Raw genomic sequence first — 72089 nt, forward strand, 5'->3', positions numbered from 1 at the left:
CCTGATTTTCAGTATCAGACAAAACTTCCTCATTTTTGATTTGATATTCCACACTAAGACGACATTTAAACCTGTAGAACTGAATTTCCAAAACGGGATTTTAATCATACATTGTCATCTTTGTATTTGATATAATTATCGGAAACCCTGGCCACAAACTGTAATGAAACTAAAATATTATCGGAAACCCTGGCCACAAACTGTAATGAAACTAAAATATTATCAGAAACCTAGGTCACAAACTGTAATGAAACTAAAATATTATCGGAAACCCTGGCCACAAACTGTAATGAAACTAAAATATTATCGGAAACCCTGGTCACAAACTGTAATAAAAACTAAAATATTATCGGAAACCCTGGCCACAAACTGTAATGAAACTAAAATATTATCGGAAACCCTGGCCACAAACTGTAATGAAACTAAAATATTATCGGAAACCCTTGCCACAAACTGTAATGAAACTAAAATATTATCGGAAACCCTGGTCGCAAACTGTAATGAAACTAAAATATTATCGGAAACCCTGGTCACAAACTGTAATGAAACTAAAATATTATCGGAAACCCTGGTCACAAACTGTAATGGAACTAAAATATTATCGGAAACCCTGGTCACAAACTGTAATGAAACTAAAATAATATCGGAAACCCTGGTCACAAACTGTAATGAAACTAAAATAATAATAAAGAACAATAGGACGTCACCAAACCAAATTCCCGTGACAGATATTGAGACAAGAGAATGGATGTCTAGGGATATCAATAAAGGACTAGATACAGACAGGGTTTCCTAGATACAGACAGGGTTTACTAGATACAGACAGGGTTTACTAGATACAGACAGGGTTTACTAGATACAGACAGGGTTTCCTGAGTACAGACACGGTTTTCTAGATAGACACAGCCTGGTTTCCTAGATAAAGACAAGGTTTTTTTATATACAGACTGGGTTTTATTAGATACAGACAGGGTTTCCTAGATACAGACAGGGTTTTCTAGATACAGACAGGGTTTACTAGATACAGACAGGGTTTCCTAGATACAGACAGGGTTTACTAGATACAGACAGGGTTTCCTAAATATAGACAGGGTTTTCTAGATAGACAGGGTTTACTAGATACAGACAGGGTTTCCTAGATACAGACAGGGTTTTCTAGATACAGACAGGGTTTACTAGATACAGACAGGGTTTCCTAAATATAGACAGGGTTTTCTAGATACTGACAGGGTTTCCTAAATATAGACAGGGGTTTATAGATACAGACAGGGTTTTCTAGATATAGACAGGGTTTTCTGGATACCGAGAGGGTTTCCTAGATACAGACAGGGTTCTTGATAAAGACAGGGTTTCCTAGATACAGACAGGGTTTCCTGGATAAAGATTATAACAGGAGCAAACCTGAGATTCTCAGGTTTCTGTGGGATATCATCGTTTTCAGATTGGTTTCGTTTTTGTGGAATATGAACTGTTTTATACTACAACTTTTATACAAAATTGCATATATATGAATTTTCGTATTAATTTTACACAGTTTCATATGTAACGTTCAACGCCTGAGATTCTCAGGATTCATCCTATACCCTCTTTCGTTTTTCCTTTACAGTCCCTTTAACAAGGGATGTATCATTTTGATAACTGTAAGCTCAAAGGAAAAATGGATTTTAATTTGAAAATTTTCGAAATTCATTATATTCCTTTATTCCACATTTAATCAATTAATTGCCCCCCCTGATTCTATTTCATAATTACAAAATATTTGGATCTATTATTTTTAAATTAGTTTTTTTAGCTTACAATTAATAAAACTTTTACAGCATCCCATTCTATTAAGAATGTAATATAAAAGTTTTCTTTCTTCAAGTCTTGGAAGAATGTAATTAAAAGTTGTGACATCTCGTTGCTTGGGGACTGTATAACCTGTAGATTAAATGGACTGTAAATGTAATTAAAAGTTGGGACATCTCGTTGCTTGGGGACTATATAACCTGTAGATTAAACGGACTGTAGATGTAATTAAAAGTTGAGACATCTCGTTGCTGGGGGACTATATAACCTGTAGATTAAATGTAGATTAAATGTAATTAAAAGTTGTGACATCTCGTTGCGTGGGGACTGTATAACCTGTAGATTAAATGGACTGTAAATGTAATTAAAAGTTGGGACATCTCGTTGCTTGGGGACTATATAACCTGTAGATTAAACGGACTGTAGATGTAATTAAAAGTTGAGACATCTCGTTGCTAGAGGACTGTATAGTGTATAACTTGTAGGTTAAAAGGACTGTAAATGTAACTAAAAGTTGGGACATCTCGTTGCTTGGGGACTATATAACTTGCAGATTAAAGGGACTATATATATAATTAAAAGTTGGGACATCTCGTTGCTAGGGGACTATATAACCTGTAGGTTAAATGGACTGTAGATGTAATTAAAATTTGGGACATCTCGTTGCTAGGGGACTATATAACCTGTAGATTAAAGGGACTGTAGATGTAATTAAAAGTTGGGACATCTCGTTGCTGGTGGACTGTATAACCTGTAGATTAAAGGGACTGTAGATGTGATTAAAAGGGACACTCATTTTAAATATTTGTTTTCCCGATTCACAACAGTACCCTTGAAATCTTTACCTGAGTAACAACGAGGGGGCAAACAACTTCCTTCTATCTTGAAAAAATGTTGATTCGGTGATCATGATGGACCAAACCTCTGTAGAGTAAAAAAGTAAATGTTAGTTCCACATTTATTGAAAATATATTTCGGTCTGGGTTGACCCTCGTCAGTTCTAACGATATAATAACCATCAAAATCGGTAAAAAAAAAATTTCAAATTTGTTAAAAATCACAAGAAAATAAAGAGAAAAAAAAGATTATTCAAAATAAAAATTTGGGCTGACAGAAGGGAAACGAACTCAGACTATAAGCTGGAAAAAAGATAATTTGCAAATATTCACTTTTAAAAAAATGTTTTAAGACAATTATTATTCCTTGAGATTGTTTCTGTCACAAAGGTTAACAAAATTGTTGTAAAGATTTATTAAAGAACTGCAATTAAAATTTTATTTTTTCCGACATAAAAGCACAGACAGCTCATTTAAAGGTTTCAAGGGAATCAGTCACTTATCTCTTAAAATGGAGCCTGAAGGGACGCTCAAATTTACGTTGACAATCTCTTTAAGGAACTGGGGATATACTGTAAGTATAGAGCGTACATGTATTCTGTACACTCTGTAGTTTATAGAACAGATGGTGCACACTGTACAGTGTACATATATCGTGTACACCCTGTAGTTTAAAAAATTAATGGTGTCCTGTACACCCTGTAGTTTAGGTGACTTGTGGTGTACTTTGCATATATCCTGTACACCCTGTAGTTTAGGGAACTGATGGTATACTGTACATATATTCTGTACATCATGTAGTTAAGGGAACTGATGGTATACTGTACATATATTCTGTACACCCTGTAGCTTAGGGAGCTGATGATATACTTACATATATTCTGTACACCCTGTAGTTTAGGGAACTGATGGTATACTGTACATATATTCGGTACACCCTGTAGTTTAGGGAGCTGATGGTGTGCTGAGTAAGATTAAACCTGGTGGATTCCTAATTGATAGTTCTACTGTGGACCCTGCACTTAGCAAGGAATTAGCGGCCAAAGCTAAAGGTATTCAGTTTATTAAAGGTATTTAGTTTATTTTAGGCATTTAGTTTACTAAAGGTATTTAGTTTATTAAAGATATCTAGTTTATTAAAGATATTTAGTTTATTAAAGGTATTTAGTTTATTAAAGATATTTAGTTTATTAAAGATATTTAGTTTATTAAAGGTATTTAGTTTATTTTAGGCATTTAGTTTACTAAAGGTATTTAGTTTATTAAAGGTATTTTGTTTATTAGAGGTATTTAGTTTAATAAAGGTATTTAGTTCATTAAAGGTATTCAGTTTATTAAAGGTATTTAGTTTATTTTAGGCATTTAGTTTACTAAAGGTATTTAGTTTATTAAAGATATCTAGTTTATTAAAGATATTTAGTTTATTAAAAGTATTTAGTTTATTAAAGGTATTCAGTTTATTAAAGGTATTTAGTTCATTAAAGATATTTAGTTTACTATAGGTATTTAGTTTACTAAAGGTATTTAGTTCATTAAAGATATTTAGTTTATTAAAGGTATTTAGTTTATTAAAGATATTTAGTCTATTAAAGATATTTAGTCTATTAAAGGTATTCAGTTTATTAAAGGTATTTAGTTTTTTAAAGGTATTTAGTTTATTAAAGATATTTAGTTTATTAAAGGTATTTAGTTTATTAAAGGTATTCAGTTTATTAAAGGTATTTAGTTTATTAAAGGTATTTAGTTCATTAAAGGTATTTAGTTTATTAAAGATATTTAGTTTACTAAAGGTATTTAGTTTATTAAAGGTATTTAGTTTATTAAAGGTATTTAGTTTACTAAAGGTATTTAGTTTATTAAAGGTATTTAGTTTATTAAAGGTATTTAGTTTATTAAAGGTATTTAGTTTATTAAAGGTATTCAGTTTATTAAATGTATTTAGTTTATTAAAGATATTTAGTTTACTATAGGTATTTAGTTTATTAAAGGTATTTTGTTTATTAAAGGTATTTTGTTTATTAGAGGTATTTAGTTTAATAAAGATATTTAGTTTATCAAAGGTATTTAGTTTAATAGAGGTATTAGTTTAATAAAGATATTTAGTTTAATAAAGATATTTAGTTTATTAAAGGTATTTAGATAGAAGACTTCTTTTTAAAAAAACATTTTTTTTGGAATGCAATTATTTTCATTGAATCCCACTAATCTTAAAACTTTTTCATCCAGGTCCATGTTAAAACCAGCTTTTTACAAAGGAATGTTATTTACTCTCGGTTAGAACCAATGGAAATCTAATTTTTTATACTTTATCTTTATTACTTTAAATTCAGAGATATGAATGTTGGATGTTAAAGGACTGGTTGGTAATAAACCACTAGGGGATGTTATAGGACTGGTTGGTAATAAACCACTAGGGGATGTTAAAGGACTGGTTGGTAATAAACCACTAGGGGATGTTATAGGACTGGTTGGTAATAAACCACTAGGGGATGTTATAGGACTGGTTGGTAATAAACCACTAGGGGATGTTATAGGACTGGTTGGTAATAAACCACTAGGGGATGTTATAGGACTGGTTGGTAATAAACCACTAGGGGATGTTATAGGACTGGTTGGTAATAAACCACTAGGGGATGTTATAGGACTGGTTGGTAATAAACCACTAGGGGATGTTATAGGACTGGTTGGTAATAAACCACTAGGGGATGTTATAGGACTGGTTGGTAATAAACCACTAGGGGATGTTATAGGACTGGTTGGTAATAAACCACTAGGGGATGTTATAGGACTGGTTGGTAATAAACCACTAGGGGATGTTATAGGACTGGTTGGTAATAAACCACTAGGGGATGTTATAGGACTGGTTGGTAATAAACCACTAGGGGATGTTATAGGACTGGTTGGTAATAAACCACTAGGGGATGTTATAGGACTGGTTGGTAATAAACCACTAGGGGATGTTATAGGACTGGTTGGTAATAAACCACTAGGGGATGTTATAGGACTGGTTGGTAATAAACCACTAGGGGATGTTATAGGACTGGTTGGTAATAAACCACTAGGGGATGTTATAGGACTGGTTGGTAATAAACCACTAGGGGATGTTATAGGACTGGTTGGTAATAAACCACTAGGGGATGTTATAGGACTGGTTGGTAATAAACCACTAGGGGATGTTATAGGACTGGTTGGTAATAAACCACTAGGGGATGTTATAGGACTGGTTGGTAATAAACCACTAGGGGATGTTATAGGACTGGTTGGTAATAAACCACTAGGGGATGTTATAGGACTGGTTGGTAATAAACCACTAGGGGATGTTATAGGACTGGTTGGTAATAAACCACTAGGGGATGTTATAGGACTGGTTGGTAATAAACCACTAGGGGATGTTATAGGACTGGTTGGTAATAAACCACTAGGGGATGTTATAGGACTGGTTGGTAATAANCTACAGGATATGGGAGCTAAGGTATAGATACTGAGGAGCAGTTTAATACTGCTCAACATATACTAAAGGATATGGGAGCTAAGGTATAGATACTAAGGAGCAGTTTAATACTGCTCAGCATATGCTACAGGATATGGGAGCTAAGGTATAGATACCTAGGAGCAGGTTAATACTGCTCAACATATGCTACAGGATATGGAAGCTAAGGTATAGATACTGAGGAGCAGTTTAATACTGCTCAACATATACTACAGGATATGGGAGTTAAGGTATAGATACTGAGGAGCAGTTTAATACTGCTCAACATATACTACAGGATATGGGAGCTAAGGTATAGATACTGAGGAGCAGTTTAATACTGCTCAATATATACTACAGGATATGGGAGCTAAGGTATAGATACTGAGGAGCAGTTTAATACTACTCAACATATACTACAAGATATGGGAGTTAAGGTATAGATACTGAGGAGCAGTTTAATACTGCTCAGCATATACTACAAGATATGGGAGCAAAGGTATAGATACTGAGGAGCAGTTTAATACTGCTCAACATATACTACAGGATATGGGAGCTAAGCTATAGATACTGAGGAGCAGTTTAACACTACTCAACACGTATAACAGGATATGGGAGCTAAATACAAATTATTTTTAAGTTTTTTTTTTCAAAAATACAGAAATACCAGGAAATCTCTTACTTTTAATGTTTACAATCAAAGTGTGCTTAACGGATTATGAGGATTTCAAAGCGTCTCTTTTATTGCATTATTATTTTTAAATTTTATTTTCAGATAACTCACTGTGGAGGGGTTGGTACAGGGGGAGCTGTAAAGATCTTATTTTCAGATAACTCACTGTGGAGGGGTTGGTACAGGGGGAGCTGTAAAGATCTTATTTTCAGATAACTCACTGTGGAGGGGTTGGTACAGGGGGAGCTGTAAAGATCTTATTTTCAGATAACTCACTGTGGAGGGGTTGGTACAGGGGGAGCTGTAAAGATCTTATTTTCAGATAACTCACTGTGGAGGGGTTGGTACAGGGGGAGCTGTAAAGATCTTATTTTCAGATAACTCACTGTGGAGGGGTTGGTACAGGGGGAGCTGTAAAGATCTTATTTTCAGATAACTCACTGTGGAGGGGTTGGTACAGGGGGAGCTGTAAAGATCTTATTTTCAGATAACTCACTGTGGAGGGGTTGGTACAGGGGGAGCTGTAAAGATCTTATTTTCAGATAACTCACTGTGGAGGGGTTGGTACAGGGGGAGCTGTAAAGATCTTATTTTCAGATAACTCACTGTGGAGGGGTTGGTACAGGGGGAGCTGTAAAGATCTTATTTTCAGATAACTCACTGTGGAGGGGTTGGTACAGGGGGAGCTGTAAAGATCTTATTTTCAGATAACTCACTGTGGAGGGGTTGGTACAGGGGGAGCTGTAAAGATCTTATTTTCAGATAACTCACTGTGGAGGGGTTGGTACAGGGGGAGCTGTAAAGATCTTATTTTCAGATAACTCACTGTGGAGGGGTTGGTACAGGGGGAGCTGTAAAGATCTTATTTTCAGATAACTCACTGTGGAGGGGTTGGTACAGGGGGAGCTGTAAAGATCTTATTTTCAGATAACTCACTGTGGAGGGGTTGGTACAGGGGGAGCTGTAAAGATCTTATTTTCAGATAACTCACTGTGGAGGGGTTGGTACAGGGGGAGCTGTAAAGATCTTATTTTCAGATAACTCACTGTGGAGGGGTTGGTACAGGGGGAGCTGTAAAGATCTTATTTTCAGATAACTCACTGTGGAGGGGTTGGTACAGGGGGAGCTGTAAAGATCTTATTTTCAGATAACTCACTGTGGAGGGGTTGGTACAGGGGGAGCTGTAAAGATCTTATTTTCAGATAACTCACTGTGGAGGGGTTGGTACAGGGGGAGCTGTAAAGATCTTATTTTCAGATAACTCACTGTGGAGGGGTTGGTACAGGGGGAGCTGTAAAGATCTTATTTTCAGATAACTCACTGTGGAGGGGTTGGTACAGGGGGAGCTGTAAAGATCTTANGTAATAATTTGTTAAAGGGACCCACCGCCAAATTAGGTAATAAGTTTTTAATGAACTACTGTCAAACTATTTTGATTTAATTTTTATTAAAGGGACCCACCGCCAGATTTGTTAGTTTTTAGTTATAGAGTGACAACTCAAGATTAGCTCAATACTTATTTAAAGGACCCACCGCCATCTATAAAGATCTTTGTTGATGTTTACAAAATATATTTCAAGCGACATGTTTGCTTCTCTTAATCTGTGTCATGGATACAATTTTGTTTACTATTTTTAATTACATAATTAGAATCGTTATTTTGAAATATTACAGTGAAAACATTATCAATTGCACTAAAAGTAGAAAACCTTTTTTCTACTGTAACCTCCCCTAAGCAAATTGTATAATTTCCCCATACAATTTTCTATAGATGAGTGATACAATACATTAAGTTAAGATAAATGTTTTAATGTTAAGTTAAGAACTTCATACATATATTAAAATAATAATGTAAAACAAAACAATGTATTTAATGTAAAACTGTATTTTATTTAGCTTTCTCTATTAACAATTGTATCTTTCATTTTAGTTACAGAAACTCTGGTTTTTATTTATAAGATTTTAGACTGAGTTTAATGAATTAAAATGGTCGTTGAACTACCTACACCCGGTTCAAATTCTGAATCACCGATTCAAATCATCATGAATCTTTAACTTTGAATCAATGATTTAGGCTTTGAAGCAGAGGAATAGGTTAATTCAGCGACTTCTCTCTAATTAATAATATTCCGTTCTAGGCCTGATAGAATTATACATAAATGCAAGCAAAACTTAAAGAAAACGAATTTAAATTTAAGATTTTAGGAAGTTGAGATTTCTAGGTCGCCATTAAAGGCTGCACCTTTTTGATAAATTCTGTACGGACAGTTAAAATATATCTTTAATACTATTTTCTTTGTTTCCTAATCAATAAAATAGGTCAGTTGTTATCCCGTAATCTAGGTCTTTTATATTCTATTCTGATGCGTCGAAACTTATTGCGTACATTGGAGAGCTGCCATGAGATCAAAAAGGAATTCTTTGAAAAGAAGCAATTTCTTTTTTCCATTTTCCTATTCCTTGCATTCTTTTTGTTGTATATTTTATTTAAAAGTAATTGAACCCCTATTTACCCCTGCTAAATATTCTAAATATTAGAAAGTAACAGGTTGGCTAGTCAACGGAAAGTTAGTCAACGAGAGAAAGCATTATATCTTCATATACCTGATATTTACGCGGCTCCCGGCTTAAATACAACAAATCTTGATAAAACAAGAAAGAAATCTGAGAAAGTCTGTGAAATTTGAGAGTTGGTTCTGCGGAATCATTGCACCAAGAGAATACTTAAGTAGAGAATTTAGAACAGTTCTAAGCATGCCACGAAGGAAGGAAGTTGAAAGTTTGGATTCTCTTTGTTTCAAGGTTTTTCCTTCCATCGTAGAGAATGTTTGTCTCCGGGTTGAAGATATAGTAGAGAAGGGTCGAGCTAGAGGATTGTTCCAACGGGATATTGATTATAAAATTCATCTTTTCATTGAGGAAATACAACAAGCTTTGTTCACCAACACACCGAGATGTTTTCACAACAATTTTGTCAGGAAAACTAGATTTTTTAAATCTTTTTTTTCTTTTGTTTGTCTATAGAGTGTTCCAAATCGAATTCATTGAGAACTTTATAATTTTTTTATGCTTAAATTTTCAACCATGGGATTTTCAAAATTTAGTAACTTTTGTTCGCTTTAAATTTACGGAGATTTTAAAAATCTTGCTACGTTATGACATCAGTTTAAGCTTAATAAGTTTTACTATCTTTATACTCTTTTTTAAAGCTGGTATTTTGAATTGACTTTTTGCCACAAACTCTGATTTTCTATTTTCAATATCTTTGCAACCCAATGACGTAGATCTTTAATATTTCAAAAAATGAATGCTATTAGATCAAATAATGTAAGTTTGAAATATCAAAGGTTTACATTATAAGAATGCAAAGATATAGGTTTTACAAAAGCTGAATTTGTGGCAAAGACTCAATTCCTTTGATGAGAATTAATGAATAATGATATACAACATTGGGTTGCGCGTTGCAAAACTATTGGGATTTAAAAATTCCATGTTTTTCGTGACCCCCTTCATTGAAAAAAACGTTGGGCTGTATTTTTTTTGGGGTTTGGGGTTCCAAGTTTGAATAATTAAAAAATATTTTGTGATGCTGAAAAATCTAGTTTTTAGTCAATTTTTGAAAGCGTTGTCAACATATCTTGAGAAACGAAGAATCCAATCAGCTCATCAGATCCATGACAAAGAAACATTAAACCATCTCACATTGTCTCAACGTCGACTAATCTGGTTCCAAGATCAAGCTTTAGTCAACTGTGGAAAGATTGTTCTACACCCATATGTAAAAGAGTTATCGTTGTCCTGTAATCATAAGATAACTCAAGCTCTGTTCAGATATATACCAGAATGTTCCCACCTTCAAACCCTAAATCTGCTTGGAATCAGCTCTAGAGAAATACTGAAAGGTTGCGAAGTTTTCCAATTTTTACCGGAACTGAAAAAATTATGTTTGCAAGATGCAGACTCAGAAATAATTTATTCTGTTAGCCTATTCTGTTCCAGCCTGACAACTCTAATACTTCATCATACTGATATCAATGATGAAATAATTTCCCAAATTTCAAGTTTGAAACAGTTAAAAACATTTAATGTAGAAGGAGACTCAATAATATCACCCTACGGGTTTGCAGAGCTTTTGCGAACATTACCAGACCTAAGAAACCTTGGAAAATGCAACTCATTTGGGGAGGTTTTAACAACCCTATACTCTAAATGGTCTTTATACCACAGATACCATGGGACAACACCTAAGGTTTTAAAGCTCGAAAGTGTTGATTGTGATGGTCCTATTACTGGTAAAGAGATTGTCAACCTTCAAGTTTACTGTCCCAATCTGAAATCTCTGAAGCTGGTTTATAATCTATTTAATCGTCAGGAATCGAATGAATCCTGTGGTCATCTATTTTCACTTGCAGGGTTATCCAATCTTACAATTCTAGGGATAACATCAGCTGACTTCTACAGTCACTCCCTCTTCTCTATTCTCAGAGAAGGTTCAAGGATAACAAGCCTAGAGCTGACAAATATTGATGAAATGAATTTAAGTTCTATAATTATGATTGGATCTGGATGTAGACACTTGGAGGTTTTAAGCATTAACTGTTGCCACTATAATGTTGAAACTAATGATGCTAAAAAGATTTCGGAGATATTTGCTGAAGCTGAATTTCACAAAGATAATCTTCCTTTTTCTAATTTAAAGGAAGCTACTTTTATTCTTACAACCTCCACCCATCTTCCCCTCATGAAATATCCTGTTTTCTTTGCTCGAGGTTTAAAAGAACTGAGGTTGAACCAGATTTACCAACCTTTAGAAGATAGTTTTATTACATCCTTGCTCTCCTGGAATCCTCTGAAATATTTAGAAAAGTTTGAATTGAACAGAGGTCCTCACTTGTCCATTATGGCTGCTAATGCTATTATTTTGGCTTGTCCAAACCTACGATACATTGGTAAAATCTCAAGTTGGGGAATGGTGGATAAAGAAGAGGTTCTGGCGATGCAAGGGGAAATCAGGAATAGAAATCTGGATCTTGTATTAATCTAGATGCAGTGAAACCGCAATGATTGTGATAAATTTTATTGTAATATTTTACCAGAAAATATCTTGTGTTTATTTGGGAGCCATTGTATTTTAATATCAAATATATTTAATATTTATGATTTTTGATTCATGATGAAAATTTGGTACAGTTTTGCCAACGTTGCATTCATATAGATTCACAACAACAGTACCCTTGAAAACCTATGTCTGATTATTTATAAATGTAATTATAGTTTTTCTACTAGTACATTTTTTATTCATGATTTATCTGCGAAGGTATACTGTATACTAATTATGTAGGAGAGAAATTGAATACACTTAAAATTAACATTTTAAAATATAATAAGCGTTATCTAATTATTAATTTTTACTACTCAATTAAATTTTTAATGGGTTACCGTTGTTAGTTGGATATGCCACTCGTTTTTAAATGTTTTTTTTTTTACTTTTTCATTCCTAAAAATAGGTAAATATTTTCTAGTTTGTAATGTGGAATGTTTGTAAAAGATCAGTAATGCAAGTTAAATTTCTACTTTATCAGAGGTGGAGGGAATCCCATGCCGCCATGAGCCTCCCAGATTTGCTTTGCAGCGGCGAGCCTCCGCAATGCAGTATAAATTTCATACTAAAACGTTAAAAAGTTTTTAACGCGAAAAGCATATTAAGAAAACAAATTATAAAGTAGATTTGATTAGATTTGTTTATATCTTTTATTTAAGCAATACTCTTGTTTAAAGATTTTAACAAATCCAATAGAATTTGTTTTATAATTGGATTTTGTAATATATTCCTTTTCGCTTGAAAAAAGTTTTGAAGTTTAAGTATAGAGTTTGTATTGCCTAGCGGAGGCTCGGTGCTGCATAGCAAATCTGGGAGGCTCATGGCGGCGGGGGATTCCCACCCACATTATTTACCTAATGGGAAATCAAAAAATTCTTTCACGGAAACTATTTTCAGCGATATAAATTTTGTGGATTTTTCAAGTTATTGCAAAGTTATAGCTTGTTAAATATTTAAGGGTTTTTATTAAAACAGAAATTTGACCCAAAAACACAGAATTCTGTTTTTAAATCTATAAAATCAAAACATATATCCATCGCATGTTTCAGCCTGGGATTGGACCCTAAGTTGCTGGCAGGGATTCTGGGATCAGCTACAGGTCGCTGCTGGTCAGTTGACACATACAATCCATGCCCTGGTGTGATGCCTAATGTACCCTCCAGTAACGATTACAAGGTAAAGTAAAAACTTCTCCTCACCTCACAAAATAAAATTAAGCTACCAACAGGGCATGATCAATTCTTGTTCTTTAAATTTAAATTTTAATTCAATTATGTCAACAAATTTTAATGAATAATTTTATTTCAAAATTTTCGAAGGAAACATTAATTTGATTAAATCAATTATCATGAATATTCTTGTTTTCTTACACTTAATGGAAAATTGTTTAAATGTTTAAAACTAACTTTAGTTTTAGTTATGATCAAAGAGTTATTTTTTTTCAAAAAACATGGGCCCTGACTTGTGATAAAACGTAACGTAAACCAGAAAACTTTGGAATAAAAAGATGCCAGACTCAAATTATGATTGAATAGTCCGATGAACATGAGACACAGTAATTGCGCGGTGTAAACAGACCACTTTTTAAGTGATGTAATATAAGTTACTAGCAAAACTAGTATTTGCTTGAGTACAGCTTGATTACAATTATAATATCGTCTTCCCATACCACAGTTTTCTGATTCTCACTGTAATATATTGATCAGGGAGGGTTTGGTACTTCTCTGATGACAAAAGATTTGGGACTAGCGCAGGATGCCGCAACACGTTCTCAAGCTGCCACCCCGCTTGGGTCACTTTCACATCAGGTACAGCTTAACTATTGAAAAAATTATTTTAAAAATAAAAAAATAAAATTTACTTTATTTAATTGTCATTCTAGATCTACCGAACGATGTGCAATAATGGATTTGCAGAGAAAGATTTTAGTTCTGCATTCAAATTTTTGCAGAAAAAGACATAATTGATAATTATACCTCATTGTCTTTTGGTAAAAAATATACAATAAGTTAGAAACTATTATTTCTGTTTGTAAATAAAGTTGAATAAAGTGAATTTCTCTTTTGTTGGAACATCAAAGACAGCCAGAGCTTTGTTGTCTGATGATAAAAAGAAAATTCTTTTATAAAAGACAATGAGAAACCCATCCATCTCTAACAGTTAGAGCTGGGCATCATTTTTATTTGACCAATTAGGGCTGGGCATCGTTATTTAATCGATCAATTAGAGCTGGGCATCATTATTCAATCGGTCCAGACAATGTGAAACCCATCCATCTCTAATAATTAGAGCTGGGCATCCTTTTTTTATTTGACCAATTAGGGCTGGGTATCGTTACTCAATCGATCAATTAGAGCTGGGCATCATTTTTTCATTTGACCAATTAGGGCTGGGAATCTTTACTCAATCGATCAATTAGAGCTGGGCATAATTTTTCGGTCATACTAGAAAAACGCTTCACTCATAAAACCCTACTTAGATAAAACGCTTCCTATAAAACGCTACACTCATAAAACGCAACTAGATATAACGCTAGTAAAGAAAAAAACCGCTACTTTATCAAGTTATCATAATATTAGGTTTAATTTTTTTAATATAGAATTGGGGGGGGGGGAGGTTGTAAATGGTCAATTATGATATAATACTGCAGTAATGGCACAACTTTAGAGGTTGAGACAGGCGCGGGGCAGGTTGGGGTGACCAAAAGCGATGAAATTCATCTTCAAAATTATTTCAAATAGTTAAATCTGAAATTTTATCTAAACCATCATCGTGATATATTATATCTTGATTATCATTTTTGCACAAATCTAATATTTTTCACTATTCCGCCATTAGTGTAGCATGAAGGTTCTGAAACAGTTTCTGTTAAAAGTAACATTCAAACTACTTTTGCTGAATATTTTCCTGACGTGACATCGTCAGGGTGTTTTTTTTATTATGCCAAAAGTATTTGCACATTGAACACGTGTTTTAAAAAGATTGACTTGGAAAAATCTATTCTAAAGACAGAAAGGAACCAAAGTTTGGTGAATAGATTGAAAAAGTGACATAAGATTGCAGACAACATGATGATTTACATTAAAAACTACTCACTCAAGCTTGATTTAAAGCTATGGAATATGTTTGACGTCAAAGTCAGAACAAATAATCAAGCCGAAGGTTAAAATTATGCACTGTGCGGTAAAAAGTTTATCTCAAAACATCCAACTCTATACACATTAGGTAGTGTTTTCGTAATAGTTGAATAATACGTCCGACAATGCTTTGGTGGCAGTGGTGTCAAAGTTCAGGAGAAAAGTTTCAAAAAATTATCAGAATCGAACCTTCATGAGGAATACAACATTCTGAATTGATATTACTCATCCTTCTGAGCTGGGAACTTTTGTGTCGGAGACTCACAACCGCGATATCCAATGTAGGCACTTTAAATTTGAGAATCAATGCTTCATTTCTTCATTTCAGTTATCCCGGGGTACACTGCGGAATGCTGATATCGAATAAAGATTAAATTAATCTGCAGATTAAAAAAGATCTAGATTACCGCTTCTACAAAAATATGTCATGTGCGTCAATCTTTGTTAAAAATAAAAAGGGTAGATACAAAAGAGTATATGCAAGAGAAACATTCACTTACGTAAAATGTTCAACGCTGAAATAACGAAATGTTCATATGAACTGAAAACTTGAAAGTAAGATTTTTTTCTCTAGTTTTTTCCATATTTTAAAGTTGGACATTGATATGAATGTATATATTGCCAATTTTTAAAAATATACTACACGTAAGAAGTTAATTCATTTGTTTAGATTAAAGATTTTATAGTTAGACAATTATTGAATCCGAAATATGTTTGCAACATATTTAACAGTTTAAAAGATGTTTATGATTAAAATGTAATTATTAAGATTAATGTAACATTTAATCCCTTGATATCGTTACAATCCCAGACATAAATCCTAGGGAAATCAAGATCAATCGTTGCCCCCCCATCTTTGAGGGTTAATGCAAGACTTCACTTTCATTCCCAGTACCAGTTCATAATTCACCCAAACCTCTCTTCTTGTGTATAATATCTATCTCTCAAGGTCTTGAATAAGTGGGTGGTTTAACATTACACATTTTNCATATCTCTGATTCTACTGTAAACCTGAGATATCTTTCTCATCAATGAATTATTCCTCTGATCTGTTGTAACCTGAGATATCTGTCTCGTCAATGGTTTATTGTATTCATGAAGATATGATCATGTAAGATATAATCATATAAGTCCACATGTTGTAAGCCTTCTGAGAGCTGTCCATGAAGTGCCCGTCCCCCAGCCTTGGTTGAACAAACGGAGCTTGGCTCATACGTCTGTTCTATTCAAGGATCTGGGGTGCACTGTTGAATCTTAATGAATCAGTTCAGGTTAACTACTCTGCATTCATTAAAAGAACAAAGAGATAAAGGTGTGAGGCTGGGGGAGGTTTTTAGCATGAGTCACCTATACTTTAAATATTACATTAAGTTCCTGTATTTTTCTATGGTTCTAAGGGATAGTTAGGAACCAATAACCTCACCAAACCTACAAATTAACCGAAAACAAAGATCTTTTTTATTTAGATTTAAATTAAAATATGGTTGTACAATTTAAATCTTCTGAAAAATTGAAAATAAACAAAAAATAATAAACTGGTAAATAATATTATTTTTCAAAAATCTATGTAATTAATTTACAAGGTAACAAGTGCTGGCAATTGATTATTAGCTCCAGGGTTTGGCAAGGATTATAATACAGAATTTTTAGATTTAAATCTTGAGTCTCCTTTTTCTAGTATCCTTGAAAAGGGTTTTGATATAGGGTTGTCAGATAAAAAAATCTTGAATTTCCTTTATCTAGTATCCTTGGCAAAGGTTTCAAAAAAGAATTTTCAGGTTGAATCTTGACTCTCCTTTATCCGGTATCCTTGGCAAGGGTTTCAAGATAGGAATGTCAGTTGGAATCTTGGCCTGTAAAGAATTGTTTCACTTTTTCTGGGCTTTTCTTTAGCCATCGTAGGAAAAAGGTCCAATAAAGGAATGACAGGTTGAATGTTGACGCTCTTCTATCTAGTATCCTTGGCAAGGATTTTGACAAGGTATTGTCAGGTTTTTTCTTGGCTCTCATTTTTCAAGAATCCTTGAGTTTCTAGACTTAGTTTAGGATCAGCACCAGGAAACCCCATATCTCGCCTGAAATGTAGAATAAAGTAACATTTTTCAAAAGATGAAAAAGCCGAAAAAGTGGCAAATATTAAAAACTTTATTCATAGTTTGAAAAAATTAAATGAAATAAAAATTTTTATATTTTTTACATAAAAATGGATTGGAAAAAACATCATGCGTAATGCTTATTAAAGAAAATGTCTGTCTCAGAGGACTCAGAATCAGAACCAGCTCAAACCAAATAGATTCTAGATCTTGATAATCTATTTGGTTCAAACCAATTTATGCACTATATTCCACAGAGGAGGCGTTAAATCTTTGATTCGAATCAAAGAAATTTTGTTGTTCAAAAGTTTATTTTGTAAACAAAATATTTTAAAGAATAACATATTTGATATGATATTTTTAAGGGACTGTAAGCGTAATTTCAAGTGACCCTCCATGCAAAGATGGCAATGCCCAATTCACAACGGTACTCTTCAAAAGCAATTTGTTATATCGAGTAAGAATTAATATCAGCGTTATAGTTTTGTAAACTGATTATTTTCTTTTGTGATTTCTCTGCATAAGTGATTTGCGTCTATTTCTACTGCTGCTGGAAAGCATATAGAAATGATCAGAAAGAACCATTTTTAAACCTAGAAAAACTACAATATCATTTATAATTTTGATCAAATAAAGGTTTCAAAGATATCGGGCAAATCCATCTTTGCAGGAAGCTGGTCAATTGAAATTATGAAAAGGTTTCACTTTTAAGCACAGGCTTTGAAATAAATTTTTTATTCATCGAACATATAATGAAATCACACTGAAATAAAAAACATATAATGAAATCACACTGAAAAAAACTAAATTTTACTTAATATTTTTGTTATATTAATACCTTAACAGATCCTTCTCTCCTTCAACTATTTCACCTAAAAAAATAGAATGTTAAGAATTTGAGAATTGTTTTAGAATCTTTCTTGAAAGGAATTATTTATGATTTAAGAATAAAGGGTTTTCATGAAGTAATTTTAGTTTTTGTTTATCACTTTGGACAACAATATTGGGGTCCTAGATCTTTTAAAATCCATCAAAGAACCTACATTCTTTTTACGAGCTGTTAAAGAGGGTTAATCATTACTATTTTAATAAAAAAATTGCTGACTCAAAATAGAAATAGTGGAAATAAATTGTCAATTTATAAACTCATTTGATACTCCATACCCTTTTCAATTAGATCAAATGAATGCTGAAAAGTTCTCAAATGTTTAATGTTTTGTGTTGAAATTAATTGAATTATAAAAAAGATAGAACAGTCAATAAAACTGCAAACCACAGGGTGTTTGGAATTTAGAAAATTTATAAGGATTGAATCATTTTGTATAAGGCTAATTTATAAGTTTGCATGAAGAAAAATACTAATACTGTAAGTAATCGATTCGGTGTTAAAGCTTGGAGATAATCCAATATGATCAGGAACACTCTGTTTGGAAATACTAAGTTCAATTATAAGCATCATTTGTGCATGTAGCAAACCTAGGAGCAGCTGTATAGTTTGTCTATCTATCTAATCTATGATTTTAGTTTTGTTCTCTGACCGGCCCGACCGGTCAACCTATTTACCTGTTATCAATAAATCTGTTCAATATCAATCGTTGTTCAGTACGGACAGAATTAGCCCAAGGGGTAGGCTGTTAGTTTTTCTATAGTGGCTGTTTAGCTGATAGTACAGTCAAGATTGACTGAGGGATTAGAGTTTGAGACAAGTAGTAACTAAGTTTGTCGGGCTAGATCGTTACATGCATAAGAGAATTTAAACAAAGACTATGGTAGCCTTGTTTTATGTAATATTTGCTATTTAATAAATTAATTCAAATTATAAACAGAGAAAGTATCAATTCATGTTTGTCAAATTAAAAAAAAATAATAATTTTCCTTGGATTATAAAAATTGTTTTTTTAAGGCTCAAAGCTTAGTTTTGAAGTATTTGGCGTGCTTTATAGTGCTAAAATGTACATGTAAAGGTCTGCAGAAAAGCATAAGTGAATTAGAGCGGTAACATTGAAGCCCAAGGCGTTGCGACACTTTAAAGTCGACCCTGTATTAAAAATGTATGAGACTTTTATATGCAGGCTAGATCTATGTGAGCATTTGTCTAGATTTATGTGAGTATTTGGCTAGATCTATGTGAGTATTTGGCTAGATCTATGTGAGTATTTGGCTAGATTTATGTGAGTATTTGGCTGGATCTATGTGAGTATTTGGCTAGATCTATGTGAGTATCTGGCTAGATCTATGTGAGCATTTGTCTAGATTTATGTGAGTATTTGGCTAGATTTATGTGAGTATTTGGCTGGATCTATGTGAGTATTTGGCTAGATCTATGTGAGTATTTGGCTAGATTTATGTGAGTATTTGTCTAGATCTATGTGAGTATTTGGCTAGATCTATGTGAGTATTTGGCTGGATCTATGTGAGTATCTGGCTAGATTTATGTGAGTATTTGGCTAGATCTATGTGAGTATTTGGCTGGATCTATGTGAGTATTTTGGCTAGATCTATGTGAGTATTTGGCTGGATCTATGTGAGTATTTGGCTGGATCTATGTGAGTATTTGGCTAGATCTATGTCAGCATTTGTCTAGATCAAACCAGATTTACGCTCTAAAATGAGAATATTTTATTTCAGAGTAAAATGGTTTGCATCAATTAACATTAGAAATTCATATTTTTCCTAAATTGCAATTATACATAACGATATCTCTTTCTCCTGTAAAAAAGATATTTTTATACTCAATGCTGCAGAGGAACTTTGAGTGAATATTATTGTTTACGAATATATATATATTTAATTATATCTATGTAGTATGTACAAACAGAATCTTGAAAATAAAAAAAACTCGAAAACGTGATGCTGTGTAAGAACGCCCATGGCAGACTCTGTATTTTTTGCATTTATATATTCTGTTGTTTAAAACTTGACTTTTAAATGTTTTGTTTAGTTTAAGTAAATATTTTCAAAACTTCAAAAAGAATCCTACAGTAAGAATAATAATAAAGGAGGAACTCATAGATTAATTAAAATAACAGATATGACACTAGATCTCGTCTTTTTAAGATTTATGTATTTTTCGTTCACAATAACCCTGTGGCAGATGCCCAAAGAAGTTACGCGTAGTCGGCGTAGAACAGGCTCTCTCTCTGTAGAATAAAAACACGTAAATCTTAAAAAGACGACATCTGGTGTTCTATCTGTTATTTTAATTAGTCTATGGAGGAACTTTACTTCTTCAAAGAAAAACTAACAATGTAATTTTGTAACAAAATTATATTTGAAATGTAAACTTTTAAAATTGAACAACAGAATTTTTATCTAGAGTCTATATAGATAGATTTAAGCAGATAGTTTATATTTATGCTTTTACATCAGAACTATTGTACACTTTATGATTGAAAAATATTGAAAAACAAGCCCGATAAACAAGGACATCCTTTAAATATTTGTCTGAGAAAGTATTATTTAGATATTAATGATTACATCTCTGAAAACTGATCGTTTTCAATTGTGATTTCTCGACAAAAGTGACTTGCGAATTTCCACTGCAGATAAACATATAGGAATTAACAGAATTTTACACTTTTAAACCTAGAAAAATGATAATATATTTTTTATAATTGATCAGCTAAAGGTTTCAAGGGTAAGTGAATAGGACATTGCCATCTTTGCACGGACGGTCACATGACCTGTACAGTCCCTTTAACTATACATGTACAGTCCCTTTAACTATACATGTACAGTCCCTTTAACTATGCATGTACAGTCACTTTAACTATACATGTACAGTCCCTTTAACTGTATATGTACAGTCCCTTTAAAAGATAAATATTTAACCTTGCTCTAGTATTGATGAGTCTACTGTCAGGGGTCCACCCTTCCCCCAATGATCAAGAATAAGACTTTGTTTCTTCGTATTTCTCCTCTACCAATATATAATTAATAATTACTAGAAATATGAAAATATGTATGTCCATAATGCCAACTGGCAACATTTTTCATCACTCTCTTCTACTCTTTTAGAATTATATTCTTTGTCAAATTATTAAATGAGTTATTTTAATACCACAACCAAGACAAAAGACTTAATTCAAATGTTAAACTTGAGATCGTCAAATTTAAAAGTTGCAAGTCGTCTTTACATTCTCATCCTTTGTGGGTAGCGCTGCAAGTTACCCTATTTTTCAAATGTTGATGAATGAAAAGTTTCATTCAGTAAAATTTGACGAATAATGCTACTAAATTGAATTTGGCTCTTGTGCTCCACCAAATGTAAAATAAAAATATAAAATGTCCCGTCTATGAAATGTCTGTATCTATGAAATGTCCTATCTATTAAATGTCTTTATCTATGGACACAAAATAGTTATATTATTTAAATTTTCTATGATATTGATATTAGGTTTCTTTCCCCCACTGCACTCTAGGTTGCTAGGGGAGGGTGACCGCTAGGTTGCGCCTCTGTAATCAGATATATTAGTATTAGCCTGTATTCTCTAAAATTTTCCTAAATAATTTGAACGATTTAAACATAAAATCATTCATGCAGATAGACATAAACAAATATGATTTGAAAAATAAACATTTCTGAGTATTTTTTCTTTTCCTCAAAGACCTCCGGGAAATTCACTCTTTTGTAGAAGATGCTTAAAGTTTAAACTCTGGACATAAGTTTTGCAGAATTTAACACTTCAAACACAAAATCTTGCAGAAATTTTAATTATTTTACTTTCTTCTTATATCTGTACTTTTAGGATTTTTAATGAATTAAAGAATGCAATTTTTATTTATAACAAAGAAATTGAGTCGTTTCAACAAACTCAAATTTTCCAATCCCTTTCTCGTTGCAACCTGATTTTAATATTTCAAACTTGCATAATTTGATCTGATAGATTTTATAGTTTGAAATATCCAAGGTCGTCTATATTGAGGTCAATGAAAAATGGATTAGAACATCAACGTTTTGTGGCAAAGGCTCAACAGTCAACTCCTTGTACCTTTTTCTCTTTGGGAAGAATTAAATGAAAAAACCAAAATGGCCTTTTTTAAAGATAAAACGAAAAGTTTTTTTACCTGAACAGTCTCTGTATAGTTCCAAAGTAGCACAGATGATGTCACCATTAGCGTGGCTGGCAAATATTATTAAGATTACGCAATGAAATTTAGATTTAAAATAAGTACACATAAGTACACATAAGTAGAAATGTGTAGAAAAAAAAATCAGTTCTATTTTAATTAGTACAATAAGAGCTAAATTATTTTAATTGAGTACAAATGAGTACAAATGAGTACAAATGAGTGCAAACGAGTACACATGAGTACAAATGAGTACAAATAAGTTCAAATGTTTAAAAATCAGTACAAATGTTCTAAAAAAGTATACTAATGAGACCTAAATTAATTAAAATGAGAACAAAAAGTACATCTATGAGTACTAAGTTAGTACAAATAAGTACTAAATTAGTTTATATAAGCACAATGGTAAAAACAATTGAGTACAACTGAGTACAAACGAGTAGAAATGGCTACACATGGGTACAAATGAGTAAATGAGTAATTAAGTACAAATTGGTGTTAACGAGAAATAATAATTATTAATGTTTAAAAATCTGTAAAATTTATTTACATATTCAAGCAGAGTTCTGCATTAACACGTGACTAAACTCACAGTTTTTAGTTTGTCATGTTTTATTGTATTTTTGTTCAGTTGGATGAAAATATCTTTTCTGCAGATATTGTCAAAAATAATAAGCATCAAGGAAGAAAACACGTGAAAACCTTCTAATGGACTTTTTTATTCCAGGATTGCATTCTATCTATTTTCTTCATTGATTTTGTTGATAAAATATTTTAGATTTATTTCCCAGGAAAATATTTGACTAAATATTTGAATACCTGAAACTGCAAATATGCTGGCTAGGGCGGGTCCAATATATCTGAAATATTTTTACATATTGTAAAATTGTAAAATTACTTTTAGACCAGAATATCCTTTCATATAACGGTTAGGTTTTTACGCACGCAAAGAAATGTGTTAACATTTTTATTGTAGTTTGAATATTTTTAGCCGGAGTCAAAAACTTTTATTAAAAACTACCCAATCTACAATGGCAAAATGTCAAATATTTCTGTAAAAAACAGTGGCTTTCAGTTGCTTAAGCATATAGAGGTATCCAAGTCTATCGGGCTCTAAAAGTGAGGATTAAGTGTTCACTCAAGGGATTAACAAAAAGTTAACAATCCTTTCCAAAAGGACTATATAATCAACAGATTTAGTTAATTCTTTCAATCTTTATGTTAATGATGAATCATCAGATCTGTGTTTGCATATTAACAATGCTTAATGGATAAATTCCAAGTTTCCAGTTTAAATATTGAATTAATGTGATTTAGAATATCGCCATTTTAAACTCAGAAAACGTTTCAGTATGTAACTCGCGAAAATATAAATATTTTTCAGTTTACCTTTTCCAATATTTTTTATCTGTTTTTCTTCTTGTAGCAGGGTAGTTATGTATGGTAAACCCATTAAGCTCAGTAGTATCCTGACACAAAAATAAGAAATTGGAGTATGTACAACTAGGCTTTCAGGACGCTTCGCACCCATCTTCTATTTAAATTGTGAACTTATAAAAACCAAACCAAAAACACCACAAAAAAAAATCGCGGATTTTTAAAAAAAAAATTCGTAGTTTGTTCAAAATATGAAGAAAATCCAATTTTGTTGGAAGCTAATTTTTGAAATTCCTTTATTCCTGTATTCCTGTATTCCTGTATTCCTGTATTCCTGTATTCCTGTATTCCTTATATTCCTGTATTCCTGTATTCTTGTATTCCTGTTGTCCTGTTTTCCCGTATTCCTGTATTCCTGTATTCTGTATTCCTGTATTCTTGTATTCCTGTATTCCTGTATTCCTTTATTCCTGTATTCCTGCATTCTCTGTATTCCAGTATTCCTGTATTCCTGTATTCCTATATTCCTGTATTCTTGTATTCCTGTATTCCTGTATTCCTATATTCCTATATTCCTGTATTCCTATATTCCTGTATTCCAGTATTCCTGTATTCCTGTATTCCTATATTCCTGTATTTCTGTATTCCTGTATTCCTGTATTCCTGTATTCCTGTATTCCTATATTCCTGTATTCCTGTATTCCTGTATTCCCGTATTCCTGTATTCCTATATTCCTTTATTCCTGTATTTTCTATATTCCTGTATTCCTGTATTCCTGTATTCCTGTATTCCTGTATTCCTGTATTTCTATATTCCTGTATTCCTGTATTCCTGTATTCCTGTATTTCTATATTCCTGTATTCCTATATTCCTGCCTGTATTCCTGTATTTCTATATTCCTGTATTCCTATATTCCTGCCTGTATTCCCGTATTCTTGTCACATCTATCAAAACCCTGATATCCTGTACAACTCCTTCATCCTTGCCAGTATATATTGGACTAAGAACGTGTTAAAGAATACAGAATGTTAAAGAGACTGTAGGCATAGTATCAAGTTATACTTAATCTAAATATTTTGATGTCACATTCACAACGGTACACTTTTAATCAATATAATGTCGTTTTCCCGTCTTTTAATGTGTTGAATTCTGTAAAATCCATACCTCTTTGTCTAAGCTGCATGAAATCCGTAACTTCAGAAAGAAACCACAATTTATGAAAATAGCAGTTTTCAGATAAAAGAACCAGGATATTTAGTCATTATTGCTTACAAGCAGGTTTATGGGTAACCATTGTGAATCTGGCATACTTCTCTTAGAATAGAAACTCAACAGTCCCCAGATATGTCTAACGTTGTCTACCTGTCTATCTAGTCTTGTTGGTAAACTACTATTTGTCTACCTGTCTATCTAGTCTTGTTGGTAAACTACTAGTTGTCTACCTGTCTATCTAGTCTTGTTGGTAAAGTACTAGTTGTCTACTTGTCTACTATAGTCTTGTTGGTAAACTACTATTTGTCTAACTGTCTATCTAGTCTTGTTGATAAACTACTAGTTGTCTACCTGTCTATCTAGTCTAGTTGGTGAACTACTAGTTGTCTACCTGTCTATCTAGTCTTTTTGGTAAACTACTAGTTGTCTACTTCTCTACTATAGTCTTGTTGGTAAACTACTAGTTGTCTACCTGTCTATATAGTCTAGTTGGTAAACTACTACTTGTCTACCTGTCTATCTAGTCTAGTTGGTAAACTGATGCTTTTCTGATGTTTCAGAAGTGTCTTAAGATATTGAATATCAGGATCAATATCAGGAAACCTAGAAATTAGAAAATTTGTATATTAATTAAAAATTATTATTTGGCATTTTCTAAAATTTTATTAAAAGTACATACATTTTAACGGGATATTATTATCATTATAATTATCTACCTCATTATAGAAGGCTGGGGGGGTAATCCAACAGGTGTTTGATAATTTGGAATTCTTTGAAGATTTAATGATATTGAATTCTCCTCCTAGAATATTTTCATCGTATTAAAATATATATATAAATATATCGTATATATATCGTATATATATTTCGTATATATATCGTATTTATGAATGAAAAATTATAAATATCAAAAAACCTGATATTTTTCCCAAATCTCAATTTCTTCTTTTTCTTTCTTTTCTGTCCATTCATTTTGAAGAACAATCTCAAATGGAAAGTCCTAAAATATAATTTAAAAAAAATAATTCCCATTTTTAAATCAGAAGTTTGACTCAGTATATTATGGATCCACCAAAAAATGATTAGATTCGTCGCAAATATTTTATTTTTAATTTGATTTTCATTTTATGTTAACAGTGTACAGTCTTTGAAGCACACAGCGATATATTCTTAAAAACTAAAGTTAAAATTTTTATAACATGGTCAGGGCTACAATTAAGATTTAGTGAGGTTAAATTTAGGATATTTGATACAACAGAATTAATATGTTGCAGAGATATTGGGATTAAAAACTTAGAAGATTCAATTTTTTAATATTATGTATTATTGTTATGCATTTGATATATTTGATTAAATTAACATATGAAATGATTATAGAGTATATAATTATGGGTAGACTATAGCATATATCAATTTGAAAATACATACAGGGTGAGTCAAAAAAAAGGTTGATTAGCGGCGCCTGGTGCAAAGTTGTACAAATCTCCTTTAGGCTCTATGGCGTTTTTTCAATATTTTTTGGAAATTTTTAATTCAGCAAAAATGTGACTATATTTTATTTCTATCAAATTCTAAAATTTTACAAAAATTGAATCACAGAATCACAGAAAATTTGCAAAATTGTAATAAGAAAATTCGCAATTTTCTGTTCTTTTTTAAGGAAAAGTACTTTATATCTTCTAGTTCCTTTCTTCTTAGTTTAATCTAAAATTATAAATATACTCTGTTTAGTTGAAACCTGAATAGCCATTGAAAAAACCAACTTTTCCTTAAAAATTAGACCAGAACTGAAAATTGCAAATTTTCTTATTACAATTTTGCGAGTTTTCTGCTTCAATATTCATAAAATTTTATAATGTGATATACATAATATTATAAACATTTTTGCTTTTCTGAACTTTTGATTTTGAGAGAAAAAAACGTTCGCGGATTTTTTTGGACTACAGGAGTACCAAAAAAAAAATGTCCAAATAGTATTGAAAAAAAACACCATACAGGAGAGATGCACCAAAAAAGTTACATCTTAGCAATAGACGCCGCGAATCACACTTTTTTTTTGACTCATCCTGTATATTTATAGAAATCATAAAAATGAGCCTACAGTGAATTACGCTGTACGCATCATTTATCTTTTCATGTTATTAATGTAATTATGAAAATATTTTTTCCATAAACTCAAATCTTTCTATCTTAATCAAATCTAGGTAGAAATCCGATATCATTAAGATCCAAAAAATTACTTTTTTTTTCGTTTTAGCGTTCTAATGTAAGCCGTTTGGAAGTTTTTTAGAAAACACCACGGGGGGGGGGTGGAAAACACTCACCTACCCCCCCCCCCCAAATCGTGATATGGTTAATACTAGAGTAAAGATTTCTGTGTACCTTTAATATTTCATATTTCATATTTATTAATAAGATTCGATTTTTCAATCACGATGAACTGGAAATATTAATTATATGACCTGGTCCGGGGTGGAGGTTAGTGAAGTATGATCGATTACCAGAGTAGGAACAATATCTTTCCCTGATTCCATTCATATAAGAATATCCTATACTGTCTGTCTGTTTGTATCCAATAAACGTCAAAACGGCTGAACAAAACGACCCAAAGAAGGTTTATGGCGTGAAATTTCTAATTTTTCTATTTTCGAAATCTATTAATGTTAACAGTTTTATCATGACCAAGAAGCTTGGCGGAGTGTAAAACGCTAAAATTGTTACTAGAAGAAGGTCCCGTGATATCCTTGTTATTTCTCATGTTACTAGAAGAAGGTCCCGTGATATCCTTGCTATTTTTCATGTTACTAGAAGAAGGTCCCGTGATATCCTTGTTATTTCTCATGTTACTAGAAGAAGGTCCCGTGATATCCTTGTTATTTCTCATGTTACTAGAAGAAGGTCCCGTGATATCCTTGTTATTTCTCAAAACTAAAAATTTCTTATATCTCTGCCTGAATAACTAATTGTTAGGCCTTGCTAGAGAACTGAATCAGAAAATCCATGGGTTTTCTAAAACAAACAGTGTTAACTTTGTTTCCAGTTTCTTAATACAGGGTTACTCACAAAAGATGGGACTGACTTGTACTTGTCTTATTTAGTATGAACCAAGTTAATTTTATAAGTGCGTTCTGAAAAAAACCCAGAAAAAAAAGTTCACTAAGTTTTCAAATGCATATTTTTCCAATTGATATATTATTTTTTATTACACTATGTACAAAATGAAAAGGTTTGGCGTTGACAGAAGATTAATAATATTAATGAGTTTTACAAAACTAATCATAACAAATCTAACTTAGAGATAGCACTGCTGAAAATTTATCTTTTTAGAAGATGCTTGAAACCAAAATAACTTATGTTAAAAATCTTAAAAAATGACGTCAAAATTGAGAGAGGAACAGTTCATTTGATTTGCATCAATCTTCCTCAGAATCCAACAATATTTTTTATTCAAGTGACTGATAACGAATTATGAAAAATGTCTCTGAACGATAAAGAACTGTAATTATGAGTATATCGGATGAGAAGAGGAGCAAAACTAAAGTTCTCCGTCCTCGAAGTATACCCCCGGAGAAACAAGTGATATGTCAGACTTAGAACCGGAGAAGAAGAGAGAGGAAATATATATCTACTGTTGAACCGAATTGGATGAGACTGAGAGTAGGATATTATAGGAGATGGGGCTGGCCCGTTAATACTGGGGGGGGGTGCATGGTACATGTGCCCCCCCCTTTACAGTAAGCCAGTCGAAAAATTCTCTTGCGTCGCGCACTTTAGAATTTGCTCCCCCCCCCCCCCCTTTTGAAAGTCTTAAGAACGTCCCGGAGATGGGTTAGATTTTACAGTGACGTCTTATGACAGATAAGGAACCAGTTTTATCGTAAACAACAACAAAGGTCGTAAATAAGGCTCTCAGTATTTCTGATCAGTTCATGGACAGGAGACATTTCATTCATCGTTCAAGGAAACAATGTAATTTCAAGTGACCTTCCTCTAGAATACCCTTTAAACATTTATCTGATCAAAAATTAGAAGATATCAGCTTGGAAAGTGATTAATTCTCACAATTTCCAATATTGTTTCTTAAGCAGAAATGAGCCAGTAACATTACCAAAATCACAATTGAAAATATCCAACATACAAAAAAGAAGGAAAAGAAGGTAATTGATATCTCATGCAATCTTTATCATACAATTAGCTTTAAAGGGTACCTTGGTAAATCGGACATTCCACTTTATAAATGGAGTGTCACTTTAAATATGCAGTAGATGATTTAATGTAATAAAATTCATAGTTTTAAACAACACATAAGGTCTTATTGGGTTGCAAAGATATCGGGATTTGAAAATTATAGTTTGTGTCAATTATTTTATGTACTCCTTTATCCTGTCCACATACAGCCATGAGCCCATTAATCCTTTCTCCTGTCCACATATAGCCATGAGCCCATTAATCCTTTGTCCAACCCAGGTATAGTTGACAGAATCCTATCCTATTTGAGACTACAAAGAATGCTTTTTGTGATAGTTCATTAAAAAGGAAGACATTAAAAATATAAAAAAAACGTGTTGTGATGAAACAATTTAGGTAGTCTTCTAAATGTTAAGATTAAATCAATGCTTTGGAATGCTGTTTAAATGTTACTGTTTCTGCTATTATACAACCTGGGTGCTCCCCCTCCCTCCCTTAGTCTAATGTCCAAGTTTAAATTGCACCCTTCGACCGACGGGTTTCCCGACGCTCTAGCGCCTTCGTACGTGAAGCGATATAGACTGAATGAGGCAAATACAGAACTTCAGTTCAGTTCAAAATCCTCAATTTTTCTTTTTTGTCGCGCAGTATCACGGTACATTCCAGTTGATTTCTTGTACCGGGTCGATTTTCAACTATGCCAGGGAAAGTAGTACAGTACAAATACAGACTATATGAGGAAAAACGGTACGGTACGCCAAATGAATGATCCCTTTTACTGTAATTTATGTGACTAGGGAGAGTAGATTATTGAAAACTATTTACTAAAACAACTGGTTAACTATTCCAGAAGACTTTACGCTCTTATTTTGAAATCGTACACCGTAATCCTAAAGTTTTTTTTATAACACTGCACTTTCAGCTCAACTACCATTTCTAGCCGGTCTTTCCCTTTAAGAAGTGTCGAGCAGTAGTTGAGAACTTGTTTCGGATATTTGAGCAATTTATCTACAGGGTGTCCCACATCATATTAGACCGTCAACGGGTCTAAATTGCGATTTTCGGGACTAATAAGAAAATTTAATTCGAATAAATCATTTTGAAAAATAACATAAGGCTTATATAAGAATTTTCTTGCGGAAAATGATAAGTTCTTCGAGTATTAAGGGTTTATTTTGTCGTTAAAGATTAGAGATAATCTAATATGATATGGGACGCTCTGTATATAGTGAGATTGTACTACAGGGTGTCCCAAAAAACATTGGAATTCAGTGACGAATTGGATATCGTCTTTGTTATGAATTAGCATTGCAATACCTAATTTTAAAAGCCACAATATTATTATGTCTGCTAGAGTTTATTCTAAAAAAAGGGGTAAAAGACTGCAAAGATGTGTCGATAATGTCTCCACAGTATGAACAGTAAAGACGGACAAGTTTACTCTGTTTGTATACTGCAATTTTCTTGCTTTACTATAAAGTACAACCGTAGCAGTCAAAACATAAAGAAACAAAATTTGAGCATAGCAGACGAAACTCTTACAGATTACAGCTTTCTCAGTAGGTATCACTATACTAAATCAAAGTGTTAACTGAAAAGACGATATCGAATTCGTTACTGAATTCCCATGTTTATTGGGACACCCTGTACTGCAGACATTATTGGTTTACCTACTTTCTTTTCATTGCACACTGCTTACGCTGGCTCATTTCAAGTACCGGGCCCACTTTGAATCAGCAAGAGCAAACTATACAGAACAACTACGGTATAAAAAAGTCAAAACATGACAATAATCCAAATGAATGATCCCCTGCTTGTGAAGTTTATGCGTGTGGTTCTATCTCAGTCACAATTTTTCAAAAACTTTTTTTAAACTAATTTAAAGTAAATTAAAAATTTCTGTGAAAACTTTTACTTGAAGGCTCAAAAGAATTCTGTTATTTTGTAAAATTTTATCTAAAGATCTTAAAATATAAAAATCTTTAAAAGTACTACATTTCTATTATGAACAGTGCAATAAGAAATAATTATTTGTCGTTCTCGAAAATTTTTGAAGGTTTTCGGACTTTTAAAAGGCACTAAAAAAGAACGGTGAAGGTTTTAAGTTTTCAACAACAGTTTTTTTTTGGTTTTTAAAACTAACCAGCCCATCACTAGTAAGTATTACACAATATTTTTGGTTTTAAAACTAACCAAGATGATCAGATTTAGATTTAGCTCCAGCTCCACTAGGGGTAACAACCTTGTAACAAGATGATCAGATTTAGATTTAGCTCCAGCTCCACTAGGGGAATAGTATATAACGAAAACTCTGATTTTTTTTTCTGAAACCAAGAGAGGGGGCAATAGTTGTTGCCATGTGTATTAACGTAATACATTTGTACAATGAAAGCTATAGATTTATTTTTGAAATTTCATAAATCCCTCACAAATTTATAAAACTTGTCATTTGCCCTCCTCCCACTTTAGAAACGAATTGAGTTTTTGATTTTTTTAAAACCTGCAATATCTTTACAACCCAATGTTGTATACCTTAGATGTTTCTTTTATATTAAATAGTTAAAGTTTGAAATATTAAAGTTTCTCACCATCAGGTTACAAAGATGTAAGGATTCAAACTTGTTAGTTTGTGGCAAATACTTAATTTTGTTGGGCTCAAGGGGAAGCACATTTTTCAGTTTCTACAACGTGAATTGAGATTTTTAAAGGGTGGCACAATGCCCTTCTTACCCCTTCCCCCCCCCCCCATGTATCCTGGTAATCTTTTTATGTAATTTGTTGATTTACTAAAGTGAGAACCAGAAACCTGGAAGACGACCTTTAAGCAATAATTAAGAGTATTTGATGTTATTCCAAAACAAATACTTGTATTAGTAATATTTTAAATCACGTGTTAAGGTAAATGGGTCTATTTACACGGCATAATTGCTGTGTCTATGTACACATGTACAGTCTAAATACCGTCTATAATATTTCAATAAAGTGTGTACACACATCACATTGATAATCTTTATTCTAATATAAACTAATAAAAGATGTTTGATAAGGCTCTATAGGAATATTATTCTAAACAGATCAGATTTGAGATTTTCAAAGCTTAAACCAGAGTAACCTTGGTATATTGAAGGACTTGTGAGCTCAGCTAAAACCAAAGCCTGGATTGGATATAGTAGACAGATTAGCTGAGCTAAATGTAAATTTTGAGATACATTATTTTCATAGTATGTTTATTTCACACCTTTGATCAACTTTGACACTAAAAATAATTTCCAATATTCTAAATTACACATATAATAGTTTTTGCGAAATTTACGATTATCAGCTTTTGAAGACCCAAGCCTTCAAGAACGAAAAACTCAAGGCGGTTGGTTTTTACTAAAGCCAAGGCCATCCAAAACCCCAGTCTTTACTTGGGTCTAAGTAAATGGTAAGACCGGGGCTTACTCGGGTTTAAGCTTTTAAATCTCAACTTAGGGTTACAAATTTATAAATCAAGGTTAAAGGGAGTGTTCTAGAGTTTTTAAGTTTGTCTGTGGTTTCAATAAACCTTACAAAATCTATGAGGATTCCCTTACAATTGCTGACAATGTGGGTAACATAAATACATTTACATAAAATTATGCTCCATATCATAAATTTAATAATAGTCTTTCAGTTCAGGAGAAGAAAGTTCCAAACCCTGATTTTTGACAAATACACAGTGTGGAACGTTCTTCCCCTAAAATAGAGTATTGAATTAAAAAACTGACTAAAATAAAGTTAAATCTAAATGAGATCCTTATGAGTATTTAATCACAAACAATTTTTGGTTTAAATAACTAGAATGTTGGGATAGCGATGTTATTCCTTTTCTTAAAACGTCGTCTTACATTAAAAGCAGACAGAGTATTTTGATTTTGGGGTTAGAATTTGTGACGAGTAAGAATGAATTCATGAAATTAAACACTTGTTATTTTCACTTCGTTTTTATTGTTAGGAGGAGGTCCCACACAGGAGAGGTTCTTGATCGAGGAGCATTTTTTCCTAAAAGTACATTAAATTATACTTTTTCATGTACTGACTAATTCAAGTAGGGTAAAAAAGAGTTTAAATTAATCTATAGAGCGTCCCATATCAAATTAGATTATCTCCAATCTTTAAATCCAAAATACGCACATAATGCTTGAAAAATCTAGCATTTTCTGCAAACAAATTTTCTATTAGGCTTTTTAAATTTTTCAAAATGATTCATTCGTCTTAAATTTTCTGATTTGTCCCCCAAATCGTAATTTAGACCCATTAACGCGGTCTTATTTGATGTGAGACACCATGTATTATCTTACTTCAAAATATTGAATTTAGTAATTTGGCAAAAAAAGATTTTTGAAATTATTTTAATTTGAGCTAGTTGTAATTTGTAAACTGGATAAAAAAATCATTCTAAGCATTCTTTAACAAAAGACTTTTTCAAATCATAAATTATTTTATTAAGTGAATTTGAAAATATATATTTGCCTCATAGTAGTATTAATATCGTCTTCTACATCTATGAGGTTGTCCATTGATCCGCCTCTTCTTCTCCGCCCTTCTCTCTCATCTCTCCGCCTTCTCTCTTCACGCCGATTGACTCCACTTGATTCTCCGCCCTAAGTTACAAAGTAAATTAGAAACGGACAACTGTTTATTTGCACATTTTTTTTTTCAAAAATGACAAGCAAATTCCAAAGTTATCAATTGAACTTTTTTTTTTGGAAAATCTTTCTTTAAAAATGAAGAAGTTGTCTTTTTTTTAACGATAACAATAATTTTATGTGATCCTTCTTTTTAAAAGTTACCTTCCTCAATTAACAGCGGTATCCTTGTTTTTCTCTTTTAAAACTAATAATCCTTCTTTATATTATGATTTAGCGGATAACGTTGTGAATCAATCATGGAACCCTATTCAATGCAGGACACTTGAAATTACGCCGACAGATCATTTTAAATCTTTAAAAAATCTTTTAAAATTAGCAAAATGTTTTTTGCTTTTCACCTGGAAGAAGTTTTTCATTCTTGTAACAAGATGATCAGATTTAGATTTAGCTCCAGCTCCACTAGGGGTAACAACCTTGTAACAAGATGATCAGATTTAGATTTAGCTCCAGCTCCACTAGGGGTAACAACCTTGCCAATATAATAAGTTATTCGAAAATGAGTTTTCTTCAATGTTCCTCTCAATCAATTATATTCTTCTTCCACACGTTGAACTTGTTTATAAATTTGGCCATCTCCTTCTGTCTAGGTTTATTAGGTTTATACCTTTGCTCTAGGTTTAGGTTGAGTATCTAGTATATCTAGGTTTATTAGGTTTATACCTTTGCTCTAGGTTTAGGTTGAGTATCTAGTATATCTAGGTTTATTAGGTTTATACCTTTGCTCTAGGTTTATGTTGAGTATCTAGTATATCTAGGTTTATTAGGTTTATACCTTTGCTCTAGGTTTAGGTTGAGTATCTAGTATATCTAGGTTTATTAGGTTTATACCTTTGCTCTAGGTTTATGTTGAGTATCTAGTATATCTAGGTTTATTAGGTTTATACCTTTGCTCTAGGTTTAGGTTGAGTATCTAGTATATCTAGGTTTATTAGGTTTATACCTTTGCTCTAGGTTTATGTTGAGTATCTAGTATATCTAGGTTTATTAGGTTTATACCTTTGCTCTAGGTTTAGGTTGAGTATCTAGTATATCTAGGTTTATTAGGTTTATACCTTTGCTCTAGGTTTATGTTGAGTATCTAGTATATCTAGGTTTATTAGGTTTATACCTTTGCTCTAGGTTTAGGTTGAGTATCTAGTATATCTAGGTTTATTAGGTTTATACCTTTGCTCTAGGTTTATGTTGAGTATCTAGTATATCTAGGTTTATTAGGTTTATACCTTTGCTCTAGGTTTAGGTTGAGTATCTAGTATATCTAGGTTTATTAGGTTTATACCTTTGCTCTAGGTTTAGGTTGAGTATCTAGTATATCTAGGTTTATTAGGTTTATACCTTTGCTCTAGGTTTAGGTTTAGTAGTATCTAGTATATCTAGGTTTATACCGTTAATTTAGGTTTAGGTTGAGTATCTAGTATATTTAGGTTTATTAGGTTTATACCTTTGCTCTAGGTTTAGGTTTAATATCCAGTATATCTAGGTTTATTAGGTTAATACCTTTGCTCTAGGTTTAGGTTTAGTATCTAGTATATCTAGGTTTATTTGGTTTAAACCTTTACTCTAGGTTTAGGTTTAGTATCTAGTATATCTAGGTTTATACCGTTACTTTAGGTTTATGTTGAGTATCTAGTATATCTAGGTTTATTAGGTTTATACCTTTGCTCTAGGTTTAGGTTGAGTATCTAGTATATCTCGGTTTATAAGATTTGTACCTTTGCTCTAGGTTTAGGTTTAGTATCTAGTATATCTCGGTTTATAAGGTTTATACCTTTGCTCTAGGTTTAGGTTTAGTATCTTGTATATCTCGGTTTATTAGGTTTATACCTTTGCTCTAGGTTTTTGTTTAGTAGCTAGTATATCTCGGTTTATTAGGTTAATACCTTTGCTCTAGGTTTTGGTTTAGTATCTAGTACATCTCGGTTTTTTGGGTTTGTACCTTTGCTCTAGGTTTAGGTTTAGTATCTAGTATATCTCGGTTTATAAGGTTTATACCTTTGCTCTAGGTTTAGGTTTAGTATCCAGTATCTCTGGGTTGGTTCCGTCCTTAAATTCTTGAGAAAATCGAGACAGGATTTCAGAGCATTTCTCCTAATTGAAAATCAAATCAATATTTTCCTCATTAAAAATAAAAATCTAAAACAAAATCTAAATTTTCTTTGAATATTAAAAATTATTCGTAAAAATAATTTTTTTTATTTTTCAAAGTAAAAAGAATAATTAACACGAAGAAGGTAAAATATTTTTTTCTTTATTTAAACAAATATTTTAAATATTAAACGGCAGTTATCCTTACAAAAACATTTAATCTCAAAATAATATTTGCAAAATTTAAAGATGCTAAAAGTTACTTTGCCAAGCTAGAGTTACACAATTTTGTCTAAAAACAACCCAGATCATTTATTGTTTGTAGGCAAAATTGACTGCTTACCTTATTTTCAGCGGAAAAAACATGAGAAAATCTTTGTAGATTGTTAATATCAGTTGTTATATATCCAAACATGGTCGGGGACTCACAATCCTAATGAAGAGTTTGTCAGATTTTAATGAAAAAGTCTAATTTATCTTTTTATGCAAAAAATTAAATTTCTCATAATTTAAAACTTTCATGAAATGAAATTTTTTGAGAGATACATTTTGTTTTTACAACAATGAAAAATGCACGTTCAAAAAAAAAGGCAATCTGTTATTTTTCTTAAATTAAAATAATTTCCATTTTTTTTTTAAATATAGAACAATAAAGGGTTTTTAACACTTGCCTGTACAACACAACAGATGTTGTTTATCTGGTGGTCGTGCAGTACACCCTGGCCCTGAAAACGTACACTGCTTTGTAAAAATGTACAACATTTTTATATTAGCTGTTTATTATACCTCAAAAATTGTTGTTTTAAGTTCTGTATCTGTTACTACGAGTCTGGTAGGCATTCCTGTTCTTTTTATTATGTCACGAGACTTCTTTACCTAATTATTATTTTTATTATTTTTCTTATTATTATTATTATTATTATTNTTATTTTTATTATTATTCTTATTCTTATTATTATTATTATTATTATTATTACTATAATTGATTTTTTCTACCTTCTCTATAGCTTGTTTTGTTGAATCTACTCCATCAAACTGTAGTACAAGAGAGTTGCCGTGGTACATAACCTTATACGTTCTACCATCCTTCTCTTTCTCTTTCACTTCATTTTTTCCTTTTGTTTCGTTGTTAGGTTGGTTAGTGCCGATTTTTCTTGAACATCCATCAAGAGAAGTCTAAATAAATATATTCTAATATTTTTTTCAAATATTTTCTTTAAGGATTGTTATGATCTCATTTTGAAAAGAAACGAGGACTTGCCAAAAAGTCTGAAATATAAAAGTCTAAAATATAAAAGTTTCCAAAGATAAAGAATTACAAAATTTGAGTTTATGGCAAGAGAAGTTGCATGTTTTGTTGACTTAGTACAAATTTCAGTTCTCGTATTTTCCTACCTTAAACCTTCGAAAATTTAGAAACAGCGTTAAAAACTAGGCCGAAAACGCAGTGCTCTCTTGGTCATAATAACATGGGCGAGATGAGGAGGCAACAGAATGTTTAACGCTGCGCCCACATTTTTCGGCTGATCTGACTGTAATTTTTAGGTAATCATTTCTATGACTAGGCCTAGGTTGTATTATAATTTCAAAAAGATTGGAGCATTATTTTTAGTCCGTCCCTCAGTCGGAAGTTAAGCCGACGTCCGGCCGCTGAAAAATTAAGGAAAAGAGTTACTCTTTGTTTGGAGAATGAGGGCTGACACTTTAAACATCTTTTGAAATGATCATCTTATTTTTTTTTTCTAAAAAAAACCTCCGATAATATGTTATTGATAAATGTAATCATAAAAATGTATATCTTTTATCCTGTATTAGATATGAATCAAAATTGGCAAGATAAAAAAATACCCTGTACTTACGGAAGATTTTTTTTGAACAACTTCGATAGATTTGAAGTTTTGAGAGGCTTGAGCTCTAAGTTTCATCTGCGGAGACACATCTCCTAAATTAGATACACTTTTGACAGTTTTAACATTAGATTAAATCAGACCAAGGGTCCAAACTTTTCTATTTTACTTTTTACTGGTCATGTTTAAATTTAATTGAATTCATGATTCATATGTACATCGGGTGGAAAAAATATTTTCCACAAGTAGGGNTAGGAGGGGGTGGAGGAGCCCTTTTCTTCCTCCTTCCTAGGGTTAAAGTCCCACTCTCTATTCCAGGCCGTTTAACCGGAGTCTGAGGTTTATCAAGCTTCTCGCTTCCTTCAGAGGTTGACGAGGTTGCAGTGTTTCTCCGTTGAGCAGAGTGCATTGAACACAAGGGGATATCCTCAGAGGTCGGAGATTTAACCATTCGACCCAACCTTTTGTCTTTATGGTGCTGTTTGTTATCTTTTTGTTTCTGATCTCCGCTTCCGACATCTTCTTTTTCATTTTTCTTTTTTCCTTTTTCTTCCAATTCCTTTCCTTTAACTGGCGTTAAAATCACATCTGCCTCGGCGTTTCGGGTTTTCTCGACAATTTGTAATTTTTCTTCCAGCTTTGGTTTTTCTTTTTTTAGAGGACTCTTTCCAATTTCAGATGAAGATGTTGCAGGCTTTGGGGTTGAGTGTGGAGAGAGATTACAGACCATTTGCAGATTTGATTTAACTTCTGGTTTCTGGGTCTCTGATATTATGTTAACCTTGCCAATTCGTTGTTTTATCCCTATAGGTCCAGCAACACTCAGCAGAATCCTTCTTCTGTGTCCAACCTTCTCAATCTCAACTATAGAGGACAACTCATCATCCCATATACCCCGAACCCTGTCCATATCTACTATTAGGTTAGATCTAAACTTCTCCAGGTACTGATTTAGTTCTAGGGAGGAGAGCCAGGATTCCAGGTTGAGTTCTAAACACTCAGGTTCTCCATTCTCCTTGAAGTGAAACTTGTGCAGTCTATGCTTTAATGAATCTATAAGGACAGTGATGTCTTTTTGATCAGTTATTCCGATTTCAATGAGATCTTCTCTACTAAGTAGACCACCGCCAATATAGTTTATATTGTCATAACCATTGGATTCAAAGTTAGCCGCATACTTGCTCAAATTAATAAAGTTTAGCCATTCTTCAACTGTAGATGTCAGTTTCTCTCTCTTTTTTAGCGTTGGATAATCATAAACAGGTGAGTTGTTTGGTGTACTTATTGTTTCCTTCCCAACCTCAGTCTGTTTCCCAATATTGGCGCCAAAGGAGTCGATAATTAAAGAGATCTTTGACCATTCCTCTTGCTCGTCGAACGGAGACAGGATCGACAAACTTTGTGATTTGTCACTGCCATGTGACACTCTACTTGATTCACTTTCGTCACTCTCCTCTTTATCTATTGATTGATAAATGCAATCTTCCTCTTCTGGGTTGTGTCTTAAAATCACTTCGCCGGGATCAGAATCGTCTGACTCTGGTGATGTTGGTATATGAAGCTGAATCTGCTCATCCCGAGGAATCTCAGGTAGTTTACGTCCTGTTGGCAGCTTACGATCAATCTGGGTACACGTGGATTTATCAGTAACCAGAGGGTTTGAACTAGGCCATAGGGTCGGATCTAGAGATAGCAGCATCCAGGGCTCAGTATATGTTGTTACAGTTCGTCTGCGTGGTTGATATTCGTTCTTGAGAAAGGAAAGAACATTGTGTATGGCTGACTCCGCCTCCCAAGGGGTTGGAGGATCATTCTCCGGAGTTGAAGGTTGGGAGTAGTGGGTTGGACTCAGAGGAATTTCCATGAGTTCTAACCCGCTAGATCTTTCAGTATCCTCCTCCCCAGCAGAGTCCAGGTCTGAATCATAATGATTAGCCCTGAGTTTATATGTGGTTTTAGAAACCAGTACAGCGTTAGTCCCAGGACTGGAACCATTCAACCTCTTCTCTGCTCTCAAATCCAGGGTGGAGTATTTGACGCTTCCTTTTGGAACTTCTCGTCTTATCTTCCGCTTGTATTGTCGCTGGGAGATAAACCGGTCTTTACCCTGCTCCCCGTCGCAATGAATATTGAGGGAACGGTTGCTCATGCTGTTGAGAACACATCTCTGGCAGTCACTGAGCTGGGAGCAGTCGCTGCCGTGTCGGTATACCTGGTATGTATCTAGGATTTCATCACAGGAATGTCTAGACTCTAAAGGAATGTATTCTCTATTTGATTTCTGTTCCTTATCATGGGAAACGTCAACACTGGAGACACTGCTTAGCGTTCGACGATTTCGTTTTCGTCCGCCCTGCTTCTTTGATTTATCACACAAGATATCGTCAAGCTCGTCAAATGATTTTGAACCAGATTTTGAGGAGTAAACTGACTTTTGAGGGATATTTTTTCTACAGTGGGAGGGATCATACCCCCCCTCAGATTCCCAAGGGGGATTTCTTACTGGAGATATTGAGAGATTTCGTCGCGGAGGTTTCTTGGGTTTAATACCAAGTTTGTCATCGACATTTGGAATCTGTACAGGTTTAAGACCAGGTCTTATATGTGCAGGTTTAGCGGGTAGTTTAGGTTTATCTACTGTAGGTTTAGAGGTTAGTGTGTTCTGTGAGACACTGCTCCCAGGTCGAACCTGACAGACCGGAGAGAGGGAGGTGGTTGAGCTGGCTGAGGATATACTCGTATCATCTCCTCGGGTTAATGTTCCTAAACAACAGAAAATATTCTTATGAAATAAAAGATTCAATTTTAATTTCATCCACAAGTTCTTATAATTGGTAGCATAACAAATTACAAAAAAACTATAAAAATGTAAATAAAACTTTATAATTCATAAATGAATAAGAGTGAAAATGTAATTCATAAAAAAACATTTTTTTTGTCATGTTAATTAATATTCATCAACTAAAGTATGGATAGAACACTGTCATAAAGTTTTTATTTATTTAGATTATTTTCACATTCATTAATATAGGGCCACCCACACAGGAGGAGATCGCAATGATGACTTGAAACTCTTCAAATATTTTTAAACTCAAATTTTCCCGTATCAATGCAACCCAATGTCGTTATAGACCTTAGATAGTGCAAACTATGAATTCTGCCTAAGTTTGAAATATAAAAGGTTAATACCATTAGGTTGAAAAGATATAGGGATTAGAAAATTTGAATTTGTGGCAAGCAGCTTCAGTTCTCTCGATTCAACTCCTTTACATGGCTTACATTCTTGGTAAGGAAAATATGAAGTTAATAATTGCAGAAAATCTTGAATATAATGAAATTCCGTACAGTCGTCTCTGAAGTCTCATTATTTGTGAGTAACCCTGTATAAACAAAATAATGTTCTATCAAAATAAAACATTTTTTACATGATTTTACCTGTCATAGTTAGCTCTGACTCTGAGAGAAAGTTAGAATCATAACTGCGGGCAGGTTGAAGAGTACTAGTGGTGCAGTCGGAGCAACCTTAAATGGATTGTTCACATATTTTGTAATGACTCACCCTGCATATGTTGAAATAGCTAAATGACATTTTTTGAGGAATCCCATGGGCATCCTGGGGCTAAAAAATTCGATTTTCTTTCAAGACGGAAATTTAAAAAAAACATTCACGTGCAACGCCGGGCACTTCAGCTAGTCTTTTACATTCATTAACCAAACATTTAAATCATGAGAGAGAAAAGCATGCACTAAGCAATTAAATATTTTAAATTTAAATAATTTTTTTCTGATAAACAGGATGTTTTATACCTGATGTAGAAGAGAATGAAGATATCCTTTTATCCAATTCTTCCTCTGAGGTTGTCCTCCGTCTCTCCCTGGTCTGCCACGAGGTTGCCCTCGGCCTCAGTTCCGTCCCCAGGGTCGAGGAACAGGCAGAATCTAGGATACGGTTATTTAAAATATTTACATTTTTTTATAATTTTCCATTGACTGACACTTTTTGGTTGGCGATTTAACAAATCTAAATTGCAAGAAAAAATACAGAAGGCAAAAAAAATTAAAAGTAATTGTACATTGCTCTAAATTTGAGTTTGTTGAAAATTTATTTTAAAATGTGTTTTTTAATCGAAAATTTAGCGTTGATACTTCAATTTTTTTGTGATTGATAAAGCATAGAAGAGGAAGCGCAAACCAACTTTAATTGTGTAGGAAACATTTGATTGGAAGAAACGGAGAAAATTCGCGTTTTTGTCCAATTTAACCTTTACAATTTAACCTTTACAATTTAACCAGTAATATATACTTTTTCAACAAGCACACAAATTCAGCCTGCTTATAAAAAGTCAATTTTTAAGACAGGGTCGACTTTGAAGTGTCGAAACTTCTTGGGCTTTGATTTTACCGTTCTAACCCATGCTTAAGCTTTTCTATAGCCCTTTACATGTACCTTTTAGCACTATAAAGCTTTTGTTAGCTTTAGTTGTTAAGAATTAATTGACGAAATTCTCATCGATTTTCGCTTGACAGCAGTGCAAGTTGAGCTACCAAATTAAAAAAAATTCATTCATCCATTAATATGATTTTTCTAAAAGTTTTAAGTTACCGAATTCAAAAGTTTCTAATACAGATATCTATAAATATAAATAAATAATAATATAAAAAAATAAATAATATTAAAAATTTGCCATGATTTCTACATAAATGTTACCTAGTGAGTTACTGATTGAAACGTTATCGTATGGAGATAGTGGTTGAGTACTGCTGTTGGAATTATGCTCTATGATAATTCTTGTAATTTCCTTTACAATAGAAATAAACAATTACTTTGCTTAAAAATTTATATCTCTATTCGTATTTAGTCACGTATCAACTCACAAAAATAAGATTTTTTTTGTACAAGTCAATATATTCTAAAAGCCTAATATTTGAGTAGATAACTATAAGAGTAAGTTTAATTGACCCACCATGCAAAGATTTACAACGAAACCATTAAAAGAGTTGCTTGATCAAGGATGTAATATATAAATATGTTTTTGTTTCTTTTTCATTTGCGGATTCTCTGCGAAAGTGGCAGGCGCATTTCTTGCTTACAAGAAGCAATGGCGGAATTAACAGAATTAAACACTTTCAGTCCCTTCAACGGGATTGTCATCGTCATTCTAAGCGATCCTTTAAGCTAAATTTTGCCACCATAAATTCACAACCTGTAAACTCATGTCTGGAAATTATGACGAAGAGATCGCAGTTTTAAAATCTATAGAAAAAGGTGTTTTATTGCTCGTCCATGGTGAGCAATACACTAGCAGCTTACAGGAAAAGACTATGTCAAAAAATCGTGAATTTTTGGATTGACAAATCCAGATAAAAATCGTGTCTGGCATCGTTTATTGAATAGGTCTTAATTCTGGTCATGTTAAAAACGAAAAAAAGAGAAATTGAATCTGAATGAATTCTGTTTATATTTTCCTTTGTTCTCTGTGTTTGAAGCTCCTCCATGATGTCAAGAATAGTCCGATCTGACGAATCCCTAAATATGTAAAATAATTTAAGTTTACATAGTCTTCAAAACATTTTATTAATTTTAGGAAATTTTGACAAAATTTTGTTAAAAATTGTGCTTAACTACGATAAAAGATATGTTTGTATGTTGTTCACAAAACATAGCCTTTGAGAAATTCACAACTTTTGCTACAAATTCTCCCAACAATATTAAGGGACCTAATTTGCACTGATTCCAATTCTTAAAACAATATTGGGACCTAATCCACTGATCCAAATTCTTACAAAATATTGGGACCTAATCCACTGATCCAAATTTTTACAAAATATTGGGACCTAATGCACTGATCCCAATTCTTCCGAAAACATTGGAACCTAATGCACTGATCCCAATTATTACAATAAAATTGGGACCCTTAAAACTGATCCCAATTCTTCCAATACTATTGGGACCCAATTTACTGATCCCAGTATTGTGAGTTTCTCCCAATTACAGTAAGATCCAAATAACCACTGCGCTGATCCAAATTCTCCCAATAACATTGGAACCCTAATAACCAATGCACTGATCTCAATTCTTCCAATACTATTGGGACCCAATTTACTGATCCCAATATTGTGAGCTTCTCCCAATTACATTAAGACCCAAATAACTACTGCACTGATCACAATTCTCCCAATAACATTGGGATCCAAATAACCAATGCACTGATCACAATTCTTCCAATACTATTGGGACCCAATTTACTGATCCCAATATTGTGAGCTTCTCCTAATTACATTAAGACCCAAATAACCACTGCACTGATCCCAATTCTCCCAATAACATTGGGATCCAAATAACCATTGCACTGATCCCAATTCTTCCAATAATATTGGGACCCAATTTACTGATCCCAATATTGTGAACTTCTCCCAATTACATTAAGACCCAAATAACCACTGCACTGATCCCAATTCTCCCAATAACATTGGGATCCAAATAACCAATGCACTGATCTAATTCTCCAAATAACATTGGGACCCAATTAACCAATGTACTGATCCCTATATTTGGAACCAATGTACTGGTCCCAAAATTGGGACCTAATGTACTGATCCCAAGAATGTACCTGAGCTGAGTATTGATTCCTTGATCAAGAAGAAGTTTAACGACCTCAACCTTCCCACAGAGACCGGCCTCGTGAAGAGCTGAGCCTCGGCTAGTTCGAACATTTATATCTATACCAACCTAAAAAGAAAACAGTATATGTTTTTAATCAAATTTGCTTCAGGTTGAACCCCTTTAAGTAAAAGGTTGAACACTTGACATTTTTATTGACATTTCAGAATTTTAGATTAATATTTGTAAAAAAATGGTCGTTTTGTAGCTCGCCCATCCGTAGTCTTGACATAACAACATAACAAAAGTAAAGTTGGTATGATGCTGCCTACGTACTACGTATACTTAGGAACAGAAGACGACAGTTGACACACTGTAATTACTAGCTGTACTAGCTTGGGAACCCAGCTATGCATGGAAACTAAACTTTTTCTAAAATATACAAACCATTCAACTTATACAAACTAAGAACATTCCTGTGGTGCTAACGAGTGCCTACCTTGATGAGCTGTTCCACGACCGCTTTATGTCCATTCCTGCTTGCTAGGTGTAGAGGGGTATGGAGATAAACCATTGAACCGTAGGCTGTAAACTTTCCAACCATCTCAGGGTGGGTTTCAAGCAGAATACGGACTGTTTCAGTTCTTCCATACTAGACATGATACATAGAATACAGTGAAAACTAAAAAACTGTGGAATATGAACATAATATTAGCAATACGTAAATGTATTTAGTATTTAGTGAAATGGGTCTGTTTACACTGCACAAATACTGTGCCTCATGCTTATTGTCCATGTTAAAGTTATAAATTAATTCTGAAAGCCGTCTTCTTATTTCAGAGTTTTTAAAAAAAACTATTTTTGTTAAAAAAATCAAGTAGTCATAAACAAATAATAGAGAGATTACGAATCGATCAGTTCTACTTAAAATTTTTTTTTTCTTTCAATTTTTAAAGAGAAATTATAACACTCCCTTTAAATAGAAATTATAATACTCCCTTTAAAGAGAAATTATAATACTTCCTTTAAAGAGAAATTATAATACTCCCATTAAAGAGAAATTATAATACTCCCTTTAAAGATAGTTATAATTCTCCCTTTAAATAGAAATTATAATACTCCCTTTAAAGAGACTGTAGGCGTAAATTTAAGGAAACTATATTTAAAAGAGAGGCATTTCCGATTCCAAAGGGCACCTTTAAAAAATGTTTAGAATTAAAATATTTACAAGTTTCAAAACCGACGATATCTTCAATATTATTTATTAAATCAAAGTGTTAAAGGTTCCGTCTAAATAGAGTCACTTGAAATTACACTGTACACTGTACACTTACACTGTACACTGTACACTGTACACTTACAGTGTTCTTAAAGGGACTGTACACTGTACACTGTACACTGTACACTTACACTGTAACCTTATTCACTTACACTGTACACTGTACACTTACAGTGTTCTTAAAGGGACTGTACACTGTACACTGTACACTTACAGTGTTCTGTAAGCGTAATTTCAAGTGACCTTCCATTATAGTGTGGCATGTCCATTTTTATAACGCTACCCTTTAATCCTTTGTCTTATCAAGGATTTCTTCGATATTTTTCTTTATATAGCGGGAAATTAAAGGCCAAGAAACTGCGCGAGTGTACACTAGCATGGAGTGTAAATATACACTGTAACCTCAAGTCTTCTCTTCCGGTGTCATTACATGCACAGTCCCTTGTATGTATTACCTGGGCAGCAAGATCTAGAGCAGTTTCCTCTTTACTATTCTTAATATTAGGTTCAGCTCCTGCTCCTAGAAGCAGCTGAACCACCTCGGTATGCCCATACTGAGCAGCACAATGGAGAGCTGTTTCTTTATCCCCGTTAGTAAGGTTCACGTTAGGGATAGATGGTCCGGTAGTTAGGAGTATTTCCACTACCTACGACAACAACAATATAAGTCGTTCAGTTAATTATCTATCTTTATATAATAAAGCTCTTTACTCATAATCATATATATATATATTTATTTTAGCCATAGCTAGCCAAACAGCTGGACCAAATTGGCTGACATTTTTTTGAGGGAACCCATAATTATAATTTTTTTCTTCAAAAATCATTTTAAACTGAATTTTTTAAATTATAATTTTTTTAAAAAATTCCACGGGCAACGCTGGCCACTTCAGCTAGTTGACAAATAATCCCAATTAGAGATGGAAATCGTTTTTTAAACGGTTTTTTTAAATCTTAAGAGGCTTCACGAGATTCTGAGATATTTCTTATTGTTCAAATTTGTGTGCTCGATAAGTTTGTGTTTAAAGCAAAATTTTTACTCTGACCGAACAATTGGTAAACAAAATCGGTTCAAAGAATCAGTTTGCTCAATATCTTTGATAGAGAAAAATTAGTATGATTTTAAAAAGAAAACTTATGGAAAATCGGGTTTTAAACATTTCAGATTCGTTGGAGCACCTTCTAAATCCAAAAAACGTCGGTAGTTTGAAAAAGACTTGTATACTACCCCTTGCTTCCCATGTATTTTGGTACACCCTGTATTGGTCCCGTGTAAATTGATGCACCCTGTATACTACCTCCTGATGGTCCCATATATATTGATACAACCTGTAAACTACTTCATAATGTCTCATATATTTTGATACACCCTGTATACTACCTCCTGATGGTCCCATAAATATTGATACACCCTGTATCCTACCTCCTGAATATTGATACACCCTGTATACTACCTCCTGATGGTCCCATAAATATTGATACACCCTGTATCCTACCTCCTGAATATTGATACACCCTGTATACTACCTCCTGATGGTCCCATAAATATTGATACAACCTGTATAGTATACAATACGTTATACTACCTCCTGGTTCCCAGCCCATGCAGCCAGATGTAAAGGAGAAGATCCAGCTCCATCCACACTGTTACAGGAGGCTTCATAGCTCAACAGTAATCTAACTATCTCCTAAATTACAGGAGGCTTCATAGCTTAACAATAATCTAACTATCTCCTAAATTACAGGAGGCTTCATAGCTTAACAATAATCTAACTATCTCCTAAATTACAGGAGGCTTCATAGCTCAACAATAATCTAACTATCTCCCAAAAACATGTTGAAAAGTGTTGAATAAGTATTTTCAAGAAAAACGCATTTAAAAAAAATAAAATAAGAAACCCGAAATTACAAATTAAAAATATTCATTTCCAAATAATTTTTGTCAATCTACTTCTACTGGTAAAAAAACCGTTTCGGTTTAAAAACAAGATTTCACACATTTTAAAATGTAAAATTAACGATGGTTTTGCATTGTTAATGAATTTAAAACCCAAAAAAGTTTTATACTAACTGAGAACACTTTTTTGTTGCCCTAAAACATTGTAAAAACTGAGGCCCCGGCTGGAACTTGACTTCAAAGCTTAAAAAATCCTAACCTTATGATTATTAAGTGAAGCGTAGTGTAATGCAGTATAGCCTTGTGAATCTCTGGAGCTAATTCCACCCTGTAAAATAAACGATATTACGCCAAGTTTAATAAGTATTATACAGTTTTCGGCCTTTGTATCAATACAACAAATACGACATTTTGATTTAAATTTTGATTTCTAAAAAGCCTTTTTTTAAATTATATGTTTATTAGTCAACAAAAAGAAGTTGTAAAGTTGAAAGCTTTTCGTTATATCCATGTTTATGTGTACCCATGCTGTTTGAAAGCTATACAGAAATCAAAATTGGAATCGAACGTCGTCTTTATTGTATTGATATAAACGACAACTGTACCACCCTGTAAAATTAATCAATGTTACTGTGTGATAGATATTTATTATTCCCCCCTGTAGAATAAACAATGTTACTCTGGGTAAATGTCTACTATACCACCCCAGTCCCCAGTCTAGTAGAGTATGCGATGTTATTTAAATGTCTATAATACCGTTAAATAATAATAATAATAATAATAATAATAATAATACGTGTTAAATTAATCAATTACTATTTCATCGAAAATATCAATTCTTTTATTCACTAGAAAAAATATACAGTATAGTAAAAAAGAGGCAACATTTAAAAAAATGGTTAAATATCTTTTATACCACCCTGTAAAATAAAACAACATAACTTTTAGCATAAGTTAAAAAAACGCTTTCTATTCCAAATAACATAACAAACTAATTCACTTTTTGTCTTTCTAAAATAAAATTAAAACTCAGACATTTCGAAATTACTTTCGTCTGTTATTTTAGACGCTAAACCTAAATATACGAAATAAAAACAAATATTTCTTTCCATTTGGAGAGATTTAATCAATACGGAAAGCGATTTTGAATAGAAAATAAACAGATACAGCTTTATTATAAACATATTCTAATTATATTCAAGTACAGTTCTTTATATCAATACTGTTGTTTATCTTAATATTTATAAACTAAATGTACACATGAAACTGTGGAAAAAGAAGACGACTGATAGGTTAAAGATTAAATATTCTAATGCATAAGTACAAAAATTCCGCAGTGTACAGTTCACAGCAACCTCTTTAACTTAATAAGTTCATTTCAGAAGATTGCATTAATGTCGTATTCCAAATTTTTATTTTTTGTGTCTCACTAAAAGAGGGGGAAAATTCCACGAATATTTATTTTACACATTATAAATAGATTTTTTTGTGAGTTAAGATTAAGATTCAAGTTTATTATTAATATAATTTTTCTTTTTTCTTTCCAACAAGTTGTTTCACAAATATTATTACCTGTGCTCGTCTAAGACTGGCGAATGGTCCCGGTTTCTTTGGTTTAATACTGAGGATTCGTTCAACAGCGGGATAATTACCACTTCGCGCCGCCTCTATCAACTCCTGGTCCCGCCCCATCCTAGTCACCTGTAGTGGGTCAGGGGGCGTGGTCCTCCAGGACGTGGTCCCGGTCTAATGTATCCATTCTTACTGAAGGATGGGTTTCAAACAGCTGACAGGCCTGAGCCTAGGGTCGATACTATTCAGTTCTACACCTCGGCCTCTACCCCACCCTCAAGCAATTGGAGGATGGGGGGGCCTCCGTACGGGGGAAAAGGAGTAGAATCCTCGAGGCCCCCCCACACCTCAGCCCAATGCGTCACTTGTCCATCCTTTATTGGTATTCCTCTGTAATAAAGATTTCACGCAGGTCGGAGGATTATACATTTTCAAAATTTTTCAAAAATAAAAAACTTTTAAACAACAAATTTTAACATTTTGATCATTCATAAACCTTCCCTGGGGTAACGTGAGGTCACACAAAAAATTTGGACCCGATCGGTTCAGCCGTTTTGACGTTTATTGGATACAAACAAACAGACAAACAGACAGACAAGCCAAATTTACATATAGACTAGCCTTATAGAGCGCTTCGCGCCCATCGGCCATCTTCTAAATTAATTGTGAACATGTTCTCTTTGTGTACAACGTAAAACAAAACAAAAATAATTCGCGGATTTTCACAAAAAATTTCGTGGATTTTTAAAATTTTCAAAAATTTAATGAATATCGAATTTTGATGGAGACAAATATTTGAAATTTTGATCATTCATAAACCTTCCCTGGGGTCACGAGATGTCACACAAAAAAATTGGGCCCGATCGGTTCAGCCGTTTTGACGTTTATTGGATACAAACAAACAGACAAATAGACTGACAAGCCAAATTTACATATAGACTAGCCTTATAGGGCACTTCGCGCCCATCTTCTAAATTAATTGTGAACATGTTTTCTTTGTGTACATCGTACATTCATGAGTACCTACTGCTATACGGCTATTTATTTAGTCCTCTTTCGGACATTCATGAGTCCCTACTGCTATAAGGCTATTTATTTAGCCTTTTTCGGACATTCATGAGTCCCTACTGCTATAAGGCTATTTATTTAGCCTTTTTCGGACATTCATGAGTCCCTAATGCTATAAGGCTATTTATTTAGCCTTTTTTCGGACATTCATGAGTCCCTAATGCTATAAGGCTATTTATTTAGCCTTTTTTTCGGACATTCATGAGTACCTACTGCTATACGGCTATTTATTTAGCCCTCTTTCGGACATTCATGAGTCCCTACTGCGATAAGGCTGTTTATTTAGCCCTCTTTCGGACATTCATGAGTCCCTACTGCTATTAGGCTATTTATTTCGCCCTCTTTCGGACATTCATGAGCCCCTACTGCTTTAAGTTTATTTATTTATCCCTATTTCAGACATTCATGAGCATTGAGCCCCTACCGCTATAAGGTTATTTATTTAGCCCTCTTTCAGACATTCATGAGTTCCTACTACTATATGGTTATTTATTTAGCCCTCTTTCAGACATTAATGAGTCTCTACTGTTATTAAGTTTATTTATTTAGCCGTCTTTCAGGCATTCATGAGCCCCTACTGTTATTAAGTTTATTTATTTTGCCTTCTTTCAGACATTCATGAGCCCCTACTGCTATAAGTTTATTTATTTATCCCTACTGTTACTAAGCTTATTTAATTTTTTGCCAAATCATTTATGATATACAATTTAAATGCAAGAAACAAGGGCGTATTCAGGTCTAGGGGGGGGGGGGCATATTACAAACTAGCTGAAGTGCCAGGCGTTGCCCGTGGAATCATAAAAAACGAATAAAAACAAAAAACTTGTAACCCTGAAATCAGAGTTGCATTACATTGTAATGAAAGATAAATAAGTAAAACTGGGTTATATACTAGAATAACAATTGGAATCTTATAGATACAGGGTGTCCCACGAAAATCGTCTCTCAGATGACATGTTTCGTGTTACGCCCTGCAAAATTGGAGCAAAATGGTAGATTCAAACTCTATATTATTTTTTGTCGCCAAAAATGCAGGGCCGGTTACAACCACAAAAGATGACAAAAAACTTTCTTTATTTAAATATACTAACCTTTTAGGGCACTTCGCGCCATCTTCTATTTTAATTGTGAACATGTTCTCTTTGTGTACATCGTAAAACAAAACAAAAAAAAGTTCGCGGATTTTAACAAAAAATGTCGTGGATTGTCAAAATTTTTAAAAATTTAATGAAAATCGAATTTTGATGTCGATGGACATATTTGAAATTTTGATCATTCATAAACCTTCCTCGGGGTCACGTGAGGTTCCACAAAAAAATTTGGGTCTGATCGGTTCAGGGCCGTTTTGACGTTTATTGGATACAACACCCAGACATGACAAGCTAAATTTATATGTAGATGAAGGTTTAACGCTGTCTATTAATGCTTGACAGAAAAAGAAGTTATAGATAAATGTAGAAAACCATAAATGTAAAACATTCATGATACATATACAACAAACATTCTGTAAAATGTTAGTCATCTTTCTCATTCTCTTTGATGGTTAATATGAAAAATTCACCTTTTAAACATACTTTTTTGAAATTTTATTATTCTTTTATTAATTCAAACATATACCACACCATCCAAGGAGTATGAAATAGAAGATATAATTGACGCAGCCTGCCCTACCATTTGATTATATGCTTTAGAGACGGTACTTCTTTTGTATAAGAAATATTTGTCTGATGTACAATTACCGCGTATACAATAACCTATTCTGCATTTTTGGAGTACCCGTCTGCAAAGCATGCATAATCATATGGTAGGGCGGGCCGCGTCCGGCGTCAGTTGTATCTCCCTTCTATTCCATACTCATTGATAGCATCGAAATTAGTTTACTACAAGGTTTCTTCAAAAGTCGTCGTCTGATCTGGTATTCTTTCTCTTTTTCGTTTTTGGTTCGTTTTTTCCAAAGTCAAAAATGGTTCGTTTTTTCTCTCAAAGTCCAAATTTAGCCTGATGTTCAGAAAGGTATTTTCGAAAACCCTGAGAGAAATATATGCAAAAAAAAAAATGAACGTGTTAAAGTTATTGTTCAGTTGTCTTTTATTATAGGATAAATATATGGCAAAGTTTAATAAAGAGTACAGTTTTAAATGTTTAAAAAAAGAACCAACCAACACGAGTACAACAACACTAGCCGCACTGTAATATAGTATTTGTATCTTTACCTTTATTCCCACAGAGAAGAGAATTGATAGAGTAGAAATGACGAGTTTCATCTCTATTTATATTCTCTACTCTCTGCTTATACCTGATTCTCATGCAAGATTAGATTTGTCATTTCTGTAAAAGATATTTACCCGGTTTAAAATTTTTTTTTGGCACCTTTACTGAAGAAGGTGAATCTAAATTTTAATTATTTAAACCTATTTTTGCATTGTGAATTTCCACTTTGTAAACAGAAAGGGTTTATCTATAACTGTTTCATTGAAAAGAACATTCGAAATAAATAAATATAAAAATAAAAATTATTATTATATTACATTTTTTTCTGCTGTTTTTTTAAATTCCTCCGCAGCATACTAGGAATTATAGCACCATGTTTACTGAACCACTCTTTCAATATTTAAAGGTAAGTGGGGTGGGGGCAAGATGCTCCCCCCCATCTGAAATCACTACTGGTATCCATCACGTCCATCAAACCGGAAACAGATAATCCAAATATAAGATCAGTCAAAGTTTTAAAGGGAGAGACTGGGCTAGACAAGGTGACTGAGCTGAAACTGCAGTATTGTAGAACATTTTTATAAGACCTTAAAGGTATTTTTACGGTGTATAATTGTTCAACAAGAGCGCAAATTCAATCTTTTAAATCCTCCTTGGCTTGCCTCTCTTTAGGGTCATTTTTATTTAAGCTTACAATCAATATAGAAGGGTGGGAATAAGGATGAAAGGTTTACATGCAGCCGTCGTCGTATATATTTATACGAAGAAGACGACTTTCTAATTCAATTTTTATTTCTACCAATCTTCAAACAACAGAGACATATAAACATGCAATTAAAGAGATAAAGTTAATTAAAGCATTATTATCAAAGCATTATTATAAAAAGTCGTCTTCATTGTATTGATATAATCGCCGACCACTGTGGAGATCAAAAGGAGAAAAATAGACGAGGGGGGGGCTTTTAGTTCAAGGGGGGAGCAATATGTTTTGAGGGGAAGGGGAACTGCCTTCATATTGTCCCCATATTGTATTTTCCTTGTTTTGTTTATAAATATGTTTATATATATATATATTTATATTATAAAGCTCTATTGTTTCCAATGTTAAAGACCGAATGAACCCTCTAATAGAGAGTATATATATATATATATATATATTATATAATAGGGTCTAGAGCTGCAGTAATCAATTCTCTAACTATACATACAATACATCATAAAACACAAATATATCAAGATACATGTCCACTCTGCACATTATTCACCGTTTTTATAAAACAATTGAATTTTGGTTATTTTTATTTGTTTTTTAATTATTATTGGTAAAATTCATTCTTTACTGACAAATTCTTTTAATCAGTTCCTGAGATTGATAAACTTTTATAACGTTAGTATGAGAGAAAAAATTCATTTCTGTAAATCGAATATTATAGATGATTGTTATAAAAATGGTCCAAAATAAAAGTTTTAAAAAAAGTAAACTCTTATTATTTTTCTTCAAAAATCTTCAAAAAACCTATTGATTTTTTTGTTTAAAAATGCCATATTTTTTTCTTTTATAAATTCAGAAAACAAAACCATATTCTATGATAATTATTTTTTATTACTTTTAAGAAAAAAATGGATACAGTTTTCAGCGAACGAATTTTTAAAGCTATAAAATGTAAAAAAAGCGGTCCATGTAAAATATCTAAATATTATAAAGTTTTCTTTTGTAAATTATTTTATTTGCAGAGTTCCATGATTATTCTATATTTTGTCTCCATAGCTGAAACATTCTGAATTAAACTGTTTAATTTAAAACTTTTTACTTGAAACATGTGTCAACAATATTTAACATTTCACGAGGATTTCACTTTGTTTAGTTTAGACAAACAATTATTTAGGTCTTTAAATCTTTATGTCTACGTTTCTATAAACTTATCATCTAGGTCTTTATATCTTTATGTCTACGTTTCTATAATCTTATCATCTAGGCCTTTAAATCTTTATGTATACGTTTCTATAAACTTATCATCTAGGTCTTTAAATCTTTATATCTACGTTTCTATAAACTTATCATCTAGGTCTTTATATCTTTATGTTAACGTTTCTATAAACTTATCATCTAGGCCTTTAAATCTTTATGTCTACGTTTTTATAAACTTATCATCTAGGTCTTTATATCTTTATGTCTACGTTTCTATAATCTTATCATCTAGGTCTTTATATCTTTATGTCTACGTTTCTATAAACTTATCATCTAGGCCTTTAAATCTTTATGTCTACGTTTTTATAAACTTATCATCTAGGTCTTTATATCTTTATGTCTACGTTTCTATAATCTTATCATCTAGGTCTTTAATCTTTATGTCTACGTTTCTATAAACTTATCATCCAGGTCTTTAAATCTTTATGTCTACGTTTCTATAAACTTATCATCTAGGTCTTTATATCTTTATATCTACGTTTCTATAAACTTATCATCTAGGTCTTTATATCTTTATGTATACGTTTCTATAAACTTATCATCTAGGTCTTTAAATCTTTATGTATACGTTTCTATAATCTTATCATCTAGGCCTTTAAATCTTTATGTCTACGTTTTTATAAACTTATCATCTAGGTCTTTATATCTTTATGTATACGTTTCTATAAACTTATCATCTAGGTCTTTAAATCTTTATGTGGTACATATATTAGGTCTTTAGGGAAATCGCTAAGTAGCGAAACACTACGTTTCTATAAACTTATCATCTAGGTCTTTAAATCTTTATGTCTAAGTTTTATAAACTTATCATCTAGGTCTCTTTAGTCTTTTTGTCTACGTTTCTATAAACTTATCATCTAGGTCTTTAAATCTTTATGTCTAAGTTTTTATAAACTTATCATCTAGGTTTTTAAATCTTTATGTCTACATTTATATAAACTTATCATCTAGGTCTTTAAATATTTATGTCTACGTTTCCATAAACTTATCATCCAGGTCTTTAAATCTTTATGTCTTCGTTTCTATAAACTTATCATCCAGGTCTTTAAATATTTATGTCTACGTTTTTATAAACTTATCATCTATGTCTTTAAATATTTATGTCTACGTTTCTATAAACTTATCATCTGGGTCTCTAGTCGTTATGTCTACGTTTCTATAAACTTATCATCTACGTCTTTAGTCTTTATGTCTACGTTTCTATAAACTTATCATCTAGGTCTTTAGTCTTTATCTCTACGTTTCTATAAACTTATCATCTAGGTCTTTAAATCTTTATGTCTACGTTTCTATAATCTTATCATCTAGGTCTTTATATCTTTATGTCTACGTTTCTATAAACTTATCATCTAGGTCTTTAAATCTTTATGTCTACGTTTCTATAAACTTATCATCTAGGTCTTTAGTCTTTTGTCTACGTTTCTATAAACTTATCATCTAGGTCTTAAAATCTTTATGTCTACGTTTCTATAAACTTGTCATCTAGGTCTTTATATCTTTATGTCTATGTTTCTGTAAACTTATCATCTAGGTCTTTATATCTTTATGTCTACGTTTATAAACTTATCATTTAGGTCTTTAGTCTAAATTTTGTCTACGTTTCTAAAAACTTTTATCTAGGTCTTTAGTCTTTTGTCTACGTTCTATAAACTTATCATCTAGGTCTTTAGTCTTTATATCTACGTTTCTATGAACTTATCATCTAGGTTTATGTTGAAATATCTTTAAATCTTTATGTCTATGACTGTTATAATTGTTACCATTTAAACCTTTGTCTGGTCAAGGATGGAGATATCCTTATAGCAAAATATTGAGTTTCTCTGCACTCAATTTTTAAAGAGAAAAAAAACACTTTTCAATACACATTGTTGACTCACGTGTATGCAAGTCACAACTTTAACCCTATAAAGGCTGGGGGTCTGAATCTATGTATATACGCCCCCCCCCCCCTCTACTAGAAGTAGGTCTTAGAGAATAGGTATAGGGTTGAAATGCATGTTCATAGCCCAATTTTTCAAGGCCAACTCATTGAAAAAAATTGATCGAAAACTGTAATAGTTTGGGTGCTAGGGAGTATTGAAAAAATGACAAAAAAAGTAAAAAAACAATGTAAAAAATATTTTTTTGTTTAAAACAAATTTGTTTCTACATTTATTTTTCAAGTGATATTCTTAAAAATATTGTTTAGTTACAGATGTAGCTTTAGTCGTAAAAAGTTCTCGGCTATTTTAGATTTTTATTTTACACAGACCGGACTTTTTACCGCCAGCTGTACCCTACTCTAAGCATAAACATCTTTTATTGAAAAATCCTTCAAATTTCTATTTGTGAAAAGTGAAAAAATTTCACGGAGATAGTGTCAAAAATGAGAGTACTAGGGCAAAATAACTAGAGGGTTAAATGGGTTAAATGGGTTCAGTTGTGAATCAGTCTCTTTAGCTCTATATGCTGTCAGCCTGTCGATAAAAAATTGATCCCTTGCCGTAATAAGTTTGTCTGTGTTTAATTAATTGTGTATATGTGTCTGTGTTATAACTGGGATTTTATATATGTGCCTGTGTTATAACTGGGATTTTATATATGTGTCTGTGTTATAACTGGGATTTTATATATGTGTCTGTGTTATAACTGGGATTTTATATATGTGTCTGTGTTATAACTGGGATTTTATATGTGTGTCGCTTTATCATTCTAAATTAAAGCCTCTAGTCTATGATACTTTATGATTCTATTTAATTTTAACCCTATGTTTTGCATGATTTTTATATTTTTCGGCCTCTTTGGTACTAATATTCTAGATTTTCAGGAACTTTGTAGTGTTTTATGAACTCTTTATTTGGAACAAACATGTCAGGAGAGGAAAAGTTGGGAAATCAAAAGTTTTAAAAGAAAAATATATTATATCTCTAGTTACGAGGAAGGATGTATAAGATAAATGTATAATAAGCTGGCTATATCATGGGTTTATTGTTCTCTGCAATCCGGGGCGAATACAGAGGGGGATGGTTCTAAGCCCCCCCCCCCTCCATTGATAATTAAAAACTTTGGATTCCAGGCCCAGAGTCCGTATTTAATGATTTTGAGCCGCGTCTCAAATCCGCCAAAAACCAGTTTCAATTGAGCGCCGCCGGCTTAAATCTTAAAACATTAAATATAATCTTAAGTGGAACCAACCATATTTGAGCCGCGGCTCAAATTCTTTCAATTTGGCCTTAATTCAGCCAGCAGTCAGCACCCAGCAGAACTCTTTACATGTACAAGTGTGATAGCAAGGTAAAACCAAGTACTTGCGACAGTTCAAAGTCGACCCAGTCTTTAAAATTGACGCAAATCTATAAATCGTGCTTGATCTTTGTGGCTTAAAGGTTAAAAAATAATCCTCACCTGAAAAATTCCTGCATACGCTCTGTCTGCCAACCTTTCCGTAAAAATTCCTGTATACGCCCCTGTCTACAATCCTTGTCTTTAAGGAGGAAAACTTTAATAGAATCCTCTAAAAGACTATAATCCTTTGTCCGAGAGCATATTATGCATTTATCAATCTATCCATTTACCCCCTTACCACCCATTTATTGCCTAGGCTAGCTGGAACCGGCATCTGATTATGCTGCTAACTAGGCATAATTAATATTCCGCCGTAGAAGTCACTGATTCTATATAGAAAGCTGAGAGAAAACAGGATTCAGCTAGCTGTCTTTAACAAAGTTTCAGCTGATACAACACACACTAAATGCATATTTAAAAGTCGGTGGTGGTGATGGACCAAACCTTTGTAGAGAAAAAAAGTAGATGTTAGCTCCACATTTCATTGAAAATATATTTTGATCTAGGTTGACCCTCGTCAGTTCTTGAGATTGTTTCTGTCATGAAGATTCCTACCTAAAACCTTCCTGCAGCTTGATTTAGGTAACACCACTCTTGAAATATAGGTATCATGCAATTCATTCATATATTTATTGAACTACAAAGCATGAGATATTAAAAATGAGCAATCACAATTTACTAACCTAACCAGGGTTGGTTGTTTTGAGTGGTTGGCCCTAAGTTAATTAACGATACTGAATATAATTGGTTACACATATCAAGATATGTTTTTGGATAGGTAAGGAGTTGATTGGAAGGAAGGAGATTGTCAGGTGATCTGTGGCAGGGTGAGATCAGAGGGATTTTTATGTAGAGATAAATTAAAATACAAGGTGTTAATGATAGTAGTTACAGAAACAGAAATAAGCTAATAAAGTTTCAGTTATTTTAGGTTTTTTTATATAAAATTTATTCACACGATATACAGCTAGGTTTTTCGCATTTAAAACTCTCATAATTCTCAAAATAAATATTGATTACTCTTTGTTTAAATATTTTTGCTGATTTAGTTTCTTTAAGGTAAATTTCAATTTCATTCCACAATTTAGGAAACATTGCGGACGAAAAGCTTTCTAAATTTTTGTTTAAAACCAGTTCTAATTTATATGATTTTGTTCTATTCGGTTCAGCTAAAGACTTAAACATATTTTGGAAGGAAGAGGGAAGGTTATCATTAAAGTATCCATGCATAAATGTCAGAACACAAAGTTTGTATGTATCATCAAGATTAAGAAATTTCAGTTATGAAAACAATGGATTTGAATGTGCCTTGAAAGTACTATTATTAACCGCTCTGATTGCCTTTTTTTTTGCAAAGATCTGATTTTTTGCAGTTTAGAGTGTATAACCCCTCCCCAAGTAACAATTCCACATTCAATATGAGGCCTTACAGGAGAGTTATAAACAAGTAGACGAATATTTAATGGTAAGATATTCTTAATTTGAGACAAAGCAAAGATTGAGCTAGCAATTTTATTCGAGATTTGTTCAATTTGAAAATCCCAGTTTAAAAATACTATATGCTTTGTTTTGGAGACATTTAGTGACAAACGATTTGCTTGAAACCATTTTGCTGCTTTTTTAGTTCAGTGTTTGCATCAAGTATTAGGCTTGCAATGTCAGGAGATGACTTTAAAAACTAGTATCATCTGCAAAGAGGCTGGTAAAAAAAAGATGTTGCTAGGGGCAAATAGTTTATATAAAGCAGAAACAACTTCCTTGAGGAACACCACATGTTATAATTTTTTCTGTTGAAAAAGCTCCATTTATACATACATATTGAGTTCTATTAACAAGATAATTTTTAAACCAGGTGTTGGCCACATTTTTGAAACCATAATGATTTAGTTTTTTTAAAAGTATGTCTAAATCACAACAATCAACAGCTTTCTTTAAGTCTAGGAATATTCCAAGAGTAAATTCTGGTTTAGATTTATTAAGATTTTCATAGATTTTATTCATTAAGTGCAAAAGTGGTTGATTTGTGTTATGTTTAGGTCTAATCCATATTGGTGCTCGTAAAAGATGTTAAACTTATTAAGATATCTGAACATTTGTATTGCAGCAATTTTTTTCAAGTAGCTTACTCAAAGCTGGAAGAATACTTATAGGTCTGTAATTATTAAACTTATCTTTTTCGTCCGTTTTAAAGATGGGAATAATTTTTACACATTTATACTCGCTAGGGATGTATCCTGTTTTAAAAGAAACATTAAATGCATAATACCAGTATTTACTTTGCAGTACATTGTAGTACCCTGTACCCTGAAGCACTCTGTATACCCTGTTTCCATCACTTTCCATAAAAAGATTTGGGAATTACAAATTGGTGTTTTTGCCATTCCTCCCTCCAATGAATCATCAGCTGTTTAGTTTTAAACCATCAACGGAACCTCTTTTATACTGTTATACACAAATGAAAATAATGCAAAACTAGAGTAAAGTGCAACCCAGAAAAGCTTCTATATAAGTTCTAAATATTTTTGTTCAAAATAAAAATTCAGTTTGGTTTGGCAACTTTTTTCTGCAGAATCTTTCCTACTTTCTGAAAGGTTTCACATCGATATGTATAAGGATATCTACTCGATATAAAGCAATATTTGTTAATACTTATTTTAACTCAAACTCTTAACTAAATGAATATAGAAAAAATATGCCGGTTTAAGAAAGTTTTAGATAGATATTTGTAATAATCCAGAACAAAAAGTTTTATCAAAATTAAACTTTTTTAGGTTTATTGGACGTTTTCAAAAAAATGCAAAAAAATCATTTCTGACACCCCTAGGCTTAGTACGTCAATATAATTCACCAAAACCATACTGCAGTCCTTCAATTATGATACAGGGAAATTTTCATCTTTCTAAACATCCCAACGAATGATTTGACAGGTTCTTTGAAATTATAAAATTTCTGCAAAAAAATACATTCTAAGCCTTTGAGTTTGTTGAGAGCTAACCCTCAAATAATTTCTTTCTTGACCCGTCTGAAATATTTGCAGCACTCTTTTATGATTAGAATTGGTTTGTTCACTTCTATCCACAGAATAAATTGAATAATTTGTCTTTATAAGCCCCTATTCATAAACGTAATGGAGCATTCTGTACTGAATAAATATATAGATTTGTCAAAAATATTTGTTTTAAGTCTGATCTCTAGAACTGAATATTGTCAAAATATATTTGTTTTAAGTCTGATCTCTAGAACTGAATATTGCAAATATATTTGTTTTAAGTCTGATCTCTAGAACTGAATATTGTCAAAATATATTTGTTTTAAGTCTGATCTCTAGAACTGAATATTGCAAAAATATTTGTTTTAAGTCTGATCTCTAGAACTGAATATTGTCAAAAATATTTGTTTAAGTCTGATCTCTAGAACTGAATATTGCAAATATATTTTTGAAATGAATTTACTTCACATAAAGTTTAGTTTTTATACAATGGACATGTAATTGTATAGACACATGAAAAGTATGTAATTGTAGAGATATTTATGCATATACAGACATGTGATAGAGAGATGTTTCCAGCTAACGAAACGTTTCGCGAAAAAATACGAACATTTTCGGTCGCATTTCGCAAACTTTTTCGCGAAAATTCACATTTTTCTCGAAAATTAATTAAGCGAAATTAAGCGAAAAAATTTGCATTTATTTCGCGAAAGTGCGAAATGCGAAAATTTTGTGAAAACCATGAGTTTTACAGGTACAACAATTAATTGCTTAAAATAACTTGTGGAATTCTAATCTCCGATAGCTCAATATTTGATTTTTATTATGTCATTTAAATAATTTCTCTGCATTTACTTTAATAAATGTTTAAATTTTGCGTTTGTTTAATAAAAATGTTTGTTAAATTTTCGTATTCTTTGCATAATTTCCATTTTTATTCGCGATATTTTCGCTTTTGTTCGCAAATTTTTCGCATTATTTTTTCGCTAAATTTTCCAATTTTCTATTTTGAGGAAATTTAGCATTTTTTTGCGAAACAGATTGAAGCGAAATTTTGCAAAAAAAGCGAAAATGCTCGCATTTTTCGCTAAACGATTTTTTTTCGCTGGAAACCCTAGTTGTATAACCTAGGGTTTCCATAAGAGATCTATATGTACATACAGGTATGTACATGTATGTAGAGAGGTCTTTGCGTACATAAGAGGTCTATCTGTATATATGAATATAATGCGTGAATAGAGGTCAATACGTACATAGAAGAATTTTATACAATTAGTTTATTGAATTTCCATAATAGATTTGTCAGAGGTCTTTACACACTTGACATTTTATACTTTATCAAGAGAATTTTCCTGACATAAAATTAGTCAAAACTAAGTTTATCCTCGCTGAATCACAATTCTATCTATTTACCAAGATTCTGAAAGCAATCGTAATGAGAAATGTTATATGTGTGAAATTTAAAACACAAGACAGTACGAGTACGAGATTAAAAAAGAATAATTTGAAAAGCGTGGAAACATTTTGATATTTAATATTGCTAAAATAAAATTGATCTAGAAAGCACAATCTATATTTTCTAACATACGTGCGATACATTTTATAGAATCAAAATCAATAAAAAATAAATTTTGAATAGAATACTCAGAGAGAACAAGAGCAACATGACAATTCTTTAGTTCTATCTGTGTAGTAATGTACACCTTTCTTGTTTGTGACAGGCAATCTGTATGTATGATTATTAATGGCAAACTACAGTAGGAAATAAAAATAGATTTATATAGAGTGGAATGGTCATTAGAAAACTGACCGTACTCTTTGCACCTTAGTCTTATATCGACGACCAGCCGAGAGTAGTGTAAAGTTCATAATTAATATATTTTCAGAATGGGACATATGTCAGTAACTTCAAAAAGGAGCCTTTTCAAAGTAGTACACAAATTTTCAAGCTTTGTAGCTATACCCTCAAAATTGCGTATGTAATTTCGTTGTTGTTGTCTTTTGTAACTCTTTTCTAAAATTAATGCTTCGCGCGTTTACGCAGATTTGACATTTTTTAAGTTGCTTGATCCGAGCCGGTACAATATGTACTGCCGAGCCGGTACAATATGTACTGCCGAGCCGATACAATATGTACCGTTTATGCATCATGTCGCACTATCCAGTCTGGACTACCCAAGTAAACTTGACCCAGCACGTTTTTTTGAAACAAATGTAGCCTGGCAAGATCACATGGGGGGGGGTCTTCCAGGTAAAGCTTATCTTTGTATGAAATCTACTTATATTTACAGCTATAACAGTCTTTTTTTAATAACAGATGCTTGTTTGCTATCATACAGAGGGATAATAATAGCTTTAGTAACAATACAACAAACCTAGACAGGGGGTCGGGGATAATTAGAAATAAAGCTGTCGTATTTCACATCGTTAAAGGGACAGTAAAGGAAAAATGAAAGGGGGTATAGGCTGAAAGCTAATCACTTTAGCTCTTGATCGCGACCCATGAAAGTTTTATCTGATGTTCCTGTGTCGAGAAACTGATATAAAACTGTGTTAAAATTATACGAAAATTCATATATGTAAAATTTTGAAAATCTGAAACTTAAATCACGTGACCAGAAATACCACCAATGGCAGAGCAGTATACTGGTCACGTGTCTCCGCCTGTATCACGTGACCACTTTACTGCACTGCCATTGGTGGAATTTCTGGTCAAGTAATACGGACGTAAAAATAATATTATGAATGAAATCTGTTGAAAATAGAAACAACAAATATAAAAGTAAACCTAAATTACAATTAGCTTTCTCTGCAGGGGCGGACACAGGATTTAAGTGAGGGGGTGGCAAGATTTTTTAGGAACAAAAAAATTGATAATTAGGAACAAAATTAAAGGATTAGGACAGGGATTTAGGAACAATAAAAAGATTGCTCAGGAAATAGGAACAAAATTAAAGGATTAGGACAGGGATTTAGGAACAATAAAAAGATTGTCCAGGAATTAGGAACAAAATTAAAGGATTAGGAAAGGGATTTAGGAACAATAAAAAGATTGTTCAGGAATAAGGAACAAAAATATAGGATTAGGACAGGGATTTTAGGTGGGTCGGACACAGTATTAGGAACAGGAACAATAATAGGAACATTAGCAATTTAAGAACAAAAAGAAATTACTAGTTTCTTACAAATTTCTAATTCTAAATTTATCGTTAACAATAACATTTACTTGTTGTCGTTGATTTTTAAATTAAACTGAAGAAAAGACTCAAAATGTGCAGTGTGCCGCGTACCAATAAAACAAAACAGTAAACACAATGTCTGTCGTCGTATACTTACATCATTGGTTAAAAACTTATATTTATTTTTAACAAGCTAGAAAAATATTTTTTTCGTCCTTCTCTTCTGATGATTCAATTTTTCAATAAATATTAATTATAATATTTCCATTAAATAAAAAATAATTAAATAGCTTAAAATTGAAAAACACATACGATTTATCAAATTGGGAACATTTTTTGCCTCGAAATCTCAGGGGGGGGCTACGCCCCTCCCTGAATCCGTCAGGGGGTGGCGAATGTCCCCCCGCCACCCCCCTGTGTCCGCCTTTCTCTGGGATATCATCGTTTTCAGATTGGTTGCTTATTTGCTGAATATGATCTATTTAAACCCACTACTTTTATACAAAATTGTATATATATTAATTTTCGTATAGATTTGACACAGTTGTATATCAATTTCTCGAGACAGGAACATCAGAAATGACTTTCATGGGTCGCGATCAAGAGCTAAAGTGATTAACTTTCAGCCTATACCCCCTTTCATTTTTCCTTTACTGTCCCTTTAAAATCAAAGATTTACCTTTACAAGACACCCAATCTTACTCAATTTAAACTAATTTTAGAAGAATATTCTACGGAAGAACTAAAAAGCAACATAATTTCACTGCAAGGTTATCTTCTGGGTTCTCTAGGTCTGCTGCATATAAAGGGACGTTTTGAAAGACAGTCAACAGTCTTAAAAAAAACATGAAATTGTAAAATGATTTTTGTTTTATTTTCAAAATGTTTGTTACCTGTATTGTATAGAGGATGGAAACATCAAAACAAGCAAAACTTTAAAAATAGAAAATAAAAATAAATTATTAGAGTTTACAGCAATGGAGGTTGAGGCTATATTATAATAACAATTTAAACACACTTAAATATCGTACACTTAGCCGTAAAGAACCGTAGCTAGGAATCGATATCCTTAGCTTTCCGTACTGCATTATTTTGTTTACTTCTTCTTAAAAATCTCACGGGGGGGGGGTTAGCAATTTCGAGAGACAATGAAAAGAGGGCAATGCCTGATTTACAACGGTACCATTAAACATTAATCTAATAAAAAATTTGGAAAATACCTGACTCTAAAAGTGTCTAATATTAATAGATAACAAAATATACCTGTTATTAAACTCATGAGCTGATCTAGCATTGGAAAAATTCAACCCATTTTCTTCTCCCCCACCCTTTCTTTTTAAATGTTCTAAACACAAACGAGATAAAAATGTTTTTAATATTAAAATCATACATTTTAGGTATATTGATAAAAGTATGGGTTTTCTTTGCAAGACAATTTGACGATTGTGAATCTACAAATGTTAAATAATATATTTTACACTAAAACATTTTATGCAATTTGAAATGCTTTGAAAAATGTAGCTAGATGGAAATTCCCAACGTTTTTTTTTTAAATTTTAACCAAAATTGAAAGTTTTGAAAAGTTTGCAAAGACGATATCAAATTTTACTTTAAATTTAGTTTGTTCCTGTAAACCCTGTCATGCACATAATAGCGTAATAACATTTTACAAATACTATTTACAAAACTGAAGATTGAAATAAGCGCTTTTGATTTTCATCCCTAAAATAAAAATCTCCTGCTCCAAAAAAGTAAATATGAGTTTGTAAGAACAAATCAATGGTAAATATCTTTAAAATTTATCCGGTCTCAACAATTAAAGCATTTATTTCACAACTTTTTATATTATATTGGTGTACCTATATTTCACAGCTGTTTATATTATATTGGTGTACCTATATTTCACAGCTGTTTATATTATATTGGTGTACCTATATGTTCATTGGTTCCAATCCAGAATGGGGGAGGAATGAGAGTTATTAAATAATCTAGATCTTTCTGAGCAAAATACAATTTAAAATAAAGGAACTGTAAACGTAATATCAAGTGATTCTCCCTTGTAGAGTGGAAAGTTTTATTCATAAGTTTTGTCTTATCAATAATAAATGAGCCATCCATGTTTCTCTTTTTGTGTTAGTTCTTTTCGAATAAAGGGCCACTTGAAGTTCCAAGAACATTCACTTAAAGCGCAAGATTGTGTTTTTTATTACGGAAAAAGCCAAGGTTTTGTCATTTTTTCAGTCGTTTTTTTTCTAAAATGCATTAGTTATTTTAAAGAAAATGATGGGGCACATATTGAGATTTTGATTTATTAAGTCATCCCAATAAATTTTGATGACATTAATATTAATATTTCCCCCCCCCAAAAAAAAAATGAAAAAAATTAAACTTTTCTATTGTTTTGAGTTTAAAATGCGTATTTTCTGTATTTACACTCCATTACTTTTTATAGTATTACAAATCCACAAATCTGTCTTGTTTCAGATTTATTGTAAAATATTGAAAGTATGATGTATTTATGCTCCTGAGATCTGTACAGGGGGAAATCAGAATTCTGCTTTTTACAAAAATTCCGAGCAGTCTAAAATAGAAACAGACTTTTTCAAAAAAAAAAAAAAACTCTATCTGCGGCTTGACCCAGGAGAGGCTGAATGCTATCCTTCTATATATTTATATTCCGGAAGAGAGGGGGGGGGGCTAGCAAGATGCCTTACAGTATGGAGTATTCCAAGGTGTAAATTGGACAGTGATAATTTTTTAAATACCTTGCTCTCGAAAATATTTAAAACTGGGAGAGTATTTTGGTAAGGAAGGTTTTACGAAATCTATTAAATACTTTTTTGAAGTTTATAGGGTTTTTTAAAAAAATGATCAGACTGTTGTACTAGCCTTGCATCTAAAAATTAGTTTTAAAAATTATTCAGTTTAATTTGTGATAGAACATAAGCATTCTAATTTATTATTAAAATATCCCATTAAAATAGAAGTTTTAATATTTGTTGCATTTACATTACAAATAAAATATGAACAAGCTGAAACTAGGCCTTTAAACCTTGAAATCTGCACCGTGAAATTAAATGTAAACATTAACATTGAAATATATTTTGAAACAAGAATCAGAGCTGAAAACTTTAAAATAGTGGATATCGAGATCAATGCTTGATCTCCTGGTTTTACTAAACCCAAGATTATTATGTTAATACGCATTCGATATTCAAGAAAGAAGTTTAAATTCAACCAATCAGTGCGTCATGTTTAATACACTCTTTAACTTTTTAAAAACAGGCATTTAATTTTAGCGCATTTCTGGTGTTGATGGATTCAAATAAATTGATCTAATGATCGATTAAAGGAACGTAAATTTTGGATTAATGTGTTTTAAAAATAACGTTCAAAATTAGTATAGTTCACAAATGTGTTTTTTTATAATTTCATACAAACATGATTAAATTTATATTTGTCCAAATGCTTTAAAAGTCGGTTTTTGAACAGTTAATCCTTTAGTTCAATCGGATATTAGACCAATACTTTTTAAGTTATGTTAAAAAAATGAGTGGGGGGGGGGGGGGAAAAGAAACCCTTCCCCCCCCCCCCAGCAGGAAATGGGTTAATCCGTTATCTAAGAATAATCTTTAAAGTAATATATGATTCAATTGTTCGCGATTATTCAACAAAAATTTGTTAGAAAATTACAGCGACAAAATGTATTCAATATTTAACAAATAAAAAAGGCTAACTTCTAAACGTTATTTTGGAAAACTGCATGGATCCTTTTTTAGTCTGTATACGCGGATGATCATTAATTATTTTAAATAAAAAACGGTCATAATTTTTTTCGAATAAACAAACATTTATTTTAAAAGTAATAATAGCAATCATATTTTTTTTCTAAAAGTTTATAAAACTAAATGGGTAAAGAAAAAATCTTAATAAGATTATCAATAAATATGTATCTACTACTTTATTCAATGTTTCTTCGGAGAAAATTGGACAAAAACTCTCAATTAAATTCCTTTTAACTCATTTACTTCTGTAAACACGTTTTCTGAATAAAATGCTGTTTTCCTGAAAAGTGACTCTTGGATATTGTAAACTGTAACAGTTTGTAGAAAAATTATGCCACCCATGGGAACAACCTGAAAAAATATATACTTATCAAAGGGAGTAAATGCAAAAAATGTATACTAATCAAAGGGAGTAAGTGCAAAAAATGATCTTTTACTAAATGATACACTTCTAATCTGGGACCAAACAAATTTAGTCTTTGCCACAAACTCAAATTTTCTAATCACTATATCTTCTCAACCTGAAATTTCAAACTTAGATTATTAGATCAGAGGTCTTTGATATTGAACTGCTCTGCGCCGGATTACAATCCTGCAAATTCGTTTCTCTTAGTACAGCAATTTTTGATACATGAGCTTCATCTAAAATTGTCAGGTATATTCCCTTTTGAACTTTAACACGCGCCTGGTAAGATTAAGAACGCGGATGAAGAAAGAGAGGGCGCGATAGACGAGTAGAGCGCGGCACCGAGTTTTCATCGGGCCTGGTGAGGCCTGGAAGGCTCACTTCCACGACGACTTTTGACTTATATTGACTTTTAAAACAAGTGCTTATAAATTCTAACTTTTCAGATTTAGCAATGAAAATGGGAGCGTTTCGACAGGGAGGCTTCCAGGTGAAGTTGTGTAAATTCAAAAATATAGAACTTATACAATTTTCCAGACTGCACAGATATAGGGATTAGGATTTTTGCGAAAAAGAGAAAAATAAATTAGCTGAACCACTTTTTTTTTGATGGCTCAAGTTCAAAAGAAACTAAGTTTACTTAGCTCTATATTCATGAATTTTTGTAGTTTGTTCTTTATTGGTTTTGGCTCAATATGTATATAATGTTTCAATCGTTTTGGTCCGTTTTCTGCACATTTCTGAGGGTCCCAAGACGAACATTTTTCATTGGCTTTACAATTTTTTGATACAAGTTAAATAGAAGCAAAATTTACCATAATACAGTTTGAATTGTTGAAGTTTTATTAAAAGTTTTTAAAAACGTACCAAACTGATAATTAATTGCTATCTCTAAAAATATTTTTTGCTTGTCTGTCAGTTTGTTTCTTTATTTGTATCCAATAAACGTCAAAACGGCTGAACCGATCGGGCCCATTTTTTTGTGGGACCTCACATGCCCCAGGGAAGGTTTATAAAAGGATCAAAACTTAAAACATTTGCTTCTACTAAAATAGGATATTTACTAAATTTGGAAAATCCACGATTTTGTTTTATAAAATCCATGAACTTAAATATTGTTTTACAATATATACAAGTATAAAACGTTCACAATTGAAATAGAATATGGGCGCGAAGCGGCCTAAAAGCCTAGATTACTTTATTGTACTGTATACCTGTGCTTCCTTTAAATGTGATTACACCTTAATTTAACATATATAAGAAGAAGATTTATCTAATTAAATGGCAAAACAAAAGAGGTAGCTTTTTTATCTTCAATTACATGTTATCTTTAAGAAATGACTAATTTATTCTTCTTCAAAACAATAATATTAAATCATACTAAATTATAGATAATAATTTTTCAGATTTTTAGGTTTTAGGTTTTATAGGCTTATCACCCCTATAGGGAGATCCATCAAACTGTGAAATAGACGACATTTATGGCATTAAAGTTGATAAATCAAGCTATTTAAAAACACTAAATATAAACCTTTGTTATTCTATGTCAGCCTTTAAAATGTCAATGTAAAATGTGTCCAAACACTCGAGTATTTCCTATGTAGATATGATATAGACAAGATAAAATATTTTTGATTTCATTATATACTATTTTCCTGTTGCTAGCAGCCTGATAAGTGTAGCTATCCCAGTAACCAACGGGAGTACAGTACATATAAATATACAAACACGACGCTGTAGTAACACTTGACGCTTCAGATTGTAAACAGTCTAAAATATTGAAAAGTTTTTTTCAGTTTGTTTTATAAAATTTAAATTTTGTACTTTTAAGAAAATATTAAAGAAAGAAAAACACGGATTATAAACGAACAACTATGAAAAGTGTGGCTGTAAGCTAGTGAATTAGGGTTTCAAAACATCACAGTTGTCAATATGTCTATTTTCTATTACAAATACAAAACTTAATATTCATTATTCCCTGCTAAGAACTATGTTAAAGTCTAGAAAGGAATGGTGTTTTTGCACCAAACTCAAATTTGTTGATCCCTTTATCTTTGCAACCTGATGATGTCAACCTTTGATATTACACATTAAGACTTTTTTATCTAATAGAGTTTAAAGTCTGACATATCTGGGTTGCAAAGATAAAGGAATTGGAAAATCAGAGTTTGTGGAAAAACTAAATTCATTTTCTAGTTTTCAAATCATGATTATCAAAATAAGATTTTTAAATATAAATGAAAAATAACGATTTCAATCATAAAATATTTTGATAATCAAAGTGCTCCACAAAATTTGAAATGTTAATCAAACAATAAGAATTGTTCTTTCAATAAGTTTGCATTAATTGCATTTGCAAAGGAATTGAGTCTTTTCCACAAACTTTGGTTTTCTATAAAGATCCTATATCTTTTAAATGTCTTAGAGCTTAGATATTTCAAACCATGAATTTTGTAAAATCAAATAGTCTAAGTTTGAAATATCAAAGGTTTGCACCATCGAGTTTCATAGAATTAGTGATCAGAAAATTCGATTTTGTTGCAAAGACACAATTCCTATTTTTTTCTGACCAAAAATATTTCAGATCGAGGCCCATCTCTACTTACAGGATCCTGATCAGGTGTTGATGTATGAAGTCTAGCATGAGCCTCTTCTATTCTAGCACTCACTGTATTTATTGGTATAACACCCTATACAACAAATACTGGGTTTAAAGAGAAAAATTCTCGATTTACATGTTTCTTCAAATAATATTTTTTTAAAATTCAATACGTAAATCCGATACACGATTTTCACTTTTCAAACTAAAATAATGAAACATACAATAGAAATAAAAATAATATCGTAAATAATGAAAAAAAATTGAGTTTTACATCTTCAATACTATATCCTGATCTATTTCAATTTCTTTATAAAATGCTTACATCTTCAATACTATCCTGATCTATTTCAATTCTGTTTACAAACCGACGTTGCCATCTCATTGCTTTAAACACTCTGAAATTAGAAGTATGTATACTCAGGTATAGAAAAGAGGGTACAATTTTGTTTACAGTGCAGCGGATAATTACACAGTTTAATGCAAGGTTATAATGCTAGGAAAGTCAATTGCAGTTGCGTATACTCTGCGGTACAGTTCTCTCCGTGTGGAATTTGTAAACAAGAATAGATGCATTAGAGTTTGTTTAGTATCCGAGGAGGTTAAAAGCATTAAAATTTGATAATTTTGATAATTCACAAAATAGTTTCCTATGACCAGAATATTTCATTGTTTTATTTTTATGTGACAGATGGATCCCATGTCAGACTTCGACATCCGTCTTGTGTTTACATTACCGCCCAGAGACAGTACACTGCAGTACAAGAGATGCGTACACCTCTAAAATAACTTTCCTTTCATTATAACCTTGGTTAAATCCTTCCAAGTCAAACTAAAGTATATTGAATGAAGGTTTGATTTTTGTGCTTTTGATCCAACCCTTTTTGTTAAAGAGCTATCGAGATAAATATAAATGCCTTGAATTTCTTACATGTAACCGAATACTTTTCTTTGTGCATAAAATAAAAACTTAAGGAGATATGAAGTCGTACGTACCCGTAATGATGTATACATTTGTAAACACATTTTTGGAAAAATTATAGAATTTTAGAATTTTAAAATTTAGAAGTTAAAAACTGTAATAACGGTTTCTGTATGGTGTGTTAGTATATATTTAATGCTTTTTTATTGCAATAGAATTGACTTTACATATAAAAATATACTTGAAATGCGTTTTACAAAATTGTGTTTCATGACAAGTATTACCTTAAACTACAATAACCCAAAACTAAACTGGAACTTAAACAACTCTAACCTAAACTTAAGTTCTATTCAAAGGAAAAACTAAATTTAAGTTGAGCTTAAGTGATATTAATTGTCGACTCTGAATAAATATTTAATTATTAGCGCAGAATATTGAATGAATGTATACTGTGCATGTTATATAAATTATTACTAATAACTATACTGTAATATATGTGAACACATAGACTTTCTATATATATATACCATCTCAAACTCGCATCTCAAACTTGCAAGAAATGTTGAAATCATAATTTCTTCTGTACTATTGGATGAGGGGAGGAAGGCCAGCCTCAAAAATTTCTCTTCCGAGCCACATTCTCCTCATTTTCTCGCCTGAGCCACCTCGAATTCATCGTCCTTCGCTTATTATGTGTTTTTAAGTTTCTAATTCTTAAAGATAAAGCTATCTTTAAAACAT

General features: G+C 32.3%; 4 protein-coding genes across 4 annotated transcripts; 1 reads left to right on the forward strand and 3 right to left on the reverse strand.

Annotated features, from left to right (window-relative positions):
* The first annotated feature begins 9319 nt into the window (after nt 1-9319).
* LOC111708919 (uncharacterized) lies at nt 9320-11933 on the forward strand. Its single transcript, XM_023482424.1, has 2 exons — nt 9320-9744; nt 10376-11933. Exons 1-2 carry the CDS (start codon nt 9521-9523, stop codon nt 11808-11810), a joined length of 1659 nt encoding a protein of 552 aa, XP_023338192.1. The 5' UTR covers nt 9320-9520; the 3' UTR covers nt 11811-11933.
* A 4579-nt stretch (nt 11934-16512) lies between these two features.
* On the reverse strand, nt 16513-27728 carry LOC111708917 (uncharacterized). Its single transcript, XM_023482421.1, has 11 exons — nt 27709-27728; nt 27220-27281; nt 25674-25757; nt 25474-25559; nt 25270-25360; nt 23557-23636; nt 22987-23027; nt 22165-22220; nt 20929-21016; nt 17936-17969; nt 16513-17079 (listed from the first exon to the last, which is right to left on the reverse strand). The coding sequence occupies exons 4-11, from the start codon at nt 25476-25478 to the stop codon at nt 16992-16994; spliced, it is 483 nt and encodes a 160-aa protein (XP_023338189.1). The 5' UTR covers nt 25479-25559; nt 25674-25757; nt 27220-27281; nt 27709-27728; the 3' UTR covers nt 16513-16991.
* A 4212-nt stretch (nt 27729-31940) lies between these two features.
* Nucleotides 31941-49268, reverse strand: LOC111708918 (ankyrin repeat and sterile alpha motif domain-containing protein 1B). Its single transcript, XM_023482422.1, has 20 exons — nt 48897-49268; nt 47584-47652; nt 47014-47115; nt 45883-46074; nt 44648-44800; nt 44159-44277; nt 43014-43074; nt 42256-42346; nt 41355-41486; nt 40983-41069; nt 37766-40310; nt 37560-37677; nt 36697-36876; nt 36487-36576; nt 36372-36425; nt 36044-36133; nt 35608-35703; nt 33957-34031; nt 33440-33570; nt 31941-32968 (listed from the first exon to the last, which is right to left on the reverse strand). Exons 1-20 carry the CDS (start codon nt 49014-49016, stop codon nt 32884-32886), a joined length of 4590 nt encoding a protein of 1529 aa, XP_023338190.1. The 5' UTR covers nt 49017-49268; the 3' UTR covers nt 31941-32883.
* A 14985-nt stretch (nt 49269-64253) lies between these two features.
* On the reverse strand, nt 64254-70959 carry LOC111708916 (neurocan core protein). The gene is made up of 10 exons (XM_023482420.1): nt 70752-70959; nt 70434-70517; nt 69483-69597; nt 69042-69068; nt 67702-67772; nt 66161-66217; nt 65568-65634; nt 64900-64981; nt 64530-64569; nt 64254-64470 (listed from the first exon to the last, which is right to left on the reverse strand). Exons 1-10 carry the CDS (start codon nt 70809-70811, stop codon nt 64408-64410), a joined length of 666 nt encoding a protein of 221 aa, XP_023338188.1. The 5' UTR covers nt 70812-70959; the 3' UTR covers nt 64254-64407.
* Nucleotides 70960-72089: the final 1130 nt, after the last annotated feature.

The sequence above is a fragment of the Eurytemora carolleeae genome, unplaced genomic scaffold (genome assembly GCF_000591075.1).
Source record: "Eurytemora carolleeae unplaced genomic scaffold, Eaff_2.0 scaffold879, whole genome shotgun sequence".
Lineage (NCBI taxonomy): Eukaryota > Metazoa > Arthropoda > Copepoda > Calanoida > Temoridae > Eurytemora > Eurytemora carolleeae.

What these genes read in the sequence shown, in the direction of transcription:
- LOC111708916 (XM_023482420.1), bottom strand. Translation starts at nt 70,811, where the DNA reads ATGAGATGGCAACGTCGGTTTGTAAACAGAATTGAAATAGATCAGGAT. An exon ending in ATCAGGATAGTATTGAAGAT is followed by an intron (nt 70,518 to 70,751) that starts GTAAGCATTTTA and finishes TTTGTTGTATAG; the next exon opens with GGTGTTATACCAATAAATAC. An exon ending in CAACACCTGATCAGGATCCT is followed by an intron (nt 69,598 to 70,433) that starts GTAAGTAGAGAT and finishes TCAATATTTTAG; the next exon opens with ACTGTTTACAATCTGAAGCG.
- LOC111708919 (XM_023482424.1), top strand. Translation starts at nt 9,521, where the DNA reads ATGCCACGAAGGAAGGAAGTTGAAAGTTTGGATTCTCTTTGTTTCAAG. An exon ending in TTTCACAACAATTTTGTCAG is followed by an intron (nt 9,745 to 10,375) that starts GAAAACTAGATT and finishes TCTAGTTTTTAG; the next exon opens with TCAATTTTTGAAAGCGTTGT.
- LOC111708917 (XM_023482421.1), bottom strand. An exon ending in GATAAAAAATATTGGAAAAG is followed by an intron (nt 23,028 to 23,556) that starts GTAAACTGAAAA and finishes AAAATATTTCAG; the next exon opens with ATATATTGGACCCGCCCTAG. An exon ending in ACTATACAGAGACTGTTCAG is followed by an intron (nt 21,017 to 22,164) that starts GTAAAAAAACTT and finishes ATATATTGGTAG; the next exon opens with AGGAGAAATACGAAGAAACA.